Genomic DNA, 71,857 nt, shown 5'->3' with positions numbered 1-71,857 from the left:
TTTTGTTTTTCAAGATAGGGTTTCTCTCTGCTTGTCCTACAACTCCTTCTGTAGACCAGGCTGGCCTTGAATTTACAGATCTGCCTGCCTCTTCCTCCTGAGTGCTAGGATTAAAGGTGAGCACCACCACCACCACCTGGTTCATCTATTTCTAAATGTTAGGAAATTCCATGGTCTGGTCCGAGCCTCTTTTCTGTCTCTGGTGCAGCCGACTCAACTCCAAGCCTCACACCCTAAGCCTGCGTTCTAGCCTGAGATACATCCCCGGTCTTTTCTCTCTCTCTTGAGTGGTCCCATCCCCAACCTTCTTGTGCTTTCTCCGTCATTAGCCTGCTCCCGCGGCTCCACTTGTCACTGGGGCTGTGGCACCCAGCTAACTAGCCTCCAGTCCAATCTCCTGGCTTTCGAGCTGAATGCACTGTGGTACTTCCTCACCATGAGCAGGATCCCTGAAGCAGAGAGGGGAAAGCTAGAGAGGCATGTTCTATGCTGAGCTTCCAGTGAAACATACCAAGAAAACAAATCACTCCCTTCTCCACTGGAGGTTACCCTCCAAATCAGGATGCCATCACCTGGGCGCTAGAACCTTGGCCTGCTAAAACTGACACTAAGAAAATGGAGTCCCAGGCTGGAGAGATGGCTCAGTGGTTAAGAGCACCACTGTTTGCTCTTCCAAAGGACCAGGTTTGGTTCCCAGCACCCATATAGTAGTTCACAACCACCTAACAGTTCCAAACTATCTCCTACATCCCAGCCTTCCCCAACTCTGCTCCCCAACAAAGCAGAAATCTTTCAACTCTCTTTAGCACTAATTCGATTAAGTTACTCTCTGGTTCAAAATCCGTGAAGACAGCTGGGGGTACACATCTTTAATCATAGCATTCAGGGAGGCAGAGGCAGGCAGATAGATCTCTGTGAGCTCAAGGGCAGCCTGGTCTACATAGTGAGTTTCAGGCCAGGCATTGCTACATAGTGAGAGCCTGTCTCAAAACAAAAACAAAAACAGAACAAAAATTAAAAAACAAAACAAAAGCCGGGCAGTGGTGGCACACGCCTTTAATCCCAGCACTTGGGAGGCAGAGCCAGGCGGATCTCTGTGAGTTTGAGGCCAGCCTGGGCTACAGAGTGAGTTCCAGGAAAGGCACAAAGCTACACAGAGAAATCCTGTCTCCAAAAACAAAACAAAACAAAAAAACCAACCAAACAAACAAACAACAAAACAAAACAAAACAAAACAAGCCAAACCTAAACATCTAAACAGACAACAACAGCAAAAACCTCCCAAACTGTAAAGCCTCCTCCTCGTCCTTAGGGTATAGATAAAATTACTCAGCACTCACTATATTATATCCACAATATTTTTATCTCACATTCAAAATTTGAAACTATCTACCTCAAAGCCCTAAGCTTAGGGGCTGCAGAGATGGCTCAGCCATTAAAAGTACTGGCTGCTTTCTGAAATGACCTGGGTTCGATTCCCTGCACCCACATGGTAGCTCACAACCATCCCTAACCCCAGTTCCAGGGGATCCAACAGACATACACATGGTGTACATACAGGCATGTAGGCAAAAGTTTATAAAGTAAAAAATAAATAAATCTAAAAATATTTTGAAAGAAAGTTCTAAGCTTTCTCCTCCTTATAAACTCTTACCTATGCTTCCACACCTTCCTAAATTTCCCTGGTTTATCTGCTTCCCTAGACCACCTTAGTTCCCTGTCTTAGCTGTCACCTAGCTAATTTATTCAAATCTCTTCTCCCATCCCCTCACTTCTAAACTTCTAAGTCTTATATAGACAAAAATATCCTTGAATTTCCTCCTTTTTTTTTCTTTTCTTTTCTTTTCTTTTTTTTTTTTTTTTAAGATAGGGCTTTCATTGTTTAGCCCAGACCTTTGTTAGCCTGGAACACTTCTATGAGACCATGCTGGCCTTGAACTCACAGGTACCTAGCTCCTCCCCTTGGATTAAAGGGCTGGCTACCAAATCCTGCTGATCTTGAATTCCTGGTATTTCCCAGACCCCCCTCTGCTTCTCCAGTGCTTACAGGAATGAATCACCACCCTCACTAAACCTCAACCTCCCATTTTCTCTCTGTGCTGGGAATTAAAGCCTGAGTGGCGCTGTGACTGGTCACATCCTAGCCCAGGGCTAATTTCTACCCATTCTTTGTAACTCCTTTGGGCATTAGTATTTGTTGGATTATTTTCCTAAAAGTCTATCTACAGTGTGAATTTACTGTAGAGAGGGTAATCTTGCTCTATGTGGATGCTCCAAACACAAGAGCTCAGAGTTTTGTGTACCCAAAAGACACTGTGAAAGCTGGGTGTGATAGTGAAGACTGGCAATCCCAGACATGGTGTATTTTGTCTTGTTTTTATTGCCTAAAATTCTTGAAGGCTCATAAATGTAACTAGTTTTTTTTTTTGTCATTTATGATACATTCCTTATCTTTCACAATGTTTACACCTGAATTTATGCTAACGAGATTAGATTAGTAAGGTAAGAAAGACTTTTTTTTGATTTTTCCGAGACAGGGTTTCTCTGTGTGGTTTTGGTGCCTGTCCTAGATCTCACTCTGTAGACCAGGCTGGCCTCGAACTCTGCCTCGAGTGCTGGGATTAAAGGCGTGTACCACCATCACCCAGCAAGAAAGAACTTTGAATGAATTGCAGCAATAACCCGGAGATTACAGTTAGAATTTGCAGAACCACCCCCTGCTTTCCACTGGGATGGTCTAGAACAACTCAGGAACAAATAAATTCTGGGTTAGAACTGTATCTGCTTTCAAAGAGGTTGGTGGGCACCAACACAAACCTGCCCCGTGTACCTCCCCATCCAACTCATCATCTTTGAAGATAAGCAAAGACTTCTTTGTAAATTCTTTGAGAATGGGGGCAAATCCTCAAAGGCAGGGATTAAACTCAAATGCTGGGATTAAAGGTGTGCACTAACATGACCAGCTGTGATTAGTTTTTCCCCCCCTCTTGGTTTTTCGAGACAGGTTTCTCTGTGCAACAATCCTGGCTGTCTTGGAACTCCCTCTGTAGACCAGGCTGGCCTCAAACTCACAGTGAATGGTGCATGCCTTAAATCCAAGCACTCAACCTGGAGGCAGAGCCAGGCGGATCTCTGTGAGTTCGAGACCAGCCTGTTCTCCAGAGCAAGATCCAGGACAGGCTCCAAAGCTACACAGAGAAACCCTGCCTGGAAAAACCAACCAAACAAACAAACAAACCCAAATCTGGTATCTTGCAACAAGAACAATGAGTTATTGCTATGTAGTATGACAGATGATTAAGAAAATGAATATAGAATGCACTGTGAGTCCAATGTAGGTTTAACAGGGCAGTATAGAGGACTTGTGGAGAATCAGTTAAAAAGTTCAGTTCCTGGGGCTGGTGAGATGGCTCAGAGGTTAAGAGCACTGACTGCTCTTCTAGAGGTCCTGAGTTCAATTCCCAGCAACCACATGGTGCCTCACAACCATCTATAATGAGATCTGGTGCCCTCTTCTGGTGTACAGGGATACATGCAGGCAGAGCATTGTATACATAATAAAGAAATAAATCTTAAAAAAAAAAAAAAAAAAAAGTTCAGTTCCTCAAAGTTACCTAGTGTATAAAGAATCTTCCTTTTTCTTTCCCCCCCTCCCTCCTTTCCCAATCTCTTTCCTTCCTTTTCATTGTTTTGTTTAAAAAACTTTTTTTTCTTTTTTACACTTATCATTGTCTGTGATTGTAGAGATCAAAAGGTAACCCATGGGACTTACTTCTCTCCTTCCACACGAGTTCCAGAGGTTGAACTCAGGTCCTCAGGCTCAGAGGCAAGTGCCCTTACCATCACCATCAGCCAACCTTGTTATTATTTGAAGACAGAGTCTCACGTAGCCTAGCTTGGCTTCCGACACTTGGAGTCAAAGATGACCAGGAACTCCTGATGCTCCAGCCTTTCCCTTCCTTGTTCTGGGATTCCTCTTTGCGCTAGGATTGCAGTCTTGCACCTCCATACACAGTGCAAATGAAGGACCTTGAAATTTTCTCCTGGAGGGAGCAATTCCTTTTGTCTGGCAGGAATCTTTACTTAGCAATTCTCTTCAAGTAGTCCTGGCTCTCAGGCTTCCCTACTTTACAGCGAGCGTCCTTTCTCAGACTTGAGCAGATGTCTGAATTCCCCAAGGGCATGATAAATACAGATCTTGCCAGACAAATACAAGACGATCAATTAAATGTGAATTTCAGGTAAACAAGTAATTTGAGGGGGACCATGTCTCAAGTAGTGTAATATTTGAGAAATCATCTTTATCTGAGACCAAATGTACCTTCCTGTCACGCATCGGTAAACACTTTCAGATTAGTGGTTTCTGTCTCCCTTGAGGCAGGTACTTTTGATGATTATCTATTTTGTCCTTTTAGGAAATTTCAAAAATACATAATCTTATTAGAGGGTTTTTCTCCATTACTAATTCTCCTATTAGCCTCACAGACAAAAAACCTCAGGAGAAATATTATAATCTTTCATATGTTCTGCTCTTTTGTTTCTCTTTAATTTTTAAGCCTGCCTCTCTGAGTTCTTTTTTGAATCCTCAGCTAGTGAGCACCACCATATGGACAGAAGTGGTAGCTCTCTTCTTCCAGACTTGAAGATTTCATTTTTTATCTATGTGTGTTTGTGTGAACATATACCCCATGTGTACAGTTGTGAGCTGACCACATGGGTGCTGGGAACTGAACTCAGGTTCTCTGCGAGAGCAGGAAATGCTCTTAACCCCAACCATCTCCAGTCCACCCCTTCCACGGTGCTGGAAGTGGAACTCAGGGCCTTCCTTGCATGTGAGGCCAACGGTCTATCACTATGCAACAGCTCTCCCTCTCCTTACTTTGGAGACAGGGTCTTATGTCGTCTGGGCTGGCCTGGACCTTGCTCTAAGGCTGAGGAGGACCTTGAATTTCTGATTCTCTCACCTCTGTCTTTTACAGATCGGCATCATGGCTAGTGGTACAGTGCCAGGAACTGAACTCAGGGCCTCCTGAACGCTATAGAACCACTCTACTGAATGAATGACACCCTCCTTTTTGTATCTTTTTAATTTTGAGATGGCAGTTTCACTAACTTGGCTTTGACCTCACTCTGTAACTTGAATTTTTGGTCCTTTTGCCTCAGTCTCCTGAGTAGCTGGGATTACAGGCCTTCACGAGGCTGGTCTCCAGACCCAACTGCTTTTCTGGTTTTATCCGTAATCTCAATACAGTGAACTTTCTATCAGGGCCCTCTCTCCCTCTCTGCTTTTATCTTACAGACTGCATTTTTTTTTCTTCTGCTCTTTAATAAAAAAGAATTAAAAGCTGAAGAAATAAGCCAGAGCAGATTCTATTCGGACTGTCCCTTTGCTAGATTAAATTCCTGGTCCAGGCAAAAGGAACTTCAGGAAACTATTGCCTTGCTTGAGGATTTGTCGGGAGATTGATGGATGGCAGGCAGTTAGAGCTTGGGACGACTACAGGAAGGAAAGCAGAGCGTGGCCAGGCAGCGGGAGGGGAGGGGGTGTCTGGAAGAAAGAGCCAGTCAGGACGGCTTAGGAAGGGGTGGAGAATGCGTCGCCTGTGTATGCAGCCGGCAAAGACCTTTCTGCAGACATTGTGCCTTTGTGAGCTGACTGCAGAGGTCTTGTGTAGGCAACATGTATTCGAATGTATGCGTTGTTTCTTTCCGATCATGGGTCTGTGCGAACTGCTGACCGCAAGAAACAGCAATGGATTGTTGAAAAGATTTTGCAGTCCGAGTGCTTGTTTGTGGTTCTGTGGTATGTGTGGCTGGCTTTAGGCCAAACGCGCTGTTTCTGGTTCCAGCTCTCTCTGAAAGTTTAGCGGACGGCTAACAGATTAAGCCAAGACACAAAGTCAGAATTTAGAAGAAAATACAGGGGCGGTGTGAGGTGGGATCAGAAGTAGAGAAAGAAGGAAGGAAATGTAGAGAAAGGGAATGAGAAGAAGATAAATAACAAGTTCTTTCCTTAGGGTGGGGAGGAATTTCTGAGTGGGAGGGTAATGAAAAGCACTACACACCAGATACAGGTGACGGACAACCCCAGTTTCCTAGTCCTGGGGGGAGGGGTCTTCAGCTCCCTCATTTCTAGGCATGCTTTATCTTGAAATGTGAGTGTTATGTGTATATTTTGGTATACCAGGGTGTTTAAAATCTTTTTTCCTTTTTTTTTTCCCGGAGTTGAGGACTGAACCCAGGACCTTGCACTTGCTAGGCAAGCGCTCTACCACTGAGTTAAATTCCCAACCCCATGTTTAAAATCTTAACAATTATTCTGAGAAGAGTGTGAACAGTTTTTCAGGGATTCCAGGTTGTGTTGCTAGTGGTGGTATAGGAGGGTAATGAGTTGGTTCTGATCTGGGATTGGTGGAAGAGGATTAGAGAATTGTTTTGGTGATAATGTCTGAGGTGCATGGCTAACTTCAAAAGCAGGAGATACTGAAATGCCTCCACATTCCAAGAACTGACATTATGGCTAATTTATTGACATTTAACAGGGGCCACCCACACCCGAAGGAGATGTTTAAGGCAGTCTAACACCGGACAGATAACCACAGGAAGTGAATTTTTGCATGGGTGAGAGTGGAAGAGAGAAGTAGTTTGTTTTTCAGACAAGGTTTCACTGTGTAGCCTTGGCTGGTCAGGAACTGGATATGTAGACCAATCTAGCCTCGAACTCACAGATCCACCTGCCTCTCCATCTCAAGTGTCTAGCTAGCTCCTTTGTTTGTTTTTTTTTTTAGACAGGATTTTTCCAAGCAGCCCTGGAACTCACTTTGTAGCCCAGGCTGGCCTCGAACTCTAGAGATCTGCCTGGCTTTGCCTCTAGAGTGCTGAGATTAAAGGCGTGCGCCACCACCGCCCGGCCCGGCTTATATTCTTAATTACAAATTCCAAAAGTGTCTTTCTTTTCCAGCACTTTGTTCCCGTCAGTTAAACCTAGGAAACTAGAAACCCCTACAGTGGCACACTCAGGATGACTTGCTCTGTCCCTTAGTCTGCCTGCCTCTTCTTTCCTTCAGCCTCATTTCCTACGCTGTGCTCTTCTAGTCTGCTGTCTGGGCTATCTGATTAATTCCACTATTTTTTTTTTCTTCCTCTTTTCTAACTCAAACTCAACTTCTGCAGGTCTGCCTTTCCCCCATCGCTCTCATGGTCTTTGTCTTGAGCAGACTGGACGCAGAGGTAGGGAACAGGAAGGCAGGAGGGGAAACTCTGCTTCAGCTCTCTCTCCCACCAGCCTACAAAGGCTGTCTGGAAGCGGCCCACACGGCCCTCTTTCTGTCACACAGTCTGGTGTGCAGAGTGTCTCCACTTCCCCACCTTAAATCCCGCCCCTCCCCCACCCGTCTCGTGACATCATTCTCCACCAGCTGTGACTGTCGGGGACACTGACCTACTTTCAGTCTGTCTGTTAGACACCAGATCCTGGTTTTTCTACTCAACTGGGTTTTCTGCTAAACCCTTTTTGTTCCCCACATGTCAGTGGGCCCCCTGACACCTTGAAACAGTTTATGGTCTCAGAAAACAGTTTTACTTTGCATATCAGAAGAGCAAAAGCCATAATGATAAACAAAAGCTTCTATGACTTTAGCAAATCCACTTATGACTTAAACGGATTTATTTATCATTCATCAAAACAGAGTCTATACAGAGCTGAAGAATCATGTACCTATTAATTTTTTTTTTTTTGGTTGAATCTTTATAGGTGATGCTTGGCTAATGGATTCTTAGGTCTTGTGGCAAATTTGAACATGCACCACCATTTTTCATATATTTTTAAATTAAAGAAATAGGCCTAAACAGTATGCACAGATGAGACAAAGTTAAGAAGTGAGAAAACCCTGAGACTTCAAGTCTACAGTCTTTCGATGGATGGTAAGGAGAACTGGAATACTCTACAACAAAACTCGGCTCTGCCTGCCACTTACTGCTGTGTGACTTTGGACAAGATACTTAACATCTCTGTGTCTTGGCTTCTTTATTTGCAAAAAGAAGGTACTCAAACTCAGAAGAGTTGTTGGGAGACCTAAAGGGCTTAATGTATATGAAAGATTCTTAGAAATGACCATGGGACAGGGATAACTATGCATTCCAAATATTTCTCTGGTTCTTTTGGTATGCTCTGAGGGAGCCCTTCAAGTGGAGTTACAGATAATTTTAGCCACTATGTGGGTGCTGGAAAGTGAACCCTGTTTTTCTGGAAGAACAACCAGTGCTCTTAAACACGGAGCCTGGGACTCCATAGAGGCTCTTGCCTCGGTTTCCTGAGTCCTGAGATCACAGGCATGTGACACCTCACTGGCTAATGCTATTTAGTTTTACTGTGATTATGAGTATTTTCCTTTTTTTGAGATAGGGTATCAGGAAGTTTAGGCTAGCCTCCGTTTGATAGGCAGCCGAGGAGGACCTTGAACTCTCTCCAAGCCCTGTTTTTCTCGCTTTTCCTTCTTCCTTGCTATCTTGTCTGGCTTTGAGTTTGCCTGTTTAGGATAGAACTCAAACTGAAAGAGAGGAAAAGCCAAGAAAAGGGGGTGTTCAGGGGTTCTGGAGTTGATGGAAGAGCAGAGGTGACAAATAAATAGCTCAGGGGTGTTTTGAAGCCCAGCAAGTAGAAATGATTTGAAAACAAAATGAAGGGACAGAGCAGTAGTGAGAAGCTGGCCACAGCTTCAGTCCTCTGCCTGGGAGGAAGAGGCACTCAGATCTACACAGTGAGACCCTCTCTCAAAAGAAGAAAGGCTTTGGGCAGAACACATTTTCTTTGCCTGGAGAACAGGGACATGAACTTCAGCAAGCTGCATTCCCTCATTATATTCTTTTTGTTTGTTTGTTTGTGTTTTTTGAGACAGGGTTTCTCTGTGTAGCCCTGGCTGTCCTGGAACTCACTTTGTCCCTATCCTGGAACTCACCGAGTCCTGCCTCTGACTCTGGAGTCCTGGGATTAAAGGTGTGTGCCACCACACCTGGCTACATTCTTTCATTTTATATTATATATATATATATATATATATATATATATATATATATATATATATATATACACATATATAATGACATATATATATAAAATGACAAAGCAGGCCTAATACAGAAAGTCCATGGATTACTGATAAAGGAACTATTTGTTAAAGGATTATATTGGGGGGAACAACTCACTAATGCAAGATATGACAAATTCAGTTGCAGAGTCCTGGAAGGCTGAGAACTGGTCCCATGCTGCTTCATGCCACCTAATTTGATCTCCACCCTCAGAGAGAGAGAGACAGAAAAGGGACCCTTGTATGTGCTCCCCAGTTCTTAAGCTACCCAAGAGGCCACGCCCTAGGGCTGGTACCCCAAGGTCATAGGTGGAACAAATACCCCCTTTTTTTCTAAATAAGAAAGTTCTAAACCTAATACAAACTACATACAATAAGAATGATTATCAAGTATTGTCCAAGAGAAGGAAAAGGTAATAACATAAACAAAAATGGAAATATAACCAACAAGAACAACACCAATCAAAAAACACATGCTGGGGCTGGAGAGATGGCTCATTGGTTAAGAGCACTGACTGCTCTTCCAAAGAACCTGGGTTCAATTCCCAGCATCCACATGGCAGCTCACAGCTGTCTGTAACTCCAGTTCCAGGGGACCCTCACACAGACAGACAGGCAAAGCACCAAAGCACATAAAATAAAAATAAATAAATTTTAAAAAATTGTTAAAAAAAAAAAACAACACATGCTAAATGTCCAGACTATAGTTAAATGGCAAATTACAGAGATTACTCCAATAGCTATCCTATCCTGAAGAATCTAACTCTCATACCTGATATGTTCTTAGCTAAGATATGAAAGGATTGTAATTGTAACTATCTAGCGTGTACTCCATCAAAGACCTGAGAAAGAAATAATATTCCCTGAGTAAACAGGAAATGCAAGCAAGCAACTTCCAAAAAATGGCAAGAAATTACAGAGACAGCTGGCAGTCTGGACAGTCACCCAAAGTTTCTCAGCAAGGTTGGGGCATCCCTTTTTGGCTACAGGCCTAGAATATCTGACAGACCATCTTCAGAAACAGGGTATTTTGAAAGGCCATCTTACCCTGTCTTGGCAAGGTACAAGCAGTCACTTATCCTTTGTCCTGCTCGTCTGGATTGGACAGCGTGCATACTGTCAGTAATCGAGGCAAGGGCAGTTTTTTGCCCAACAGGCCATTTTTTGCCAGGAAGAAGACAAACTCCATATGGAGTGTCTTCGAAGCCCAACATCCACTTGGGAGTAGATCGGTGCTGCCAGGAGCAATCATATCTCATGTCAACAAAATTCTAAGTTATTAGAACATTTAAATGCCATATTCTCTAGGCCTATGAAGTGTTTGAAGATTACCTATCCATCTGTATCTGGAAAAATAGATATATTTCTGTATATCTAGAAAACCTAATTAACATGACTATAAATATGACATGGTGACTATTAACCTGTAAATCTTATCAACCTAAATAACTTAAAGACTAAGGCTTCACTCTTATATAGAGTAAACAATCTGCCGGGCGGTGGTGGCACACGCCTTTAATCCCAGCACTCGGGAGGCAGAGGCAGGCGGATCTTTGTGAGTTCGAGGCCAGCCTGGTCTCCAAAGCGAGTTCCAGGAAAGGCGCAAAGCTACACAGAGAAACCCTGTCTCGAAAAACCAAAAAAAAAAAAAAAAAAAAAAAAAAAAGAGTAAACAATCTGTAAACAGACGTATAGTATAAGGACAATGACCTTGAAATTGTGAAAATATACAAAATATCTTAATCAGAGGTAGAAATGTATAGTGCGTATAGTGCGATATGACAATATCCTTATTATGTATCAACATACAAAATACTCTAAATGGAGGCAGAACATACATACAGTATGACAAATATAATTTTACATTTGTATTACTATACAAAATATTTCAAACATATGTACAATATGGCAAATACAGTTTTGTATTTGTATCAATATGCAAATTATCTTAAACAGGAACAAAAAATAATTTTACATTTGTATCAATATACAAGAATCCATACCAATGCAAATTATCTAAAGCTGATAATTACTGATTTAGTTTACAAGTAGATACAATAATCTACCTTATTTTCCTATCCTATCTATTCCTCTTTTTTCTTTCCCAAAAGAGAATCCTGACTCTAAAATTTATTGTTCCACCCCCAACCCTATTACAACTTAAATCCAAGCCCTAACAGATGACAATTATCCGTAAGCTTGAGAAAACAAAACCTTTTTGGAGAGGGAACATAGTTTTCTTAGAATTGTTTCCTGCTGTCTGGAGCAGGGGCAGGGGGTGGGACGACAGTATCTCTGTGGGATCCTGTGAAAAATAAAACAATGGTTAGGTCTCATAGGAACTGACTGTAATATTTGTAGCCCATCTCCAAGCTATAGGTAAAGCTTATCTGAAGTTCTGGCTAGAAGTGTAGCATGATGGACCATCTCAGCTAGCCATCTTGGAACTGTCCTGAACAGTTTGCAGTCCAAAGCTGATCACTGAGTGGTGTTTATCGGCTCAATGGCATCAATATGAACCAGGTAGAATTGTTGTTGTTGTTGTTGTGGGGTCCCAACTTCCTTCTGGAGGCTTCAGAGCTCGCTGTTAGGAGAATTTATTGTTCACTGTGGAAAACTTAAATATTATTAATATCAAATTGGAAAGTTTAAATTTTAAGATGGAAGATACGTAAAGAAGGTTCCAAAGAAGCAAGAATAGGCATGGAGAGAAATAGAATCTTGAAAACAATAGTCCCTAGATTATTTATTGGCTTTCTTCTGTCCCACACCAGTTGGCTCTTCTGATATGAGACAGAAACCTCTTAATTTTTTTCTTTAGCAACATTCTTGGGTTTAGAGAAGGAGGGAGTCACATTCCAACTCCAAAGCCAGCTTGATTTATAATTGAGTCAGGACCACAACTTTTCTAGAAGTAAAGAGATATTGATGTTAGGCAGTGAGATATTACCCTGTAGAGTATATTGGTACCAATAGGTCCGATATTGTTTGCTTGTAAATCTTTTCTATATAGCCTTTCCTTCTGCTTTAGACGTCTAGATGTCCGAGGCCTTTTGACTTCTTGAAGATGGGCATTTCTATTATCCTGCAAAGACAAAACACAGAACCTGCCCCGAGCCTTGTTTGTTGAGTTTTCCTTACAACTTGTAGAGTGGTCACATCAGTGGATGAGCTATCACTTCTCCTCATCAAGAGGTTTCTCCTGTTCGAATCCTATTTTTATTCATTTTGTGGGTATCCATAGCTTTTCTTCTGCAGAAACAAAAGCAAAATCCCTTCCCCAGCATAGCACATATTCTGGTTTCCATTCTGAGGTCAACACATCTTTGACGCCAGATAATGCAGAAAGTCCACGGATTACTGATAAAGGAACTATTTGTTAAAGGATTATATGGGGTGGAGGATACCAATGCAGGATTTGGCAAATTCAGTCGCAGAGTCCTGGAAGGCTGAGAACCAGTCCCACAGGTGCGTCAGCTGCTTCACACCATCTCCACCCTCCAAGAGCGCTGGAGAGAAGGGACCTGAGAACGGTTCAAGCTGGCCTAGAGGCCACGCCCTAGGGGCTGGTATCCCAAGATCATAGGTGGAAGGAATACCCACTACACAGATCTGTACAATTACGGTGGTGCCAGCCCTTTAGGGTGCCTGAATTAATGAAATCATTAGTCATTCCGGGTGCTACTGGTGCCATAGCTGGGTGACATCTGCAACAGTGCTGTGTGAGAGGAGTAGAATCACTTCTGCTCTTGTTTCCTTCTCCCTTTTAGTTGGCATTACCCTAACAAGGAGAGAAGACGTTGTCTTTTCAAATTTCTTTACACCATTGTTTCCCAAATTTCTTTACCTCTTGATCCTCTCAAGTCTTCCAAAATTGATGTACTTGAGAATACCCCGGATGAACAGGCAGTCAAGAGAACTGGAAATGATCACCAGTGATTTAATCTCTTTGTCTCACCTTTCCGCTGGTGGGGGGGCGGGGGCGCGCTAACAGTGTTTACTCAACTTTATGAGGTTGCTGGAGGCTATAGTGAGTTTATAAATGTTGAGTGCTTTAAATAAACAGCATTTTTGCAGATGGTTATCTAGATCTCTTTAGGAACTTTCATGTGCACACTAATCATCTGGCGTGGTTATCCAAAAAAATGCGGGGTTGGGGATAGTTTTAGAAGCTTAGTGGGGAACCACGCACCCTGCGTTTTAAGCAAGCGTCCCAGGTGATTGATTCCTCTGGGAGCGGGAGGGGGGCGGCGAATCTCACAACCAGATGAAATTAAAGAAAGGGAGGGGGACTTGCCCCCGTTAGATTTCCATTCTCTCAACCGTATCATTTCGTGATTCTGCCGCTATGGGAGCTTTCCTTCCCTTCCCGACCCCATCTCCTTTGTGTCCTCTCTGAGCATTATCTTAGCATAGAGAGAGGCACACAGTTTAATGTGTAGAAACGGAGAGCGGGGAAAGGAGGAGGGGTGTGGGTGGGGTAAGGCTTGACCAGTGTTTAGCTATTCTAACTGCGAAGTCTGTTGCCTGGCTGGTTCTAGCCGGCTGATTCTGGCAGTGGAAGCCGCAGGGAGAAGTAGATTCAGCAGCTCCTTGTTTGCCAATGGAGGTGCTGACACCAGACACCCGGCACCTTTCTCTAGCTGCATGAATTTTGCAGTTAGATGCACCATAAAGAGCCCCATTTTTCTGTGCGGCTAACCACCCCGGGATTCAGAGATTGCATTCTACTTTGCAGTTCTCCTTTGCTATTTTGAGTCCTTCATTTTTAATCAGATCCCAGATTGTTTCCTTGTCTCGAACCTCGGAAGAAGATTCGCAACAGATGGTGCCTACAGGGCACTTTAAAGAATTTTACTCGTTTTACAATCTAGGAAAAAAAGAAAGAGAGAGAGAGAGAGAGAGAGAGAGAGAGAGAGAGAGAGAGAGAGAGAGAAGGGAAGAAAGAAAAAGAACCCACAAATTTTACTGTTCCTGGGTGTGTGAAGTGCGCTTTTTTGGGGTGGGGGGAGGGGGGACTGATATCAGTAGACATCTATGCTGAGAAGTAGAAACAAGAGTTACCAGGATCTGGGTGTGGTGGTTCGTGCCGTAATTCTTCCCCTTCATAGAGAGTTGGAGGCCAGCCTAGGCTAGATCTTGTTCTCCAGCCAAACCAAACCCAAACCAAACCCAACCCAAACCAAGCAAACACACACACACACACACACACACACACACACACACACACACACACACTTGAGCCTAGTGTATTGGGGCACCCCTGTGATTTCAGCATTCAGGAGGCTGAGGCTAGAGGACCATGAGTTCCAGGACCGCCTCGGTTACACAGTAGTGAGACTGAAAACAAGCAGAGTCATAGGGTTGGTTAGGTCCGGGCAGATAAATCTTATTTGATATCAAAGAGAATCAAAGAGGTCCAACTCTTTGGGTAATATCTTTGATACTAACTCAAAGTTCATTTTTCCCCTGACCAAGCATTTCCAAACTTACTCTTCATAGATCCATTAAATCTAACTGGACAGAGATAGCATTTATTGGTTTCACACCCAAGGACACACATTCAAATATAATTATGTGTACTGCTGTCATGCATCTCTAAAAATATTTCTCTTTGCTACTCAGCTATTTTGGTATCAACTTGAATAATAGCCAATATTTACTGAGCTCTTGCTATGTTTGAGTTATGTTAAACTGCGTTAAGTTTGGGTAACTTTATTTATTTATTTTTTTCAAGACAGGGTTTCTCTGTGTAGCTTTAGAGCCTATCCTGGAACTCGCTCTGTAGACCAGGCTGGCCTCGAACTCACAGAGATCTGCCTGGCTCTGCCTCCCGAGTGCTGGGATTAAAGGCGTGCGCCACCACCGCCCGGCTTGGGTAACTTTATTAATCCTCATAATTTAATAAATCAGTGCTAATAAGATATTTATCTTTTTTTTTTTTGGTTTTTCGAGATATTTATCTTATTAATGCAAAAAAATTTGAGGTTTGTGGAGTTAATAAGCAACAGTCCCGTGTAGCTAGTAAGTAAAGTTAGGGTTTAAAATAAGATTTATCTGACTCAAAGGTTGTAGTATTACCTATTTAGTATGCCTTTGCAGAACATTCAGCTGACCTCCAACCTTCAGAACATTAATTCACCAGAGAAAATCAAGTTGGGGGCTGGAGATTATTGCTCAGCAGTTAAGAACACTGGCTGCTCCTCTAGAGAACCTGAGTTCAATTCCAAGCCCTCACATGGTGGCTCACAAGCATCTGCAGTCTCATGGGATACAGGAGGTGCACAGACATACAAGCAACAATCCATACAAATAAAGTAACAGTTTAAAATTAAAAAAAAAAAAAACAGGCAGTGGTGGTACAGGCCTTTAATCTCAGCACTCGGGAGGAAGAGGCAGGCAGATCTCTGAGTTGAGGCCAGCCTCGTCTACAGATCTGAGTTCTAGGACAGCCAGGAATACACAGAGAAACCCTGTCTTGAAAAAACTGAACCAAACCAAACCAGAACAAAACAAAACCCAGTGGGTGTATAATGAAGTCAAGACAAACTACCCCAAATACTTAGAATAAAGCATATCTTGAAGGCAGTGTGAGACACAGCTGTCTAAGCAAACCAACCATCAAGCCTCAGTGTTGTGACTGAATCTGTGTATGGCCATTCTTAGCCTTAGCCAGACGGGAATGGTGGAGATTTCAGCCCCATTACTTTATTCAGCAAAGTTAAATGATTATTTGTTCATCTAAGTACTTTGGCAATATAACAGTTTAAAATGAGCCATATCCTTAGGCAAACCTGAAGCAGAGCAATCTTGAGTTATCTCTAACATTCCATTCAGAAGTGCTAGGAATCCAGTTTAAGAGCTGTCTGTTGGAGAAAGCTGAGTGTAGCATGAATCTTAAAAGTTCTTATGAAATCAAACCCGAGGCCAGTTATTGGGGTCAATGCTGGTAGATCAGAGAGACAGAACAAGCCACAGCTGTCTCACCTGGCCAACTTCTCGACTGGTCTTGTTTCCTCAGACTGGAAGCTTCTGTGTCCTCATCCCAATGGCTCACTCCATGGGATTAAAGGCATGTGTCACCATGCCTGGCTGTTTCCAATGTGGCCTTGAACTCACAAAGATCCCGATGGATTTCTCCCTCTGGAATGCTAGGATTAAAGGCATGAGTGCCACCATTTTCTTGCCTCTGTATCTAGTGGCTGACCCCAGATAAATTTATTAGGGTACACAACATTTTGGGGAACACAATACCACCTCAGCTGGGAACCAGTTTATATGAAGTGTCGATTACTTTAAGCTTAAGGCATACCTAAGAACTGGAAATGGTCTCTAACACTAAGTTTTTACTTGTAACTTGCTGAGAACATTGAATATCCTACCGTTTATCATACTTGTTTTATCTACCCCTCAAGGGATTTTTATGAACATAAAATGTATTTTGCTGTTCAGATATGACTGAGGAAAAAAAAGGTCCAAAGGATAGACCAGAATGCTGGCATTCTCTTTTAGAACTAAGCTTCGAGATGGTCTTTGTTTTCTTTTTCAATCTTTTCCAGGTCCCTTATGTGTGTCTTGGTTCTTTTTTTATCATGCTAAATACATAAACACACTAAGTATTAAGACAAAAGGCCATGCCATTGCTTTGTTCTTTAAAACAGCATTGCTTTTTGTCCCCTTTTCCATTAGCATACATCAAAACCAATACTATACACTCAGATGGCGCACAGGGCGTGGCAGTATGGTAGCTAGTAGACAGCATTTGTGAACAGGGAGTTGATACAATACCCGCAGCTTCACCTGTACAACCTACTTTTTCTGGAAGGTATATGGTTACTATCAACCGGATTCTGTTACAGTAGAAGGAATAAGCTATTCATGCTCTGTGCAACTTTTCTCTCTGCCAAAGTGTGTGTGTGTGTGTGTGTGTGTGTGTGTGTGTGTGTGTGTACATGTATGCGCACAGTCCTACATGTATGTATGTACTTGCCAGATTTTCATTGTGATCAAGTTTCCCTTTATTACAAATGCTTTAAGAAAGCACGATCTTTTCGTTAAACATGCTTTCTGTCCCAGGAGCTATCAGAATAGCCCCTTCCGTGTTTTTTGTTTTTTCCTGAAGGCAGTGTGCCATACTGCACATTTGCTCCTCTAAATGTCCTCTGTGAAGAGGGTTCCCTATCTTTGATTGCTCTCAATGGCATAACAAAGAATAGATATAACCACTCATAATAAGCAGCTGCTCTGTCAGGAGGCGTCATGTACAGTCAGACTTCTTTGGTTTAACCAACTGTAGACTGAAAACATCTAAAAAAACTGCATCAGTAGTGAATCAGTATGTTCAGGTGTTTTGTCGTTTGTATGGTATTTGTTGTATTCAGTATATCATCTAGAGATGGTTTAGGATGTGTGTAGGTTATATGCAACATTACCTACCACTGTATATATGGAACTTGAATATCCCGTAAGAGAGTCCTAGGTCCAGTTACCATGGATATTGAGGAACTGCTGTGCTTACTAGCTCCTTATGACAATTCTAAATAAAGTAGGTAACTCCTTTTTTAAACCACTTTTTCTTTTTTCAGGCAAACAGGGTAAGAGACAGGGAGGTGAATTTACTTCAGAAGATCACAGTTAGTGGAACCAGCAACCCAATGCCAGCAGTGAGGCTCCAGTGGTTCCCACCCTAGGTTATGGTGCAGCTCTTAAAATGTATCTACTCTCTGTATACACACCTATAGAGAGAAAGAGGTAGAGATGGGTCACACTTGTGGGAACTGGTCCTCTTGCTTGGCGGAGGTGTACCCTTTACCCATTGAGCAATTCTGCCCACCCTCTAGGCCGGTGGTTCTCAACCTTCCTACGACCCTTAATACAGTTAGTTCCTCAGGTTGTGGTGGCCCTCAACCATGAAATTATCTTCCTTGTTATTTCACAACTGTGATTTTGCTACTGTTATGAATCATAATGTAAACATGTGTTTTCATGTTTTCCGATGGTCTCAGGTGATCCCTGTGAAAGGGTCGTTTGCCCCGCAAAGGGTTAAACCCACGGGTTGAGAACCACTGCCGGGTCTTCAGGACTGATAAGATGATGAAATGATGAAGAGCAATGCCAGAAGTTGTTGGCTGACATGATTTGAGACGGGGATACAAGCTGCTTGAACTGGCTCATGTCTGGGATCTCTGGTGACTGAAGTTATCTGGGAATGAATTTTCAATGTAAAGAAGGGCGGTCACTCCTCACCCTCGGTTTCATTCATGGCGTGGAGAAGGGAGTTTAAGTAGTGGAGCATGGTCAATGTTTAGCCTCTTTTTTTGGACAATGATTTTTATAATGAAATGCTCTCAAACGTATGATCTGTTCATTCTGACATCAATTCAGGGAGATCCTTGTATGTTCATACTGGTTTCCAAGAGGCCGAGCTGGCTCTAGTCCCTGTCTGTCTTTGAACCCGCGAAGCCCACAGAATTTTACGTTTATTTTCTTTTGTGGCACAGGGTCGCCTGTGATGCTCCTGCCTCAGCCTCCCTTAGCGTATGTAGCACGCTCGGCCGGCTCGGCCGGCGGAGGCTGCAGTTAACGCGCCTCTCCCCTACGGAGCGGTATTGTCTTCGGTGCATTCGCACATCGGGACGATCGCAGTTCCCATCATCTTTGTCCCCAAATCTCTGCCTTCTGGTGAGGCAGGGCGCCAGGGAGGACGGCTGGCGCCACTGCGGGCCGCCCGAGTCCCGGGGCCAGACGTGGCGCGGGAGGCTCGGCTCGGCTCGGCTCGGCGGGGTCGGCGAGCATCCAAGCGCGCACGGCCGGCCGCAGCCCGGAGAGGGGGCTTGCGCGGGCGGGAGGGCGCACAAGGAACGGCAGGGCCTACTCTCGCGGTGCGGCCGCCGAGCCGAACCAGCCTCGCCCCCTACCCGTTCTCCCGGCTCTCGGAGGACGGTTTGGGGGACGGGGGTGGGGGTGGGGTGGGGGCGAGGCGCGTCCTCCGTGCGCCCGCGTGGCTCCCCTCCCCTCCCCTCCCCCGCTCCCCGTCGCCGTCGCGAGCCGCGCGCGCCCGCGCCCCCCACCCCCCCACCCCGTGCGTGGCTCTCCTCCGGCCGCGGGGCGGTCTCCTCGCAGGTGTCAGTCGGCGCGGGGCGCGCTCGCCGCCCCGCCCCCCTCCGCCGCCCCCCGCCCCCCGCCCCCCGCCCGCGAGTGCGGCGCCGGCGGGGGGCGGGGCCGCGCGGGTCCTCGGCTCGGGCGGGGGGCGGGGGGCGTGCGCGGCGCCTCGGTCGGTCTGGGGGGGCGGGGGGGACGCGGGGCGGCCTCGCCGGCGTCGCGCGCTGAGCGTGAGTGTGAGTCTGTGTGTGTGTGTGAGTGTGAGTGAGAGCGGGGCGGCGCGCGAGCGCGCGACGGGCGAGTGAGGAGGGGGAGCGAGCGAGCGAGCGGCGGCGGCGGCGGGGCGCGTGTGAGCGTGTGGGAACGAAGAGTGCGGGCGTGGGGGGGGGGAGGAGGAGGAGGAGGAGGGAGAGGCCGGCCGGCCGACCGACCCACGAGGCCGTGAGAAAGTGGGCGAGCGGGCGAGGACGCGCGGCCTGGCTGCGGGAGCCGGCGACGGCGGCGAGGAGAAAGGAGGCGGCTCCCGGCATCCCGCCCCCCTCCCCCTCCTCAGCGGATTTCCCGCGGCCCGCGCTTGCTCCGAGGCGGCGGCGGCGGCGGCGGCGGCGGCCCCCGGCCGGGCAGACGAGGGAGGAGGAGCCGGCGGCCAGGTGAGGGGGCAGGCCGCCCCGCGACGGCGGCGGAGACGGCGGCGGCGGCGGCGGCGGCGGCGGGGGGCGTGGGCCGGGGGCGCGCCCTCGAGCCCGAGGCTTCGGCCGCGGCGCGGGGGCGGGCGCGCCGGAGGCCGGTGGTCGCTGGGTACCCGAGTCGGCGGGGAGCGAGGCGGAAGCCCGGAGCCGCCTGCGTGCGGGAGGGGGCGGGAGGAGGCGGCGATCGCGGCGTGAAATTCGTCGGGTTTCCCCGTGTCGCCCAGGGGGTGTGGTAAGCCTGGGAATGCTCGCAGTCCTCAGGGGTGTGGTTGGCGCCGCTGTCCCTGATTCCTTCGAAGAATTCGATGTGACCGAGGCAGGAGGATGCTGTGAGCCTCACCCTGATGTGACTCTGTCCCTCCCAACGTGTAAAATTGAGAGTAGCGAGCAGCTATTTCCATTTTTTTTTTTTAACAGCCATCTGAACAATAAGGGTGACCAGATAATTGAAGGTTCGACTGTAGTAAAATACTCTGCCCCACCCCCCACCCCAAATTCCCGCTAGAGGACAACTTCAGTCTTCATAATTTGATGTTTCTCATCCCAGGGTTTGTAATCCCGTATTCTGTCTGGTTTGTGTTTGTGAATAGAGATGAGGTGTTAATTCTGTTTTTATCAATGGGGTTTTTATACTAACCAAGCTGTGTGTAACTTGAATGTAAATTCTTTCAATGTAATTTTATTTTTCCCAGAAATTGCCTACAGTTTTGTTTTCCTAGTGTTTCCGAAGTTGGGTTAAATTCCAAATCTATGTGGAAAGTGCATCAGTTTACTATGAAAGGTTTTCTTTTTTTGTTGCTTTTTTTTTTTTCTAGACATTCTTAGTTACTAACCATAACCATGAAGATTTAAATGTCATTTAAGTCTCTTCCTTTTCACAATGGGTAGCTTGAAGGTTATTTCTCCTGTTGTTTTAAAAAAAAATCTCTTAAGCAATTAATTGACAATACCTTTTAGGATACTTGGACTAAAACAAGGGAATTTCAGTCATGGAGATTAGAGATTTAACTCTTTACTTCTTAAAGAGGCCATTGTTGATCTTTCCTAGTGGTTCCTTGGTTACTTGTGAGACGTTTTGAAGTAGCATGTTTATTCATTGTCTGCTCCTTCTTTTGTGTGCCATTGTTTTGTTAGTTTCACAAACTTTCCCCCATGTCCCATTTCCTTCTGTTTGTTGGTAGCCCCCGAAGGGTGCTGGTGTCCATGTGCTTTGTCTGATTCTGACAAAACAGCTAAGAGGTGAAGAGCAAGTCACATACAGTCCTCCACTAGGTCAAGAGCCACTGCCACCGAATGGGCTAGGGAGCACAGTACCTAACCTAAGTTTAGCCCGTTGCCCACCAGCTCCCATCTGGCTTCTGTTAGTTGATACTGGACAGTGTTAGGGGAAACCAGTTTTGAGTCTCCATTGAATACACTCACTTCAGCAGTTGCATGGGGGTTGAGGGGGGGAGAATGGCAATAGGAAATTACCCCCTCTCCTTTCCTCGTTGACAGTTGGACCACTGGGCCCTGTTGAGGCAGGGGCTGAGGACAAGGAACAGAGTGTCTCCACTTTGGAGAAGCAGGAGTAGCTTGCTTTCTTTACTTGTAGGGAGCAGGCATAGCAACCGGAAACTGAGCGAAAAGGTGGGTGGAGGAGAAACTATAACGAAGTGTGAAGAGTGAGAAAAACCAATACAAAGGGAATGAGTTTTCTTGTAAGTTGTTATTGTTGTTTTGGGAGCTCTGTAATAATGTGGACTCCTGGGGAGTCTTTGGCAGGTGAGTTTATAGAGTATTCTGTAAATGGGATTAAGTCATAAACATTAAAAAATTACAATCGTTATGCTACTTTAAAATCTGAGGGAGAAAAATGTTATCTGTGCTGACATGCAGTTGTACCAAGAGAAGCTGAGTAAGATGAGGTGCAGTGTTAGAGAAACTGTCTTTCCTTCCTTGGAATTTTCTTCTTGTATTAACAATAATAATAAGGAACCTCCAAAAATATCTGTACATACGTATTTTAGATCTACGTGCCACATGTATCTGTACAGTTTAGGTTTGTAGAAAGGACTTTATGCTGATGAATGCCAGGCTGTTTAACGTTTTCCAGTATTGCCTTCTCAAAATTGGCTTAGACACAAAAGCTACAAGTAAGCCACCCCATTCCCTTAGAGACTGGAGTGCATGGAACCCCATGTGCTTTTTTCCCTTCCTTTACAGAAATTTTGGTTTTGTTCTTCCAACTTGAACTGTTAAGACATTTCAGGGGGACTGGAGAGATGGCTCAGCAGTTAAGGACACTGGTTGCTCTTCCAGAGGTCCTGAGTTTAATTCCCAGCAACCACATGGTGGCTCACAACCATCCATAATGAGATTTGGTGCCCTCATCTGGCCTGCAGGCATACATGCAGGCAGAACACTGTACACTAAATAAATCTATTTAATAAATAAATCTAGGACTATTTCAGGATCACATATATGATAATGGATAGTGGCATCAGGCTATTTAAAGAATTTTTTTTTTTTTTTTTTGAGACAGGGCCTCACTATACAACTCAGGACTGAACTCATTATATGGACCAGGTTGTACTTGAATTCTGCCTCACAGGTGCTGGGATAAAGGATATGTGTCCTATGGCAGCTACATTAGCCTCTCCCCCCCCCCCCCCCCAGTGCTGAGGATTGTACCTGGGGCTTTGTGAATGTCAGGCAAACTATCACTTGTCCCCTTCTCATTAAGATAAATTGGAAAAAGAAACTGTGAACATTGGCAGTATATTTTCTTTTTTTTTTGTTAGTGTAATACCTACATGAAGCAATTTAAGGGAAGGATTTAATTTGGTTTATAGTTCTAAATCAGTGGTGTTTTTTTTTTTTTTTTTTTTTGTGGTTTTTCGAGACAGGGTTTCTCTGTGTAGCTTTGCGCCTTTCCTGGAACTCGCTTTGGAGACCAGGCTGGCCTTGAACTCACAGATATCCGCCTGGCTCTGCCTCCCGAGTGCTGGGATTAAAGGCGTGTGCCACCACCGCCCGGCTAAATCAGTGGTTTTTGATCTTCCTTACACTGTGACCTTTAATACAGGTTCCTCATGTTGTGGTGACCCCAACCATAAAATTATTTGATTGCTACTTGCTACTGTTAGGAATCATAATGTAAATATCTAATATATGACCCCCAAAGGGGTCACAACCCAATGTCCAGAGCCGCTGTTCTAGGGGATACTGCCCCTCATGGTGGAGAGGCATGGGGGCATTGGGTCTGAAGTCAGGAAGCAGAGTACAGTGAGTGCTCGTGTTTATTGTGTCCTTATTCAGATCTGGATCCTAGCACGTGTGATTTTTCCCTTTTCAGTTAAACCTTTTTGGAAACATCCTCATAGACACACTCAGATGCATTTCCAAGGAGATTCTAAATCCAAGTCCACAATGAAGGTTAACCATTTGTCTGGTATTTGATTTGTATTTCACATAGCCAACTCAAAACAGATTTATTTTCAGTTTTTATGTGTCTGTGTGGGTGCTCTTAGAGGCTCGATGATCTGGAGCTGTAGTTACAGGTGAATGTGAGCCACACTCCTCCGCATGGATGCTGGGAACCAAAACTCTGGTCTTCTGTAAGAGTAACAAGCTCTCGAAACTGCTCAGCTGTCTACAGCCCCCAAACACACAGCTCTTAAAATTTTATCCCGCCGGGCGGTGGTGGGGCACGCCTTTAATCCCAGCACTCTGGCAGGCAGAGCCAGGCATATCTCTGGGATTTCGAGGCCAGCCTGCAAAGTGAGTTCCAGGAAAGGCGCAAAGCTACACAGAGAAACCCTGTCTCGAAAACAAACAAACAAACAAACAAAAACAACAACTGCATTTTGGAAGCCTGTGTAAATTTCCCCCAATAGTATTGGTAATTCTTCCCTAGATGTTTTGGAGTGCTCAGTTTTTTAGCTTATTCCATTGACATATAATTTAGTCATCCTGTTGATCCAGTTAATGAGTAGCTTTCACATTCCTTTATCAAAGCACAGTAATGTCTGGAAAGGAAATTTGGGGAGGAAGTTTGGCATTTGTCTTAAATGTGAGGACCTTTGAGCTACACTGTGCATTATATCTCAGAAACTTTTGAAACTTTGTGCCATCTTCTATAGATACTTTGTAACAATCCTCTATTAAGCAAACACATTGGAATTTTTGTTTTGATTTTAGAGATCTTTTATAGTTGGCTATAGATGATAGACCAAAGGCTGGGAATTTAGTAATGAAAGTTTAAGTAAAAGGTAATGTTTTTTTCTGATTAGAGTTGGAAGTGTGTAAAAACTTGTAGTTCGCTTAGGGTTTTATTTCATTTTTTCTAAATTTCTTGTATTACAGTAAACACTTTACCAACTTTTTAAGCGTAAAGTTTGTTTAAGGGCACTAAGGACATTCATTGTACACAATCACCATTTATTTTTAGGATCTTCCCTGCAGAATTGAACCTCTACCCATTTGATGACAGTTCCTTGTAATGTAGCCCCTTGATAATTACCATTCTACATTCTGCCTCATGATTTTGACTAGTGTGGGTATCTCATACAAGTAAGACCATGCCTTGTTCTGTAATTGTCATATTTGATTTAACATAATGTCCTCAATGTTCATTCAAGTTGTAACATTTATTAAAGTTTCATTTTTATAAAGATTTATTAATTTTTTTATCCTATGTGTATGATTTGCCTGCGTGTATGTGTACGGCATTATGTGTGGTTCCCAGTAGAGGCCAGAAGAGGGTGCCAGATCACCTGGAACTGGACTGAGAGCAGCAAGGGCTCTTTACTAAGCTTCCAAATTTAGTTTCTTTTTAAGACTGAATAATTTTTTTTGTGCACACACCCACCCACACCCACATCCCTACCCCTTTAGCCTATTTATTCCCTTTTAGCCTATTTATTCATGTGTCAATGACATGTTCCTACCATGTAGCTGTTATGAATAGTGAATGCCACTGTGAGTGAAGGTATATAGAGACCTATTTGGGATCCTGCTTTTTTTTTCTGAGTTGTAGCCTAAGCTGGCCTCAAACTCATCATCCTTCTGCCTTAGCCTCCCTTGTGGTGGGAATACAGGTATATATCACTCACTATACACACTGCTTCATTATGGTTTGGGCTTGCATTTCCCTTAGTGATGTTAAGCTTCTTATTCATAGCATTAAAAAATGGTTTATTTTAGTTGTGTTTATGTGTTTATTCATGGGCTAGTCAGAGGACAACTTTTGGTTAGTACTCTCTTTCCATCCTGGGTTCCAGAAATGGAAGTTGAGTCATCAGGGTTATGGCAAGTGCTTTTATTTGCCGGGCCCTTTTGCTGGCCCACTCAATGACAGTGTAACATCAGATTGTGTTTGTCTTTGTATGCTGACACCATGTCTTGTTCTCTGTCTTCAGTTTAGTATTAGGTAGATATTTAGTATCATAGATATTTAAATATTAATATATATTGCTTAATTGACTCCTCACTGTACTCACTTGTTTTCTTATTTTTAGTTTATTTGGAGTTGTGATTAATTTTTGAGATGGAAGTTTATTCTTTCTATTCTGTACATATTTGTTCCTACTTGTCCTCAGACACCTCCCCCTTCTCTGTTTCTGCTTTCACCATTAGCCCCTCTTCTGCTTTTATGTCACATGCGTTTATTACCCTCTTTTTTCCTCCTTACCCCTTACAGATTTCATCTTCCCTTTTCATGGTCTCCTTTATAGTTCTGTGACTCCTCCCATATGTGCGCACATAAAAATCAAAACCTTGGATCTTCATATGAGAGAAAACAATATTTGTCTTTTGAGTCTGGTTTATTTTATATAACATTCTAATTTCCAGTTCATTTTTTCTGTAAATGCCATTTTTTTTACAGCTGAATAAAATTCCAGTGTGTGTGTGTGTGTGTGTGTATCACATTTCATTATTGATTCATCTAGACTTTGTTTCATTTCTTAGCTCCTGTGAATAATATAGTTAATAAACATGGATATGCAGATATCTCTGGTAGGATTTAGAGTTCCTTGGGTATATATCCAGAGCGATATAGCTAGGTCATATAGCACCATTTTTTTTTTGTTCGGTGGTTGGTTTTTTTTTTTTTTTAAACCTTTGTACTGTTTTCTGTAATTGCTGGGGCACTTTGTATATAATAGTATACAGTAGAGAATAACCATTTCTCTCTTCACCTTAGCATTATTTGTTGTTTCTTTACTTAATAACCATTCAAGTGAGGTGAACTAGATTCAAAAGAGTCTTTGTTTGTTTCGAGACAGGGTTTCTCTGTAGTCTGGAACTCTGTAGACCATAGTGGCCTTGAACTCAGATCAGCCTGCCTGAATCACCACTACCCAGTCCTCAAAAGTAGTTTTAATTTGCATTTCCCTGATGATTCACAATATATTGGCCATTTTTGTTTCTTCTTTAGAACTGTCTTCAGTTCATTCGTCCTCACAAACTCCCACCCCCCCCCCTTTTTTTTTTGAGACAGGGCCTCTCATTAGCCAATTTATTGATTGGAAAGTTCTTTTTGTTGTTGTTTTGCTTTGTTTTTCAAGACAGGGTTTTTCTGTGAAGCCTTGGCTATCCTGGAACTCATTCTATAGACCAAGTGCTGGGATTAAAGATGTACCACCACTGACTGGTGATTGGAAGTTTTTTTTTTAAATTATTTTTATTTGTATTTATGAGTGCCTGCCTGTATGTATATTATACTACGTGTATGCTTAGTGCTGGTAGAGGCCAGAAGACATCAGACCCTCTAGAACTAGAATTATGAATGGTTATGAGGCACTATGTGGGTATGGGTAACTGAACCCATGACTGCTGTAAGAACAGCACATGCTGAGCTATCACTTTAACCCAGGGTGTGTGTGTGTGTGTGTGTGTGTGTGTGTGTGTGTGTGTGTGTAAAGAACTTTTGAAGTTCTTCATACAGTCTAGATATTATCATCTGAAATATAATTGGCAAAGATTCTCTTCCATTCTGTAAGGCTGTCTTCTTTGAATGTTTCTTTTGCTGTAATGCTTTTTAATTTCCATACAATCCTGTTTGTGCTACTTCTTGTGCTATAGGGATCCTTGTAAAGTTCTAACTTAATATTTTGAAGTGTTTCCCCTAACATAAGGCTCAAGAATTCCTCTTAGAGCACTGGCAGACCCCAGTTTAAAGGTGAATCTGCTGGGCCTGGTGGATGCTGAGCTATATCACCAACGCTGGAATTTTTTTTCCTTAAATGTTTTCAGTCCTCAGTTGAATCACTAGAATATGCAGATATAGAGGGCTAATATATTAAAGAACGTTTGCATAAATACAATTAGACCATCTGGCTTAGAGAACCAGTGAAGGAACCTGGCAGGGTGGCACATACCATTAATCCTAACCTGGTCTACATAGCAGTATCCAGGCCAGTCAGGCCTACATAGTGTGACCCTGTTTCCAGGAAAACAAAAACAAAAACAAAACAAAAACAAACACAAAACATGGTTGGCATGATAAATGAACAGGAAAGGGTGCTTGCTGCCAAGTCTAGCAACCTGAGTTTGATCAGAACCCACATGGTGGAAGGAGAAAACTGACTCTGTTGCATTGTCCTCTGTATGAGTGCATTAGCACAGAAATATCCTTTCCAATAAATGTAATAAAAATACTCGCAAGTTATAGTGTGGTAGTGCTAGAGTATAGGTATAAGAGTAGACTGGGCATTTCTAGTATGATATAGACTGCTAGAGGAAGGAGGAGTGCAGAAAAACAGCTTTGTCAAACCTCTCAGACCAGAATATACTAAATGGGTAGGTCTAGAGTATATTTTTCAAGTAACAGGAAGTATAGGAGAATAGATTAACAGTGAGGTGGTGCCCAAGGGCAGTGCTAAAATATTCTGGGTGTATGATGAATGAAGAGACTAGTGAAATTCAGGTATCAACAAAAATAAAATTAACGTTGTGTGCATGTGTGCCTTTGTGGAAGTAGCAAAGGAAAGATGGAAACATGGTGACTAAGCTTCTGAATTGAGTATCATAGTTAGGCTAGTATATCAACCAGTGCTGGGCAGAAGAAGAGAGTAAATATATGAATGGATGATTGTAATGGATTGTAAGGTTGGTAAATCCAGATCTGTAAAGATGGTTGACCGTCCATAAACACATGAGTTGGAAGTTGCTGCATTAAAGCACACTACGCAGGTTGGAGGTGTAGAGGAAATTTGGGGACTTTTTTTGTGAGACCCAAGTCTTGGCATAGTTTTTGCACTTAAGGAAGGACTGCTTCAGTGCAAAATTCTTAATCCAGTTGATTGGATGAGGCTTTTCCACATTTTGGAAGATAATCTTTTAAATCAATAGATTATAGCTGCTAATCACTTACACAAAATAACTTGAACATACAGACCAGTATATGGTCAGACAGATGAGCATTATAACCTACCCAAGCTGGTCTGAAAATTTTAATGGTCACAATGGGGGTGTGTGTGCAGAATATAGGTGCTAAAGTAGATATGTAAATTAAGAAATTATAAGCTCAATAAAGCAAGAGAGGATGGCATTTAGTTAAGGAAGCCCAGTAACTTCATTTCAGTGGGATTTGAAATTCAGTCATGAGCTCATAATTGGAATGAGATACTTAGGTCTGTATTTCAATAACTGCTGAAATCTGGATGAAAATGACATTTCTAGGTAGTAGAAAATGGGTTTAGAATGAAAATCTGAGATTTATGAACAGGAGAGCTGTCAGAGACAAAGGAGACTCTTGAAGGAGTGCCTAAAACGCAACAAATCATTTGTTAATCTCCACAAACTAATCTAGCTCCCATTTCTCACATGGAAGTGGATGGCATCACTTGGACAAGATGGTAGCCATTTCGGATTGTTTAAATGGTATTAGAATTTTATTGTAGATTATAGTAGAGTGACATACAAATTCGGTTCCATAATGTACGGCCATCCCTTTCTATCCAGTTGAGGACTGGAAACATTCGAATAAAAGTCTGCATTGAATGTGTTTGACATATACAGGCATTTGGATATCTGGTCCCTAATTGATGACACTATTGGGGTATGTTTAGGAGGTGTGGCCTTGCTGAAGGAAGTATGTCACTAGGACAGGCTTTTGGGAGTATTAGAGCCTTACTTTATTATTCCCCGTTTGCTCTCTCTGCCTGTGACCCAACATGTGAACCCCTATCTTGCTACTCCAGATGCCATTTGCCACTTCGACACTGTGATGGACTCTTAGCTCTCTGGAATCCTAAGCCCTAATATACTCTTTCTTCTAAAGTTAGTTGTCTTGGTCATGGTGTTTCATCATAACATAGAAAAGTAACTAGTATACCCAGAAATAAGGTATATGAGACAATGTTCATTGGTTATATGTAAGTACCTTCCATTTTATATGAATGACGTCAGTTTTTAGGATTTTGTATGCTAGTGAGTCTGAGTGGTGGCTCCTTGAAACAAATCTTCCTTGATTGCTGAGGCTTGAGTGTATATTTTTCTTACCTAGCCTTTATTTTTAGATTCTGAACTCATGTATTAGAGCATTATATGGAATGAAAGATTCACTTTTTAAATTTATTATTTTTTATGTGTTCTTTGCACCTTGTGTGTGTACCTGCAGAGGTCAGAAGAGGACATCAGAAACCTGGGACTGGAGTTACAGATGATTGTGAGCCTACATTGTGTGGGTGCTGGGAATTGAACCTGGGTCCTCAGTAAGAACAAGTGTTTTTAACCAGAGTTGACTCTCCAAGCCAAGGAGTGAAAGGTGGTTTTTGTTTTTGTTTTTGTTTTTGTTTTTTTGCTTGTAGAAGTGTTTTAGTATCTTTAGAGGGTACATTATGGCTCCGTTCCCTCTTTCCCTCCCTTCAGCCCCATCCTGAAAGGTTTTGCTAGTGCTACTGAACCCTGTCATCCTCCCCTTCTGTTTCTTTTTTCCTGCTTGAGACCACCCACCCTGGGAGAGGGAGGGGGATGTGGTATCCTTGATTTACTTTTTATTTTTTGTGATGTTACAAAAAATAGTAGTGGATAATCTCTTTGTGTTCATGAGCTCTGTTTTCATGAGCTCTGTGTGTCTATAAGGTTCAAGGATTTTAACTTTGAATTTTGAGAACATTTGTTTATTAAGGAAATAGTAAGAATTAGAATGCTAAGCTTTAGATCCTAGAATGTTTTAGTTGAAATTATTTGAAAGCTAAAAAAGAAAGTACTTTTAGCTTTACTATAGTGTGAGAATTAAAATTTTGAGGAAATAAAGTCATACTCTAAAAATACTTTTAAAAAGAGTCTAGAGCTAGGTATGGTGACATTTGCCTGTATCCCAGCACTGGGAGATGGGGTTGGGGCAGGAGAAGGGCAGATTGAAGTCAGCCAGCTTAGCTACATACTGAGATCCTTTCTTAAAAACAAATCTAGGCCGTCTTAAACACTGAAACAAATGGCTTTCCCATGATGAAGGAAATAAGTGAAGAACTTCATTTCTTTTTTGGTTTTTCGAGACAGGGTTTCTCTGTGTAGCTTTGCGCCTTTCCTGGAACTCACTTTGTAGTCCGGGCTGGCCTCGAACTCACAGAGATCCTGCCTCTGCCTCCCGAGTGCTGGGATTAAAGGTGTGTACCACCACTGCCTGGCAAGATTTACTTTTTTACTGATGGCAAAGTGCCTTTACCTGCTAAAGCCATCTCACTGGCCACAATATTTACTATTTTAAAAGATAAGAATCTCTGTAAAACGAAATGGTGATTTTTCCTAGCATTTAAAGGAGCTTAGTTATCTAATAAATGTAGCACGAATCTTAAATGGTCTTATAAGAACCTGGAGCCAGGTATTGGGGTGAATGCTGGAAGATCAGAGAAGCAGAACAAGCCACAGCTACCTCACCTTGCTAATTCCTCAGCTGATCCTGTTTCCTCAGACTGAAAGCCTCTGAGTCCTCATCCAGAATGAATCTCAGCTGAACTACTTCTCGAAAGCCTGAAAGCTTAACCAGCTCTAGTTCCTGGTCCTCACGCCTTATATATCTTTCTGCTTCCTGCCATTACTTCCTGGGATTAAAGGCATGAGTCATTATGCCTGGCTGTTTGCAGTGTGGCTTTAAACTCACAGAGATCCGGATGGATCTCTGCCTCCCAAGTGATAGGATTAAAGGCGTGTGTGCCACCATTTTCTGGCCTCTATATCTAGTGGCTGTTCTGTTCTCTGACCCCAGATAAGTTTATTAGGGTGCACAATATTTGGGGGGAACACATTATTACCACAAATAAAATCTGTGGGGAAAATACAGGTGTAAGGTAAATAGAATGTCAGCAAATGTCTATAAGCATAGTAGTCCCACCCACCCAACCTTTTTTTTTTAACAGAATCTCACTAAATAGCCTCCAACTAGCAATCTTTCCATCTCTATCTCTAAAATATTATGAACACAAGTGTGCACCATCAGTTTACTCCATTTCCTTTCTTACACGGTAAACTCGGGTTAAGTAATTCCTATCACTTTTTTATTTCTTCCAGAGTATCAAGGAAAATAATTATAAAATACTGAGTTATAAACTCCATTGGAAAAAAGTAGGTTTTAGTTTAATTTTAGTGTGTATGAGTGTTTGCCTGCATGCTTTATTATGTGCACCATGCCCATGCCTGGTGCCTATGGAGGCTAGAAAGAAAGCATCAGATAATGTGGAAATGGGAGTTACAGATGGTTGTGAGCTGCCAGGTAGGTGCTGGGAACCAAACCTGGGTCTTCTGCAAGAGTACCAACTGCTCTTCACTGCTGAGCCACCTACAGAGACTTTATATCTGATAGTTTTCCCTTGTAAGCTCAGCATCAGCTTGCAAAAAATAAATAAATAAATAAATAAATAAAATAAAACGAACAAAAAACCCACTGCCTAGAATACAAGGCTAAAGACATGAAGTTCTGCCGGGCGGTGGTAGCGCACTCCTTTAATCCCAGCACTCTGGCAGGCAGAGGCAGGCGGATCTCTGTGAGTTCGAGGCTAGCCTGGTCTACAAAGTGAGTTCCAGGAAAGGCACAAAGCTACACAGAGAAACCCTGTCTCGAAAAACCAAAAAAAAAAAAAAAAAAAAAAAAAAAAAAAAAAAAAGTAAATCTGAGTATTCCATGTACGCAGCATTCAGTCTTGAGTGCATGAGGCGACAGTGTGCCCTTTCCCTGACTAGAACCCAAGAATGAGCTACAGGACTTCAAGATGTAACACTGACTGTTAATAGCTGTATAACTGTTGAGCAATGTGTATGCTCTCCACAGATCTGTGTCTGTTGTTTTCTGGTCAGGGAGCTGAGTGTGCAGCACCCCTGTGATGCCCTTCAACTAAAGTTTTCCCTTCTGCCTGTGCTGAGACTGCTGCTGGGGTTTAGCCTGGGTAGCAGGAGTCTAGTGGGGGTGCTGAACAAGTGTAAAGTCAGACATCTTCAACAGTACCTGCTACCTAGAGACTTCTTGTGGAAAATGAGTTGCCAAATTTTTTATCTTAAAGGGAAATATTTTATTTATAGATAGTAACTGAAAAATTATCTCATGTAATTTCTAACAGTTGACATTACTATTGACAAAAGGTTTTGCTTCCCCAATAGCATTTTATTATGATTGCTGGGGCAGCAACTATCACTCATAGGAAGTTCCTTCATGCAAGAAATTAGTCATCCCTGAAAAGATGAGGTTCAAGAGCCCGAGTGTCCTGGGCGGTGGTGGCGCATACCTTTAATCCCAGCACTCGGGAGGTAGAGGCAGGCCGATCTCTGTGAGTTTGAGGCCAGCCTGGGCTACAGAGAGAGTTCCAGGACAGCCAGGGTTATGAAGAGAAACCTTGTCTGGGGTGGGAGTGGAGTGGGGAAGATCCCGAGTGTCAGACCAGGTACTGACATGGCTCCAGAATAATAATAATAAAGGTGAATACAAGTATTTGTTCTTTTCTCAAGGGAAGCTGAGACTTTCTTAGTTACTCTGTTGTGATTTTTCTTTGTGGCTTTGCCTTTTGAGTAAGACCTCATGTAACCTTGAAAGAAGGCCACTTGTGCCATCTGCAGCAGATAGAGTGCCTGGTTGGGTACACACTTGGGCCTTCTGTGGTTTTCCACAGGGAAGAGAGTGTAACATAAGCCCTCAGAAAAACATCTTCCAGTGAAGAAGACAACAATGTAGTTTTGCTTTGTAAGTTTTCCACAGCTATGGTTAAAGGACAAATCTTTATGCTTTGTAGCTGCTGCTGCTGCTGGTGGTGGTGGTGGTGGTGGTGGTGGTGGTGGTGGTGGTGGTGGTGGTGGTGCACACCTTTAATCCTAGCATTCCAGAGGCAGAGGGAGGTAGAGGCAGCCTGGTCTACAGGGTGAATTCCAGGACAGTCAGGGCTACACAGAGAAACAAAAACAAAACAAAAAATTAAGAAAAGAAAAGCTTGATAGAAAAAATGTTTTGGCTAGACAGGGTGGCATACTTGTAATCCTAACACGTGAAAAGTTTTGCAGGAGAGTTGTGTTTGAGGTCTCTGGGCTGCATAGTGAGACCTTGTCTTAAAGCAAAAAAAACAACATACAAAAAAACCCTTTCTGTTAAGGAAAGGGAACATAAGTTTGTAACTTGTAGGTTGTATAGGATATCCCATATGGGGAAAATAGTTTGTATTTCTATCGTAATGGGTGGTTATCTTCTAATGAGATTTAAGTATCTTTTGTCCCTAAGATTGATTGATTGATTGATTGATTGATTGATTGATTGATTATACAGTGTTCTGTCTTCATGTATGCCTGCATGCCAGAAGAGGGCACTAGATCTCATTATAGATGTTTGTGAGCCACCATGTGGTTGCTGGGAGTTGAACTCAGGATCTCTGGAAGAGTAGCCAGTGCTCATAACCTCTGAGCCATCTCTCCAGCCCCCGAGATTTAAGTATCTTAAACTAATTTATAATTTGCCAAAATTGGGAATGGTATGGCATTGTTGGCTGGATTTCTTCTTAGCATAAATTAGATTATTACTATATCTCGTGGAGATTAGAACAGTTGGCTTAGACCTTTGAGGAAATGGTGGGTGTAGGGGATTTAGGCGTCAGTAGATGTGTCAGGATGGTAGGTGTGGCAAGCCAAAGTAGTGAGGGTGTGTACTTCGATATCTGGGAGGTCATGAAGTTGCTGATCTGCCTTGCCTTGCTCATTTGTAAGAGTGACCACTGTTCTGGGTTGGTTTCCATGCCCACTGGACAAGACACTTGAACAGTCATACTTCCTTATGTTCACACACTCTGTATCAGTGGCTTTACCTAACCAAAAATATTTACAGAACAATTATAGGCTTTTTTCTTGCTTTTTGAACAGTACAAGTATTACTAGCATTTCCACTGTATTTGATCTAGAAATTTAAAGTATACAAGACAATGTATGCAAGTTATACACAATATTTCATACTTTACTATAAGGGCTTTGAACATCTGTAGATTTTGGTGTGCTCTGGATGGAAGTGAGGAATATGGCTGGGATTTGGGAGTCTAGAGGTAGCCTTCTCTCAGATCCAGGATGCTCTGGGCAAGGGATAGCTGTTCTCAAAGTTTTTTAGGGTTTTATTAAAAAAAAAATTGGGGATGTGTGAGGGAAACAAGATCTCACTTTGTAACCTAGGCTGGCCTGGAATTCACTGTGTAGCTCAGGCTGGCCTCAAACTCACAGAGATCTGTTTGACTAAAAATGACTTAAAACTTTCCCTTCTTATACATCAAACTCTGAGTGGTAAACTATTTGCTTTTTAGGAAGACAGTTTTCAACTGTTGACTGATTCAGACTCATGAATTCAGACTCAGTAGCACTCTGGGAAAGGCATCTTTTTTTTTTTTTTTTTACACTCTTAGTAAAATATGTTCGTTTCAAATGTGATGTGCCTTTTAAAGAAGGGAAATAGTGGCACACAGTGATGGACGTGGGTGCTTGCTTGCATTATGTAGAGAGAGCTCTTTGTTCATTCTCCAATTCTTAATTTTATTAAAATTACTCCTAAAATGCTAGTTTTTGCTTATGTAGTAATATAGTTTTTTAAATTATCTACATAACAATTTTAAAGCAAGAGCAATTTCAAATATAAAAACTACAGATAAAAAACATTTTTTTTTTGTTTTTGAGACAGGGTTTCTCTGTGTAGTTTTGGAGCCTGTCCTGGAATTTGCTCTGTAGACCAGGATGGCCTCGAACTCACAGAGATCTACCTGCCTCTGCCTCCCAAGTGCTGGGATTAAAGGTGTGCGCCACCACCGCCCAGCATAAAAATAAACTTAATGAGTTATCTAGGGATGGGGAAGTGGGATAATATTGTCAATGACTTTGAGTAATTTATTTATTTTTTATTTTATGTGCATTGGTGTTTTGTCTACATTTATGTCTGTGTGAGGGTGTCAGATCTTGGAGTTACAGACAGTTGTTAGCTGTCATGTAGGTGCTGGGAATTGAATCCGGGTCCTGGAAGAGCTCTTAACCACTGAGCCATCTCTCCAGCGCCAAATATTGTCAATGATTTTAATATGACCCATTTTTATACCAGGAAGGGAATTGGATTTTATATTATCATTAATTTTTTTTAGATTTATTATGCATGAGTGTTTTGTTTGCATGTACGTCTTTGTACCATGTGCATGCCTGTTGCCCACATGTGATACCCTTTCATAAGAAGGTATTGAGTGGAACTGGAGTTATAGATGGTTGTGAGCCAGCATGTGGATGCTGGGATTGAACTCAGGTCTTCTTTAATAACAGATGTCAACTGTTGAGCCATCTTTACTGCACCTAAGAATTGGAATTTTAACAAAAAGGATGAAACAGGAAAACTAGAAATAAGCAGTCAGATTAAGTGTATTCCTAGACAGAATTAATATAATATTAATATAGGGAAATTGTAATGGAAGTATGCTGTGTACCCTGTTGTGCTGCCAGCTTCCCCGGGGGAAGATGGAGAAATCTTTCTTGAGGATGTCCATATTTTTAGTGGTATACCAGCAGGGAGAAGGCATAGTATTTCTCCTTTGTTTTTGTTTGAAACAGGGTTACTGGGGCTGGCCTTAAATTCTCAGTGCAGCTAAGGATGACACTGAGTTCCTGATTCTCCTGTGTCTGCCTCCCTCCACCCCCACAAAGTACTCGGGTTAGCTGGAAGTGTTTCTCTCCACTTCTTGTTTGTTTAGTTAGCATAAAACTACATTTATTTGTGAAATCTAGAAATATGTATGATTTCATCAATCTCATGTGTATTTTCTTTTCCATCTAGATAAAATTTTATATTTAAATAGTCCAGAAAAGGAAGAGCAAGCAGATCGAGATGTGTAGCTCCGTGGCTGCCAAGCTGTGGTTTTTGACAGATCGACGAATCAGAGAAGACTATCCGCAAAAAGAGATCTTACGAGCTCTGAAGGCCAAATGTTGTGAGGAAGAATTGGACTTTAGGGCTGTAGTGATGGACGAGGTGGTGCTGACAGTTGAGCAAGGAAATCTGGGTAAGGCTATACAAGTGCTCTTTCAGATTTTGTTTAGAATGCTGTGAGTTGAAATTCTGGAATAATGAGGAGACATGAAGTCATAACAGCCTTATCTTAAGTGCCATCACTCACAGGTAGTCTGTGTACAGAGACACAGGAGCACTAGTATTTCCTAATTTATAAATTATAGTATGTGTGGAAGAGTGGAAAGGAAACTAGAATAAAAACTTTGTAGTTTTATGAAAATTTAACTATCTGCCAGGCATGGTGGCACATGCTTTTAATTCCTGTCTCTCTCTTTTTTTTTTCTCCTCGAGATATCCTTGCTGTCTTGGCTCTATAGACCAGGCTGGCCTCAAACTCAGATCCATGTCTGCCTCTGCCTCTCCCGAATGCTGGGATTAAAGGAGTGTGCCACCACTGTCCAGCTGAGAAACCCTGTCTTAAAAAAGATAAAATAAATAAATAATTTTTTTTTTTTTTACTTAACTACAAAATTTAAATTCCTTTTATTTATCTACAAAATTTAAAGTACTTGTAAGGAAATTTGTAATTCACTAATGGGAATTCTGTTGATTAATTAGTTTCCATGTGATTCTTATTTTCATTTTCCTTTAGATAATATCTGCAGCATTAATTGAAATAACTTATTACTTTAAAAATGCCAGTAGTGGTGTCTGCACACCTTTAATCCCAGCACTTGGGAGGCAGAGGCAGGTGAATCTCTGAGTTCAAGGCCAGCCTGGTCTACAAAGAGAGTTGTAGGATGGCCAGAGCTGTTAGACAGAGAAACTCTGTCTCAAGAAAATAATACAAAACAACAACAAAAAGGATTTGACTCAGCTGGTGATACATGTATTTCTAGTGTTTCACATGTGTTCAGAAAATAGCCTGGGCATGGTGGCTCATTAGAGTTGAGGCCAGAGTTCAAGGACAGTATGAGCTACAGAATAAGAAAGAACCTATCCCTACAAACAAAAATAAATATAATAAATAAATAAATGAACCAGTTGGTAGCCTTTGGTTTTCTAACATTTAAAAATATCTGCTAAGTAACCAAAATTTGGGAGGTAGACCTGGGCATCACTCTGATGGTTAGTGTTGTCAGCTTCACAGGATCTAGAATTTCCCAGGAGATGTGCTTCTGTGCATTCCTGTGAGGCGTCTTCTTAACTAGGTTAGTTCATCTGGCAAAGCCCACACTAACCGTGGGCAGGCCATTCCTTGGGCAGGGATCCTTCATGAATGGACTCTTATGGATCCAGACATTTTTAGTCTTGTACACTTTTAATATTTTTAGATTATTTTATTTTATGTGCGTGGGTGTTTTGTCTACGTGTGTGTGTGTGTGTGTGTGTGTGTGTGTGTGTGTGTGTGTGTGTGTGTGTGTGTACCATGTGCATGTCTGGTGCCTGCGGAAGTCAGAAGAGTGCATTGGATCCCATGTTGGTGCTGGAAATTGAACCCTGGTCCTCTGCAAGAGCAACAAGTGCACTTCACTGCTGAGCCACCTCTCCAGCCTTTTATACTATATTAAATGCCATCCTCTTGTAGCGAGGTAATGAAACAGCTTTCACACAACTCTCTTTTCTCTCTCTCTCTCTCTCTCTCTTTTTTTTTTTTTAATTAAAAATAATGTTCTTCAGGATTTTCTCCTTTGGAACATTTTCCTCATTATATGCCTAATTACAAAGCAACAAAACAAAAAACTATAGTGTAACCCTAAACTGGAGTTGATTGGCTCAACTTGCCTGTGGGTTTCTGTCCTTGGGCTGCCAGTTTTATATTTTCCCTGCTTATCTCTTAGTTTTACTGACTGTGATTTGGACTTCAGGCTCCCTGATTCATTTCAAAGCCACTGTTTGATAGCAAGTCTCCTTGTTTTCAAAATTGACATACTTGGGTCAAACTCTTGTGTCAGCTGACCTGTCAGTAGAAAGGAGAATGAAAACAACCTTCATCAAACAAGTGGTTGATTTCCATTCTGCTTGCTTATAATGTGGGATATTGTAGACCAGGCCACCTCATTTCTGCTTGCTTATAATGTGGAGTATTGTAGACCAAACTACTCTGAAACATCTGATCCCCCTACTTCACCCCTCAGTGCTGAGATTAGTGGTATGGGGTACCTCTTGTGGCCCTCCTAGATGTAATTTATATGGTATTAATATTTTTTATAAGTTTTCTGCTCTGAAATGGTACCTGATATTAATTTGAGGAAAAGTCATAGTTATTGTTTAAAATACTTCTGTTTATTTTTCAGTTACATGTAATTTATGCTACATATGAGTTATACTTCTTGTTGCCATTCTGTAGTTTTTGGATAATCTCTTTTTTAAAAAAAAAAAAAAGAAAGAAAATTACTTTTTATTTTTGGATGATTGCCATGATTACCAAGTTCTGAGATTAATTTCTCTGCTAAGTCCAGTGTAGTGAAGTTTCTATCAAAGACTTCTTTTAATTAGTGTTTTCCATATGTACAACTTTTTGTTTGTTTCTGTCTGTTCCTGCATGCTTTCTGCTTTTTCCATAGAAAGTCTTGTACTGGGGCTGGATTGATGGCTCAGTAGTTAAGAGCACTGGCTGCTCTTCCAGAGGACTTGAGTTCAATTCCCAGCACCCACATGGCAGCTCACAACTCTCTGCAACCCCAGTTCCAGGGGATCTGACACCTTCACACCAATGCACATAAAGTTAAATTATTTAAAAAGAAAGGAAGTCTTACACTGTCAGTCATAGTGTTTTCACTCTAGCCTAGGCTGACTTGAAACTCTGTGTAGCTCAAATTGGCCTAAAAGTTGTGAGGATTCTCCTGTCTTAGCCTCCCGTGTGCTGGGGTCACAGGTGTGAACTACTATGCCCAGCTTCCTAGTGTTTTAAAATCTGACACTCTGTGGCACCTGACTCTGATTCTGATGCTTGTTTGCTTTCTTCAGACTGTTTTTATCCTGCTATTGGTGTACTAAAGTACTCCAGCCAAGATCCTCAACTGAAGGGAGAAGTGGGTTTATTTTTAGCCTGCTGTTCAGTATAGCTTTGGAGGCAAGTCAAGGCAGGAACTTCAAATTGCTAGTGGTATTCACAGTCACAGGTAGAGTGAATGCATGGATGTTCAGTTTTCTTGTGCTCAGCTCGATTTCCATGCTCAGGAATTCTGCCTAGGGAATGGTGTTGCCCTTAGTGAGAGCTGGGTCTTTCTTCCTACACTGGTTAAGATAATTAAGACAGTTTTTCTCCACAGACATGCCCACAGACATGCCCACAGACAGTCCTAATTTGAGAAATCTACAGGAGTCTGCTTAAGGAGTATTAGGGAATTTATGAGGATATAAATTGAGGAAATACACTCACGAATACAGAACCAAGTAGACAGCTGAAGTTGTCCTTTGTTCTGACCGAGAGTGAATCCACCTGGCAGTTGGATCACACCAGGAAGCAGGGAGAAGGGACCTGGTGACCCCTCCCTTTCCTTTTAAGAGGTCATGTACAACAGCAGGAAGCGCTGCTTCCTTGGGCCTATAGCCCAAGGCCATGGGCGGAGTAAATGCCACTGCACTGTCCCTTATTGAGACTCTTACCAGGTTATTAGTATTTGTCTGAAGGTGAAAATTATGTAGAAATTCATCTTCAGGTTTTATGATTGTCATCTCATTCTTTGGTGGTGAGCTTCTAATCCCATTTTATGCCAGGGAGAAGTTAAAAAGTGGAGGTATGGGTTATGAGCAGACAGTACTCAGTGTGAGCACCTGAAGGGCAGTGCGAACTCATTAGTTTAGAAAATGTTACTTTGTGTTCTTACTTTTTTGCCGTCAGTCATATTTTTATATTTATACTAATACAAATCATAGTTGAGGCACATGACCTGTTCCTGTTTTTGTTTGTGATTTCTGTCTCTAACTTGTACCCACAGTATCTTTTTTATAGAATGAAAAGTTGTTCAGGAAAGGATTAATCATGACATTTCTTAAACCATTTTAAGAAAGAAGTGATAATAAAATCTCTAGTGTAATTTTAAGCGATGGGAGACATTTGTGTTAAACAATATGCAAAAATCTTGATTTTTTTTTTTTTTAAAAAGTATGAATTTTATATATACTTAGATGACCATGGAGAAAAGTAATAGTACCCAGGGTGGTGGGTGGAAGGTAAAATGTGTCTTGACGTTTTATATTTGAGTGTTTTAAGCAACATGTACTATTTTAAAATCAAAAGATTTTAAGGAGTAATTCATATAAAAATCTTTCTTGTATTGTTTATTGCCTTCTTAAATTCAATTTAAAAATTCATCATAGAAGCAGATGAACTCAAAAACCCACATAGAACACAAAGTAGAAAGAAAATTGCATGGAGTACAGTGTTGAAATTACCTATTCTACCTTATTCCTACTTTGTCGCCCAGTCATTTACTCTTTCAGAAATTTTGTATTTATATATGTACAAATAAACTTATTCTCAAATTTCCCCTTAATAGTTCATTATATATTTGCTTTTTCATATCTGAATGTAAATATATTATGCCATCTCTTTAAATGATAGTGTATATTATACTGGTGAGATTTTTGCTTTTCTTAGAGAAGAATGTCTCTATCCCAATCTAGTATTAACAACACAATGCATTTGATTTTGAGATACAAGCTTTGGTATTTTATTTTAATTTATTTATTTTGGCTTTTTGAGACAATTTTTCTCTGTGTCACCTGACTGTCCTGGAACTCACTCTGTAGACTAGGCTAGCCTGAAACTCACAGATTGGCCTCTCCCTCCCAAGTGCTGGGATTAAAGGTGTGCATCACCACCGCCTGGCTTGCTTTAGTATTGTAGTGTTCCTTTATATTATTATTACTTTTTTTACATTTAAAAATATTATTTATATTTGAGATTATAATATAATCACATTATTCCTTTTTCTCTGTCCTCCCTCCAAACCCTCATATCCTTCCTTCTTTCAAATTCATGTCCTCTTTTCATTAAGTATTGGTACATGAATGTGTGTGTGTGTGTGTGTGTGTGTGTGTGTGTGTGTGTGTCTGTCTCTGTCTGTGTCTGTGTACACGTACGTACATATTCCTAAATACATAAAATACAACCTGCTCAGTCTATATAATGCTAACTTGTATGTGTCTTTAGTACTGACCATTGGTATTGGAAAACTAGTGTGCTTTTTCTTGGGAAAGACTTTTTCCGGCTCTCAGCATTCCTTAATTGCCTATAGTTCTTTGTTTAGGGTTGAGGCCTCTTGGGCTTTCTCCTGTCCACATTAGCATGTCTATTGCTGTTGCTCTTATTCAGCTCATGTTTAAACAGTCATGTTGATGAAACTTAATGGGTGTAGCTTCTGACATTACTAGGAGACACAGTCTCACAGCAAACTCCTTGATCCTTTGACTCTTAAAATCTCATGGTCCCCTCACAGTGATCCCTGAGTCTTAAATTAAGTGCTGCAGAGTTGTTTGTAGATATATCCATTGGGAGTGGGCTCCAAAACTCTTTAATTTGATTGGTTGTGGTTTTCTATAATGGTCTATCTGTTGCAAAGAGAAGTTCCCTGATGAAGGGTAAAGACTACACTTATTTGTGGGTGTAAAGACAAGTATTTATAAATTATTGTTAGGGATTATGCTGACTTAGTATAGACTGTAGGTTGTCCTGCAAGACCCATGAGTTCGCGAGCCCTGGGTAGTTGGCTAGGTTTCTTATACTAGGAATGACTTCCCCTTTGTTGAGTGGACCTTAAGTTTAATAGAGAGCTGTTAGTTACCACCAAATTATACATGACACTACTGCACTCTTAGCATTGTTGTGCTATGCTAGTCATTGTTGTTCATAGTGTCATATCTGGGTAGAACTGTTTTGCTTCCCTCCCTTGGAAGCTTGCACGACACCTTTTGGTATCATGGAAGTTGGTCCTCAGGGAGGAAGCTTTCAGGTCTGTTCTAGTTCAGGAGCCTCGATGTCTTGATGTCTTCAGCAACAGAGAATTACTTGTTCCTCTAGGAAGCAACCAAGGGCAGTAGCAATAGCCTATAATGACTTGGGGTTTCTTGGACAACCCTGGCTGACAACTCAGAAGAGGACTTCTCATGTCTGGTGTTGGGCTTTTTGTTAGGTGGTCTTTGGCTCTAGGAGGGAGCATTGTCAGCCCAGATAAGAAAATTTTATTTAAACTATATATGTATATTTATACCTAAACACATGTATCCTATAGGTTTTTCTTGATCACTAATAGTGTGATTCCTTATGGCTTTTTCAACCATCCTTAACCATTATTCCCCTCCCCTCTCTTTCTACTGTGACTGTCTTCCTTCTTTCCTACTTAGAGCCCCATCTTGTTTTTCCCATGTCCCTGATCCAGTTGTCTGTACTCTGCTATTCCCCACTTGATTGCTCCCTTACCCCACCCTCCACTCTGGCAGTCAGCCCTTTTTACTTTCCTGATTTCTTGTAGTTACTCTAGAAAATGTAGTCACATTTGGATTTGGAGCTAGAAAATTTGGAGCTGGAAGGCTCAGATAAGAGAGAAGAGGCAGTGTTTTATCAATATGATCTTTCTTAGTTTCATTGTTTTCCCACAAAGTTCATGATTTCATTTTTGTTTTTTATAGCAGAAAAGCATTCCACAGTATACATATACCACATTTTCATTAACTATTTGTTGGTTGAAGGACATTTAGGTTATTTCCATTTTCTAACTATTGTTTTGTTATTTTCCTAATTGGTAGGGACAGTGAACATCTTTGTTGTTGTTTCGTGGTTCCATAAGAGTTTTTGGATAGTTTTTTCTATTTCATGAAGAATGAGATGGGGATTTTGGTTGGAATTACATTGAATCTAACTTTTTTAAAATTATAAATAAATTGCATAAAAGAACTTACAAAGAAAAACTAGGATCTCCTTCTCTAGTCCTGGCCTTGAACTCCTAGAGATTCTCCTGCCTCAGTCTCCTGAGTGATAGAATTGCAGGATTGAGCCACCATGTCCTCTTTTGTATTGCATACTCCTTCCAGTGATTTTAGCTTCTTTATTATTTTTTTTCAGGTCTACGGATCAATGGAGAGTTAATCTCTGCCTACCCACAGGTGGTGGTAGTCAGAGTTCCAACCCCATGGGTGCAGAGTGATAGTGATATCACTGTTTTGCGCCACCTAGAGAAGATGGGGTGCCGACTGATGAACCGACCTCAAGCTATCCTGAACTGTGTTAATAAATTCTGGACATTTCAAGAGTTAGCAGGCCATGGTGTACCTCTGCCAGATACGTTTTCTTATGGTGAGATCACAAATGAGAATGTATAATTGAGGGGGAGGGGGCCTAGAGAGATGACTCAGGAGGTAGACATCTTGTCAAGAGTGCTTGCTTCACAAACATGAGAATCTGAGTTCAGATCTCTGGCACTCATGTAAAAGATGGGTATGGCCATGTGTCCTGTAACCACAGTGCTGTGGATGGTGGACAGGAAGATCACTGGGTGTTGCTGGTTGTCAGCTCCACTTTCAGTGAGAGACCCTGTCTTGGGGAATAAAGCACTTTCTAGTGATTGAGCAAGACACCTAGCATCCTTCTGATGTACACATACATTAATGCATGCGTCACACACGCACACACAGAGAAACATAGTAAAGTGTTTGGTATTCCATATTTAACTGATAGAATAAATAACTGATGCTAACTGTAACGTTTAAACAAGTATACCTCTATTCCAATAAAACTTTCTTGTAAAATCAAGCAGTAGGCCAGAAATTAGCCCACAGGCCTTGGGTTTGAGGTAAGAGACAGCTGTTTGGTATTTTTATTTAATGTCTTTGTTATCATTTTCATATTCTTTTTTTTTTTTTTTTTTTTTTTTGGTTTTTTCGAGACAGGGTTTCTCTGTGTAGCTTTGCGCCTCTCCTGGAACTCGCTTTGGAGACCAGGCTGGCCTCGAACTCACAGAGATCCGCCTGGCTCTGCCTCCCGAGTGCTGGGATTAAAGGCGTGCGCCACCACCGCCCGGCTTTCATATTCTTTAAGAAAATGACCTCATTAAAGAAGATGGGGCAGTATGCTTTAAAGTAGCACTTAACTGTTCTCTGACAAAGGGTCATTTTAAGTCAGTTTGATGTGCATTAATACTAAAGTGAAATATAGTAATTTGTACAGCCAATAAACTGAAAAAGTTTCCAATCCTTTTGGACTTGATTACCTGCCAATAGCAAAGCACATTTTGAGTAACACTGCTATAAATATTATCATGCTAATTTTCTGCCCTTCCTTTTGGAAAAGAGTGATATGCTTTTTTTTTTTTTTTTTTTTTTTTTTGTTAATATTTTGTTTGTTCAAGGCTGTTGGCCTTGAACTTGCTGTGTAGATCAGGCTTTCTTCAAATTCTCCAGCCCCTGCTTCTTTAGTGCTAGAATTACAGGATTGTGCCACCATACCCAGCTTTCTACAAAAATATAGTTTTCTACAAAAGCATTTCTTCAAATAATGTTTAATAGAATACTTGGAAATTTAATTAGGTTTTAAAATGAATTTCTTGTCTTACTATAAAGAACAGAACCCCATATGCATGTGTTGATATAATTACTGCTTTTAGTATTTACACAGGACAAAACTAGTGTGAATCACTTAAAGGCTGATTTTCTAATGTTCTTGGGGTTTTAGTTTGGGAAGGAGAAAAGGGCTCACTAGCCAGTAAATTGTACCTTTAATGGTAAGGGATTAAAATTTTATAAGTGGATAATCTTAATTCATTAAATTGCAAATTGTTCCTATTGTACTGATGTCCCCAGGCCTTTTCCTGTCTTAGTTTTTTCTGTGATCGTACTGATTGTTTTTACACTTACAGACCATTTCCCCTCAGTTTGCTGCTCTGTCATTTTCTTCTGAGCAGTGGAAACAGTAAGACACAAGTAAGAGTAGCCAGGTGTGGAATGAATGTGTCTTTAGTCCCAGCACTCGGGAGGCAGAGGCAGGCAGGTCTCTTTACATAGCAAGTTCCAGGACAGCCAGGGCCACATGGAGAAACCCAGTTTCAAATAACCAAAAAGCAAAACAGAGCAAAAAACTCCCAAAAACAAAAAGCAAAACCATGCTGGACCTAGTGGTACAGGCCAGTAATCCCAGCTACACAGGAGGTGGAGGCAAGGGAATCACATGTTAAAGCACATCTTGTACTACAGAGTGAGTTCAGGGCCAGTTTGGCAACTTAGTGAAACTTTGTCTAGAGTAAGAAATGAAAAGAGGGCTGGAGATAGAGCTCAGTTGATCTTTGGGTGCTTAGCATAAATGAAACTGGGTTAAATCCCTGCTGCTGCACACAGAAGCACTGACTGACACTAGAACAGATGTGCTCATGGGATATAACAGAGGACTCAGACTCATTTAGTACAGCCGTCTGACTCTCAACAGAAAGAATGGCCAAGAATGTGCATTGGAGAAAAGACAGACCGTTGCATGCTGGGAAATCTACATAGCCACAAGTAGAAGAAACTAAATCTCTATCTCACGCTGCAGAAAAATCATTTCAGAAGTGATCAGAATCTTAGTGTGAGACCTGAAACCATGTAACCACTAGAGGACTTTAAAACACTTTAAGACATAGGTGTAGATAATTAATATCTCTCTCTCTCTCTCTCTCTCTCAGTCACTCTCTCACTCTCACACACACACACCGTGTAATTCTTAAATTTTTAAAATTATTTTATGTGTATGGGTGTTTTATCTGCATGTATGTCTGGGCACCAGGTGAGTGATGTCTGTGGAGACCAAAATGGGTGTTGGATCCTCTGCAGCTGGAGTTTTGGACAGTTGAGAACTGTCGTGTGGGTGCTGGAAATTGAACTAGGTCATCATGAAGAGTAGCTAGTGCTTTTAACTACTGAACCACCTCTCTAGCCCCCAAAGGTGCTGTTTTCAATGGATAGTCATTTATACGTAATTTCTTCAAGACAAACAGAAATTAGCCATCAGTCTTTTGCTTTCACCTCCCTTGTTCTGTGCTTTAAAATTGGTCCCAGCATACTTTTGCTATTAGTCTTAAACTTATTTTGTCCTCAAACCAGGTGGCCATGAAAACTTTGCTAAAATGATTGACGAAGCAGAAGTGCTGGAGTTCCCAATGGTGGTGAAGAACACTCGGGGTCATAGAGGTGCGTAAAATTTGTGGATATGGTACATAGTTTTGAAATTGCTTTTGCAAATTAACAATTTAAGAGCAACCAGCAAGTGTTTGAGACCACAAACGTGTAAAAGATTTCTACAAGTTCACTTTGGTGAGATGCAATTTCTGTTTAGAGGTTATGGTAGAGATAAAACATGTGTGACTAGATCTCAACTTAATGTTTCATTTCAGCAATACATAGTCTCTTAATTTTCTTAACACAAGCTCATTTGGCACTCTCCAAGGCACAGTGAAATTAAAAGCATTTTAAATCTTAAAATATATTTTTCTGCCCTGAGTACAACGATCTACAACTTCAGATCGTAAAAAAAGGAAACTGAGTTGGCTGAACTTTGAGTCTTCAGGTTACATACCTGTATCATAAAACTGAGGTTAGGGATTTGTGCAGAGAGCCCATCATTGTCCTGGGTTATCAGCCAGACCTAACAAGAAAGACTGGCACAGCAATTAGGTTGCTTTACACCTTTAACCTTGGTTCAACAAATCAGACAGCTGGCTAGTCTGTCCTTGTGAACTAGACTGCTTTTTCTAGGAATAGTTTATCTTAAAAACCATTAGCAAGGCACCTGGTCTAATCTAAAGCTACTTTGAAGCTAGTACCACTTAATTGTGTCCAAGAAACCTTTGACTTTATATCTTAGCATAAAGATTAAAGAAACTTGAGCCAGCCTGGCTCCTGGTTAATCAAAAGTTTGAGCTGTGATTAAAGCAGCTTCTTAGTGGAACTCAATAGGCCCTGACTGTGCCAAAATTATACAGTATCTTCCTGACAATCCACATATAAATATGTCCAGTAGATGAAATGTAATCGTGAGATAGCTACATTACAGGTAGTGGGGGACTCTCCACATATAAATGCATCATATCAGATACCAAAGAAGAGCATATAGCAGCAACAATATGAAATCACAGCATAAGCAGAAGACATTCTGGAGCCTATGTTCTCATAAGCTGTGCTTGAGTCAGACATTCCCATCAGAGAGTTGAACTTCTGGTGGGCTGACACCTGAATTTTAATTGCCATCTGCTGTTCCTCTAACATGTCTATTGGCTACCAGCATATTCCAGTTCCCAGTAGTCTTTATTGCTATCTGAAACCTCACGAGCATTATCAATCTGCTTTTGAGTTCCTAGAGCTGACATAATGAGCTTATCTCTAGCATATGTCTTCCTATGTTTCCAAACTCTTCACAAAACAGTCCAGAGGGTTTCTGAGCCACTTCATCAGGAGCAGTCACAGCAATGAGCAAATACTTGGTACCAGTTTCTGTATTACTCGTTTTCCCATTACTGTGATAAATTCTTGACCCCAACATCCAAATTCAGGATAATATTTTTGTGTGTTTTTACCCTCAGGCTCAGAGTGTTCCTTTATCAGCAGTCCATCCAGCCTTCCTCACTCCTTCCCTCCCTCCATTGCTCCCCTCCCTCCCTCCCTCCCTCCCTCCCTCCCTCCCTCCCTCCCTCCCTCTCTCCCTCCCTTCCTTTCAGTTTTTTTCAAGACAGGGTCTCTCTGTGTAGCCCTGGCTGTCCTGGAACTCAGTATGTAGGCCAGGCTGGCCTTGAACTCAGATCTGCCTGAATCTGCCTCCTGAGTCCTCGGATCAAAGGTGTGCACCACCACCACCACCACCACCACCACCACCCCCAACCCCCCCCACCCCACCACCACCACCACCCCCCCACCCCCACCCCCCCACCCCCCCCACCCCACCCCCCCGCAAACAATACACCTTTCTTTACTCATCATTTCGAGAATATTATTTTGCTGGGTCTTTTCTCTGGATCTCTGGTTGTCGTTTCCCAGTATTTATCAGTATATTGTATAACTCCTTATTATCTTTGAAGAACATAGTTTTCAGAAGCTTGTACTGTGGTAAGAGACTGCCATAGTAGGTTGGCTAAACTAAGGTTTGTTACCTTAAGATGTCTGAGCTAAAAGTGTTAGCTCTGGACCATTTTATACATATCCTCCTTTGCCTTTCTCCAGCCCCCAGTTGTGGGCCATTCTCCCCATGTACAGGACTCAGCAGACATCCATCACCGTTGCAGTATTTGCAGCACCTTTCTACTCTTGGTGTTTTCCAAAGCTGGCCTCTGTTCCTAGCACAGCTGTCTCGTTCTAGCCAGAATGCTTCCTAGCCATTGCTTCTGCAGCCACTCTGGAGCCGGTGTGATTCCTGTTGCTGTGATAGGCACTTCTAAAGAAGTTTTAGCAGAGAATATAATAAATTCAAGGATAAGACATACATAGAACCTTGACTGGGACACATGGATCAAAGTTCAGCTAGAACCATTGACTTCGTTGTTTATTTGGCTTCTCTAATGTGATAGCTAAGGATCTGGGGAGACCTATGGTGAATGCTCAATAAACAAAGAAGCTGCATAACCTTCTGTGACTTAGCGCTGGAAGGCAACAAAAAGGAACATAGAATCAGTCCTCCAAAGAAGAACTTACAGCATATGTCAGAAAGAGGTACCTCTGGGACCGGAAGAGAGAGATGGTTCAGGAGTTAAGAGTACTGGCTGCCCTTCCGAAGGAGCTGGGTTCAATTCCCAGCACCCACATGCAGCTCACAACAGTCTTACTCCAGTTCCAGGGTATCTGACACCTTCACACACACATACATGCAGGCAAAACTCCAGTGACCATAAAAAAAAATAAATTATTTAAAAAAAAGACGTACCTCCATTGTGATAAAAATAAATAGAGCAAGGGACAGATTGGAGAATTCAGAAACAAATCAAGTCTATGATACTGCTATGTTACTGTATTGTAATAATAGAATGTTAATATATAATAATTTATGTGTATTTTAACTCAGAGGAAAGGGGTTTGCTAAAGAATGAGGTTAACATTGGCTAACCTTTGGAGGAATACAATGTAGATCCTCTTTCTCATAAACCCAAATGGAATAGTTAGCCACAAGAATTTGTTTGGGGAAATAATGATGATTATTAAGTTTGACCCCATATATTTTTCACATTATCTTACTAATCATAACTAGATCACTTTAGTCAATAGTTATAGCAAAGAATACTTTAAAAACATACAAGTATAATTGCTTCTGAAAGAGTATATTGGGACCCAAGAATGTATATTTGTCACTATCCACAATCTCATGACTTCCATGTGTTGTATATTTTTATTCTTTTTAAATCCTAGGCAAAGCTGTTTTCTTGGCACGAGATAAACATCATTTAGCTGATCTAAGCCATCTTATTCGACATGAAGCTCCATATCTGTTCCAGAAATACATTCAAGAGTCTCATGGAAGGGATGTGCGAGTCATTGTTGTGGGAGGCCGAGTTGTTGGCACCATGTTACGTTGTTCGACAGATGGAAGGATGCAAAGCAATTGTTCACTAGGTAAAGACAAATGCAGAACCTTTCTGTTGGTATATAAAGTGAATGTGCTTTCCACATGGAAATTGTAGCCCTGCTGTCATTGTTGGTTTTCTCCTTATTGAATTAAATTTCAGTGATTATGAATTTACTTTATTTTTTGTGATAACTTAAATTTTTCCATTTCTGTTCAAGCTTTTCATGCTTGTATATATTGTATTTAGCATATTCCTCATAACTTTTACTTTCCTTGCCTCTCTCTTCTTCCGTTGGTCCCCTTGTCACCTTAGGACCTCTGCAGGAGCAACAAGTGCTTTTAACTACTGAGCCATCAAAGTGGGCCTTGTCACATCATCCAGTGCTAGGATTGAAGGCATGTGATTGATCCCACACCTGGCTACCATTCCCACTGTTAACTTGGATTTTAATAAGCTCTCTACAAGTTCTAGAAATTTTTTGTTTGTTTGATTTGGTTTTTGGAGACAGTGTTTTTCTGTGTAGCCCTGCCTGTCCTGGAACTCCACTCTGTAGATAAGGCTGGCCCTTAACTCACAGAGATCCATCTGCCTCTGCCTCCTAAGTCCTGGGATTAAATGTGTACACCTGGCTGTGTGTGTGTGTGTGTGTGTGTGTGTGTGTGTGTGTGTGTGTGTGTATGTGTGTGTGTATTTGTGTTTTATCTGTGCACCATGTGTACACAAGAGGCCTGAGAAGGCATTGGATCACTGGATCCCCTAGAGATGCAATTACAGTTGTGAGCTACCATGTGGGTGCTGGGAATCCAGGCTCTCTGTCAGAGCAATCAGTGTTCCCAACTGCTGAGTCATCTCTCCAGTGTCTCCTCTCCATTTCGCTCTTTGTTACCTCCTCTCCTCCATCTATTCATTTTCTTCTGGAAGATTTATTTTCAGATTTAATTCCCAGATTTCCTACTTTGTTTTATGATTTCGTTTTAAGTTTTTTGTCTGTGCTTTAAAAATATTCCCTATATTTGATTAATTCTGCTTTTCTTTTGGTTGTTTGGTTTTTGTTGTTCTGTTTTGATGGATAGCTTTGATGGGTCTTGATGGATAGCTCAGGCTGGCCTTGAACTCTCCTCCTGCCTCAGCCTCTTGAAGCTAGTCTCCCACGTGAGGATGCTGTTATGTTTCCTTACTCTCACTCTATGCTAGCAAAGCTCAGTCCTTACCTATATGTTTGGCTAGTGATCTGAAGATTCAGAAGCCTTTTTTTTAGGAATAGAACCCATAAAGAAAGAGTGCCATATTTGGATTGCCATATTCCCAGTATGCACCCCATCCCTTGTCCCTGTTTTATGTCTGTATTAAATAAATTATTTTTGAGACAGAATCTCACTGTGAAGCCTTGGCTAGCCTGGAACTTGCTCTGTATTCCAGGCTGCTTCAAACTCACAAATTCGTTAGGCTTCTCCACTTGCTATATATAAAATCAGCTGGTGGACTGGGGAGATGGCTCAGTGGTTAAGAGTACTTACTGGCTGTTCTTCCAGAGGACCTGGGTCCAATTCCCAGCCCCCACATGGCAGCTCATAACTGCCTTAACTCCAGTTTCAGGGAGTCCAACACCTTCACACAGACATACATGAAGGCAATACATGAATGAAATAAAAATAAGTAAATTGTTTTTAAAAAATCAGATGTTCTAATTATACAAATATTTTAAACACAATCTTTCATATTTGCAGATTGAAATGATTCAACTGAGGACTTAAAATATTAAACAAAACAAAACAAAAAAAACCATAGTCCAGAGTTGGTGACTAAAGCTCAGTGTGTATGTTGCTTCCTAAAGGTTCCTGAAAGCAGAACTTGGCAGAAGCCAAACACTGTGCTAAGTTGGCAGGAATCAAGTACTAGTCAGTCCTTCTCTACTTGAGTCTCATGGGCTCCTCATCCTCTCCCTGGCACTCTTTGAGTGTTGTTTGAATTGAGTTTATGGATGGAAAGTTGAACAATGGTTGCATCTGTATTGAACATACATTATCGTTGTTCCTAAGCAATAACATTTTAACAACTCTTGGGTGTTTCCATTGTATCAGGTATTGTACTATAGAGCTGATTTAAAATACACAGCAGGTTGTAGGCACTACAAACTCTGTTAAGGGCTTGTGACCGTTCGTAGATTTTGGTGTCTGGTGGGGATGGGAGGTTCTGGAAACCCTTGTGATGTTGAGGGACACTGGTCCATGTTATCATAGACAGGATAGACCTTAAGGTAAGTTTGATGTCTTTCTAAGACTTTCTCTTGAAGTTCTTTCTCACTTTTCTTTAATCTCTGTTCTGGCAGATTTAAAACTTAAGTTTTAAGCCAGTGGTGGTAGTGGATGCTTACAGTGCCAGCACTCAAGAGGCTGAGGCAAAGGATCATGAGTGTGAGCAGTCCAGATTAAATAAATAAGCTTTAGTCTAACTAGGACAAAACAAAAACCAGTTTTATACTAGCGTTGTTGTTGTTTCATTACCCATTTAGAAGAGGCCTGTGTTAATGCTGTCCAGAAGTTGGTAACCCGCCTCTACCTCTCCTTTTCTTTGCCAGGTGGTGTGGGGATGATGTGCTCATTGAGTGAACAAGGGAAGCAGCTAGCTATCCAGGTGTCTAATATCCTGGGGATGGATGTCTGTGGCATTGACCTGTTGATGAAAGATGACGGCTCCTTCTGTGTCTGCGAGGCCAATGCAAATGTAGGTTTCATCGCCTTTGATAAGGCTTGTAATCTAGATGTAGCTGGTATCATAGCAGACTATGCTGCCTCCCTTCTGCCCGCTGGCCGGCTCACCCGGCGCATGTCCCTGCTCTCTGTGGTGTCCACGGCCAGTGAGACTAGTGAGCCGGAGCTTGGTCCCCCTGCCAGCACTGCTGTCGACAACATGAGCGCAAGTTCCAGCTCTGTCGATAGCGACCCTGAAAGTACCACCGAGCGAGAGCTGCTCACCAAGCTCCCAGGGGGGCTGTTCAACATGAACCAGCTGCTAGCCAATGAAATCAAACTCCTGGTGGAGTGACTCCACCGGTAAATAATTAACCAACAAAACCCTTGTAAAACTGTCTCCCCTCCCCCCATCCCCTCCCCCCTTAACCAACTTGCAATGCTGTTCATGGAGAATGCTCAGGAGGTTGAGAGAAAGGTATAGTAAGATTGGTTAGAAGAAGGGAAAATAGATGAGACCTCTGATAGTAATACTTACCGGATTCATTTACAGAGTCTACAGAAAGGAAGAGTAGGTGATATACAGAGAAATGGCAGGCTCTCTTGCTAACCTTTTCAATGACTAAAACCCTGCTCTTAGGCCATGAGGAACATGAAAGTTTCTTTTTTTCCGTGGTCTCTTGCTTTTGTTTTTATGTAGAATGGTTTTGATTCAAGTACTTGGTAGCATGACTTCACACAGTTTCAAGATTTGTAAAGAGGAAACATCTGCTTAAAAATAGAAATGTTTTAGTAGCAATCTGAAAATTCTGCCGTTTCTCTCAGCTAGCATTTAAATGCACATAATTGTTTATGAACTCTTAAGGGGCTCTGACCGAGATTTCTTATTTTCATGTTCATCCTTGTTTTTTTCCCCCTTAATTTGGGTGGGAGGGTAATGTGACTATAATCCAATAAAGATTTTTAATAACAAAATTGGCATGTTTGCATGATGAAAGGTAAATGAACAGTATTGCAATGTCTGGTATACAAAGTAACATTTACTCAATGTAGATAAAGTTACGCTAGTTAAAGTTTGTGCATTGACTTGTATTTGTTAGTGTTTTAGTCTTTTTTGAAGGATATATGCTCTGTTAATGTTGCATTTTTAATACATGCTGGTAACATCCCTTGCTCTATGACTTCATCTTTAACAATGGCCAAAGTAAACAAAATGCTACTTTTTTTGGTTAACAAGACACTGACTCAACATACACATTTAAAAGTCTTCGTGCTCCCCTTTTCTCTTGATGAGTTGATCATTTAAAGGATAAGTACAGGGACATCATTTTGGGGAGGCAAGTAAAGGTCATTAGGTATAAAGCTGAAATGATTTCTTAATGCTATTTTTTGTATTTGCATTTTTCACATTTTAGGAGGGTTTATATATATGTTGCATGCAAGTGTATGTGTTTTATTTTTTTGTTTACACCAAACAAAGAATAGATTCTAGAGAATGGCATGATGGGAAGCAGTTTTTTCCTTAAAACGAAAGAAAACAATTGAATTGCTTTAGACTTCGATAGTGTAGAGATACTCCCCTAAGGACAATAGGAAAGTAGATGTTTCTTAGGCATTGTGTGTGTGTGTGTGTGTGTGTGTGTGTGTGTGTGTGTGTGTGTGTTGTTTGTTTTTATTTGTAGACTGTTTGGCATATGACTTATTCAAGGCTACATGCTTTTATTTAATGTTATGGCTGTGCATTTTCTCTTTATACACTTAAGATTTGGAGGGAGGTGGACTGGATGTTTTAATGCAATTTATTTAACATAATTGAGTCTCATATAGCCCTATCCTTAAGCCTTCAGTACTGACCATTCTATATTCCTTTTCTGAATTGATGAAAGCCCCCAATCTGCATATAGTATGAGCCTTTAAGACCAGGATAAAGCTATTCCAGTGATTGAGTCTGGAAGATGTGTTAAGATGGCGATGCTACAGGGTTCAACATACTTTTTAAACAGCAAGCTCCATCTCCCTGCAAATTCTCTGCAGCTTCCCCGAGCTTTTCTTACCTCTCCAGTGCTGCTTTCCTTCACATGGACTGTCACATAATTTCTTGGACACTACTTAGAGACTCGAAGGTGATAATAAAACATCAGTATTATCCAGCTCCAACAGAGGTTTGATCATGATTAACTGTACAGTTTTCCCCATTTGAAAAAGGAATGTAATAAAACTTGGTTTCCCTCATAGAATTAAATAATATTAAAATGGAGTGAAAGGTTGATTGTTGACAAATAGAATAGTACCTATAATCTGTGAACTCTCTCATTTCATCTCAGAAAAAAAGATACATAAGGAGTTCTAATTTATCTTTAGGATACTCTAATTGCATCTGCACGATTTGATCTACACAGGGTCCTTGGGAGTCATAAGTACCTCTGATTCACTAACAGAATAAAAGTACTTGGTACTTTGCTGAATGATCATATTTTGGAGGGTGCATACTATTTGGTATAGAGAAATAAATGAACAGTCGTGTAATCAGATCCTAAAATCTGATCTGGTTGCCACATACATTATGATACACATGTAAGTCCATGCATTTAAAAACAAATAGAACATCTTCATTTGCTATGGTGGGATAAAGAAAAGGGAAATTAGAGTTATCCATTCTAAACCAAGCACTCGGTAAGGAGTTTTCACTGGCAGTTCCACTCCCTGTTCATGTAGCCACTGTGCATCAGCCAGTGTGAAATGTAGCTCTTCACCAGCCACCTTCTGGATATCACACTCACACAGTAGATGAAATTAACAGGGTTGCTCATCTTGAATTCTCTCAATTAAGGTAAGAATAAGAGCATTAAGGTAAGAAGGAGACCTCAAAGGAAATGAGTGATAGTTGACTTATCCTCAGAATTGTTTTCACAACCTGTGAGATAAAATGTATTTATCAAATCTGTATAATCATGCCAAAGTCTGAATTACTGTACATTTTTTGTATGCTGTTAAAATTGTAATTGTTAATTGTATTTTTAATAATTCTCATGTTTTTATGTTATCTGCGATGAAAATTGGACTCTATACGTATGAACTATGCCACTTAAAATTTCTAATAAGTATTTTTTCTTTTGATACTTATAATTGGTCATTTCTGCTGGCTTTTCTCCAATGAACTTTGAAATCTGTCTTTATGCTATCAATAAGAAACTACCCTGGAACGCTAGAAAAAAAATCCAACAAGAGACTTGCTTTCATCAAGCACTCCTCAGACTTTAAGAGAAAGCACTGACGGCAATGGAGACGGCCGCTGACTGTCATTCATCTCCTTTTTCTCAAGAAGGAAACCATGGAAAAGCAAGCCTCTTTTCAGTGAACCCCTAGCTTGGGGTTGGGGGTGTTAGAGACATTGTGAAATCAAACTTTGTGTTATATTTTTCTCCTGGTTCGCTGTTTTGAGAAGGTTTGTGGGCTATTTGGCTGGTGAGACACGCTCCCCTCCTAAGAAAATGTAGGTGCTCAGACAGGTAACCTCTGCCGCTGTTTGTTTGTCTGTTTGTTCGCTTTATTCACATTGACTTCTGTTGTGCTAGGATGTAAATCATGTAATACATCGTAGGATTTATAACCAGGGTCACTGCTTTCTTTTGTTTCTTAAAAAGAAAAAAGTTTCACATAAAATACAGTCTAGGTCCCTTGGATTTGGAATGTTTAGTGATGGACAGAAGTCTGCTGTTGGAATCATCTAGTCTTCCAGATTAGATTGGAAATGTTTTCATTTTGTTTTGGTTTGGGGGTTTGTGTGGTATTTTATTTCCTTTATCCCAATGCACTTTGCCATGCCTCCTGGGATGGCTGCCTAACTCTGGTGACATTTTTTTTTTCCATGTTAACAAAAGTTTGGTTTTTAGAAATTCCTTAATGTTTTACATTTTAAAAATTGTTTTTGAAGAAATATTCTAATTGCTTGCACTGTTACTGTTCTTTGCCAGCCTTTTCAGGAGCCAAAATATACAAATACAAACAAACAAAAAATACTCAGAGAAAACACTTTCCTTCTTCCCCCCTCCTGATGATGAGTGAGAAGTTTTGAGAGCTTTGGGGTCAGTGCCCTTCTAAACTTCCCCTCCCCCAGTAATGCAGCTGTGCAGTGGTGCTAAGTGCAGCGGCTCGGACCAGGCACAGCCCAGCCTGCTGGCAGGTAATTGGACTCTCCTTTATTTCCATCAGAAGGCTAACATTTTACTTTTTTAAGTTTTCTTTCTGTAACACTTTAAAGGCAAATGTGAGTTTATCATAACTTGATTTTTACAAATAATGTATAAATATGGTAGCAAATAATTTAAAGAAGAGTTTGTGGGATAAAGTTTGAATCGATTGGGATGAACTCAGCACTTGGGGTTTCATTTAGCTGTTTAGATACTCCATTCCTTGCATATATGTCTATAATAAGTTTTCAGAGTGTGACTTTGGCTTTGTTTTGTTGTGGGTTTGTTTGTCTCTTCCATTGTGCTACTCTGGCTTAAGCTTTTTCAGGGGTTGGTGTTCCGAATACACAGTGAGCTCACACTTTAAAGACACCAATTAGGAGTTGACAGGTATGGAAAACTAGAGTTGTGTAAAGTAAACTAGGTTCTAGGTTATATATATATGGTTTAAAGTACACTGCATTCAGTTGGCCTTAGTGATGTGCACGGGGCTTGTGAAACCAATAGAACTTTTTAGTCACCTTAGATTAGAAGTGATCACTGTAGCCTTTCTTATACAATAGTCCTAACAGATGTATGTGAATAGCCGAAGACTATCAAATTCTAAAGAGTACACATTATATAGATTGGAACATATAGGGTAGCATTTCTGAAGCACAGCATGGTTAACCAGATTAGCCAGGGTCATAAAACAAAGTTAGTGGCAGAATGGAAATAGTTTGTACAGTTTGGTAGTCTTCTGTTAGATACTGCTTTCCTTTATGTCCATCCCAGTTTGCTTACTGTTTCCTCCTTCCCTGTCCTTTCTAAGGTTTTCACTCTGAAAGCTAGCTTTATATTTTACATTAGAGCAGTAATCTGTCTTTAATAAAGGGTTTCAGAGACAGTAGCCAGCACCTTCCCTTTATTTTTTGCATAGTTTTATCTGATAGCTTGTAATGTCCTACACAAAGAATGTATACATTCAGCAGACCTGGTTAGTGAATAAGAAACCCTGGCCTCAGCTAGAGGCATGTAATAAATGATAGCCTATTCTGTGCTTCAGTTGACACATGGGCTAGGGACATCCTCTGGCATCTTAAGATAATTATCTGTTGAACTGAACTGAAATTTACTTGTCCAGGAATTCCACCTGCACTCCTACAGGGATGTATGAGGTGTTCTGAGAAGGACTCCTTCAGGAGACTTCTGTTCTCTGGCCTATGAGAATGGCTACCAGTAGAATGTTTGCATTGCACAGGCTGTAGAGAGTTTAAACAACCCCTATTCTGATGCCCCATTAAATACTGCTGACTTGTAAGGAATCTTGATTTTATTGTATTCAAACTTACTAGGTGGACCTTATATAGTATATTTACCTGGCTGCTATTTGGGATTTGGGGAACATGAGGGGTGGGGTGAACTGTTGTTGTTTTAGGTTTCAGTCAGACAGACATCCCTGTGCCTCAGTTCCCAGAAGCACAGCAGGCCTCTAGAAGCATCCGTGGGAACGGCGCAGTCCTGACATCTCCAACTTCTCCTGCTCAGGCTCATCCCATATGCAGAGGTCAAAAGGGTGGGGTTTGAGATGGGGGAAGGAATGAGAAAGTGGAAGCGATGTCATTGCAGTGCTGCTGTCGACCAGCTCTTTGGTGCTGATATCAGTGTTTGTTATTGTTTTAAGTTTCCAAGTCTGTACATACATCTATTCGGGGAGAAGGTAATGGGAGGGTGGAAAAAGGAAGCCGTTATTATTGCTAGTCTCTTCTTGGATGTAGTTCCTTAGTGTCGAATAGAAAATTTCAATTGTAGGCTCCAGTGACAAGGAATGGGAATAGAAGTGAATCTTAGATTTTTAAAAAGCATTAGACATCATGCTGTGTTAATTCCCAATTCTCTTAGAACTATTATTTTTGTCATTCCTTCCCTTCCCCCTAATTTTTCTATGTATGTATTAGTTTAAGGAAATGTACATTCATGATCAGCCCTTTCTAAGGGACTTAATGAATATTAACTCTTTTGCAAAACAAAATACCCAATGCTTATATGGGCATACAAATGCTACCCTATTTTAAATGTAGGTGGCGTATGTGTTCGTGTTTTATTGTATTCAGAGCCATTGGGCAATAAGCAGTCCAGAACATTGAAATCTCAAGCAGGTAAAGCACCTAACACTCTTAGTTTCTAGAATTACTTTAAAGGCTTTGTATTGATGTGTCTTCCATGGTTCTTTGGGTAGTCTTCGAGTTTGAAATTTGTAGGAGTTGTAGATTACCTAGTTAATTTAAATCATGTACTTATTTATAGCTCATAGGGATACATAGGGAAGGAAAACAATGAAACAGAACACGGCTCTTTGAGATAACGACCACTGAGTGTATAATCGTTCCTCTTCCTTTCTTTCTGTTTTTAATTTTCCTAGCTTAGCATGAACATTGATCATACGATATTTGGTTTTCTATGATTGGGTTTTTTTCTCCTGATTATTGAGGTGGGATGGGCAATATTTGAAAATGTTGATTCACGTGTTAAAATATGAACTGTTAAAGCATTTGTTTAATTTGAACAATAAGCAAGGCCTTTTTCTATATGCCCTTCTGCTGCAGCAGAGAGATAAACGGGTAGGTGGCAGCAGAGAAAGGAACTCTTGAGAGAGGCTGTTGACGTTAACCCTGCATAGGAGAAGAAACAGCATGTGACGTACGGAGTGGAGCAAGGAAGGGCAGAGACGAAAGCGGATTTAGGGTGGCTGCCTCCTTACTCTGAATGGTAAGTTATTCCCAACCTGGAATGTGCTTTTGGTTTGATACCAGTGTTGTGGAAGGTGCATTGTTGCAGCCTGTGGTGGTATGTAAACATGGGTATCTGTCCTTCTCTACTTTAGGTTAAATCTGATCCTACTGGTGCATTATCAGTCCCTGTTTTGAAAAATTACTAACACTATGCAAAATCCCCAATATATTGAAACATTGACCTTTAATGATGGCAAAAATTATGTTGAATGTAAATTCTCTTTTAAAACTATTTTATGGAGTTAAGACCTCCCCCTTTAGTAGGAATGCTGAAGGGGTAGATAAAGAATGTAATAATTAAGCAGGGTGGTGGTAGTACAGGTGTAGATGTAACCAACCTTCTTATTTAAATAAGAAACACAGAACCAATGCAAAGAAGAAAGCCAAGAGGTCAGAGCTAAGAGCTAAAACCTTACCCTTCCTCCTGCAGTGGTCCTACCTCTCAGAACTCACTACCCCTGTGTTAATGTCTTTATATAGTGTTCCTGTTCTGCCTTCTCATTGGTTGTAAACCTAACCACATGACTGCCTCGTCACGGCCTGTCTGTATAGGCCTCCAGGTTTTCCTTGCTTGGTATTGAGATTAAAGGCATGTGTGTCCAATAATGGCTGTATCCCTGAACACACAGAGACTTACCCAGCTCTGCATACCAAGTGCTGGGATTACAAGTATACGCCACCACTGCCCTGCTTTCCTATGGCTTGCTAATAGCTCTGACCCCCGGGCAACTTTATTTATTAACATACAAATAACATTTTAATACAAATAAAATATCACCATATACAGGCCTTCAGTTCCGGCACTTGGGAGGCAGAGGTAGGGGGATCTCTCTCTACAGACCTGTCAGTTCTTCTCTCCTCATGTTTCTGAGTCTTTTCCTCTTTTTTTTATTTCTCATTTCAGTGTTTGTGTGTGTCTCTCTCTCCTCCCCGTTTCCTTTTTCCCCCTCTCATTCTCCCTGTTACCTCAAGATTTTTTTTTATCCAGTGTTGCCCTGCTGATTTTTTGTTTTGTGACAGGCTCTCTCTACATAGCCCTGGCTGTCCTGGAACTCACTATGTAGACTGGGCTGGCCTTAAGCTCAGAGATCAACCTGCCTCTGCCTCCATAGTGCTGGGATTAAAAGCGTGTAATCTTTTGTTTGGGTGTGGTTTGTTTTCTTGCTTTGAGATATAGGGTATGTAGACCTAGCTGACTCACCCCTATGGATCAGGTTGATGTCATTCACAGAAGAGCCCAACTGCCTTCCTCTGCCATCACGTCTATGTCTGTCTTTCCTTTTTTTTTTTTTTTTTTAATTATTAAATTAAGGTTTAAGGCATTAACACTGTGGCACTGCATTTCTGTAATCCTAGCACTTGGGAAACAGAAGCAGAAGGAGCAGGGATTTAGGGTCATCCTTGGCTGCATTGTGAGTTGAGACTAGCATTAGCTATATGAGAGAAAAGAAGGAAGAGAAAAAGGGAAGGGGATGGAGAAGAAGGGAAAGAAGACAAGAATTTGGCTAGGCTAAGTAGAAGAAAGTAAATGGGATTTTAGACTTTGGCTTCAACCTACCTTGGTTTTGGTAGGGGCAGGGGTGTTGAGAAAGGGTCTCTATGTAGCTCTGCCTCATGAGCCACACCCCCGCTTACCTCCTGATTTTTAAATCTAAAGGAGCTCTGCACATTGAGAAACCTATGTGTTAGAGATGAAGGTTTAATCTTTCAGATAAAACTTGTTTGGTTTTTTTTTTTTTTGTCTTTGTTTCATTTTTTGTTTTGTTTTATGTCAGGCTGGCATTGAACTCCTAATCCTTCTGCTCTCCCATCAAGTGCAGACATGTACATGATGAATGGCACAGAAAAATGGTGACACTAACGGACCTCAGTGTTTCCATAGAGAATGTTCCTCAGAAGCACATTCACTAGGGGCCTTGTTATATGGAAATAATGTTCTCAAGTCCTACAGCAATAAAGAGAGGATATCCAGAGATGGGTGATTGGTGATGGCTCCCACTAATCTAATAGAATGAGTTCCTGGTCTACAAATACTTACCATAGACATTTGCAAAGATTAGTTACTTAATGTAGTCTTGAATTCAAACTCAGGTTAGTCAGGCTTGCACTCCAGATACTACACTTGATCTTAGCCAAAAGGCCGAGAAGCAATAGGCTTGCACTCCAGCACCTTTACATACTGAGCCATATCTCAAGTCTTTAGGCAAGTCTTCTAACTCCTGAACTTGAACTTCATCTCTGGACCCCATGGTGGAAGGAGAGAACCAGCTCCCTAAAGTTGTCCTTTGATTTCTGCATGTTCATGTGCTTGCATAATGAACACAATAATAATTTAAATAGATTAGAAAAAGATTTCCCAAGATTACAGAGCCAGAGCTGAAACCCAACTCTTGTACTTGAAAGTGTTGTTTACGTTTTATAGCACTCTGCATGGGAGCTGGCCTTACCCAGTGTAAGCTTCGGGGGTCTTTTCAGAAAGCTTGTTGAGATGGTTGTAGGAACCACCTTTGGGTGTTTGCATGCATATTTACTGTTGACATTTAGTCTACTTGGCTCAGCAGTTCTTCCCAGACCTGAGTGTGGTTCTTACTCAGTTCCCAGCATCCATGTCAGGTGGCTGTCAACCACCTATAACTCTAGCTCCAGAGGATTCAACTTCGGCGGGCATTGCCAGCACTTGTATTCACGTGCACGCGCACATGCACACATACACACACGCACACATACACACACACACACACACACACACACACATCTTTTGGGTAAGGAAAGTTACAAAGACGCCTTTGTGCTCTCTAGAATTTCTGTTCTAAGGAGAAAGCATTCCTACTCTGAAACCTGCCTCTCTTTTGCACATTCCATTCTATTCCAGAAAATGATTCAGACTGTCACAGAGATGAAGTCGATATTCTCAAGTGCCTTCTTTTCATTGTAGATTGTAAAACCAGAAGAGGGGCAAGCAGAGTCAGTAGGATGAATAATAACACAACAGTGGAACAACTGTCTAAACGTGAAGTGAATTTTGTTGTCTAAAAAAATGTGTTAAAGTGATACCACCTGTATATTGGTGTAATTATTAAGGCCATTCCACGTAGTTAAAAGGGAGGTTTATTTTGTGGGGTAACTTACAAGCGAATGGATAGGTTACAGGGTCTGGGAAAGGTGTAGCGCAGTCCGGCGGTGTTCTCTGGAGAACTCTGCTCGGTCTACCTCCAGTGTCCAGGGTCCAGGAACCAAGAGAGCCGGCCACTCTGGGCCCCGCCTTGTAGGCGTGACAGTTACCGAAGCCTCCATGGGGGTTGGAACTTCCAGATCAAGGCTGGAATGGCTACCCACTACAATCTGCTTAAAATAAGTTAGAAACTGTAGGAAAGGAAAAAAGCAAAGTTTAAAAAAAAAAAGCTGCAGTGCTGTGCTTTTGGTAGCGTCTCGGTTTTGTGAGCTGGGGTCTTCTGTGTAGCCTGGGTGGCCAGTCACTCATTGTGTTGCTTAGGTACCTGGAGCTTGCAAGCCGTCCTGCCTCAGCATCTGAGTGCTGAGATGGAGGGGCAGGCAGCACTGCAGCACTGTGCAGCCCGTTGGCAGTACTGCGGCGGATCTGTCTGCGTATTTGGGATTTAGAGGAGTTTCTTCTGGAGAAAATGAAATCAATTTATTTATAGTAATAGCTATGCCCACTAAAATGTTAGGAACATTAACTATTTTCCAAGTTATAATTAGAGTATATGTCTTTGTTAACTCAGATCACCAAGTCAAAGAGTGGAAATAACAAAAAAATTGAAGTACAATTTGTATATATTGTAATGTTGGTTGGCTTCCTGTCCTTCCTTTTTCTTTTTTCCCTTATCCCCATGACAGAGACTTAATCTGTGATTTCAGTGAACTTTGTTTTTCCCCAGGTTCTTTTGAAATAACCAGTGCTATTCTGGATGAAGACAGATTGGAGTTCACTTTTTAAAGTGGAAGAATAACACAGAATAAGAAGTCAGTAGTTCTACCTTGTTGGATTCAGTGTGGTTTCTTTTTCTAAAATAAAAGCACTGACTGGAAATGAAACACATGGAGTGTGCCTTGTTCTTTTAGCAGCTATTATCTCTACTACGCACTCCATAATATGTGCTATTCACATTAGTCCAGGATACTAGACTCAACCGAGTTCTTTTGTTCTTCCCGCTAGTTGTCTTCTGCATATGAAGTCTTACATTCTTTACTTCTGACGGGAATGCTCCTTTTGGCACATAGGCAGGTACTACAGCGGTGTTGGATAATTTCCTCTGGGTCCCTTTCAACACTGAATGATCATGCCGACTCGCTGCTGTGGTTGTTAATCTCTGAAAGGAATGGTCATATTGTCTCATCAGATTTCAATTCTAGCACTTAATGGTTACATGGCCTTTGGACACATCTCTCTCCATGATGTAGAGTATTTATTTCAAAAGAAAGTAAATGAATTTAGTTAGATTAATATGTAAGGATTACTAGAATATTGTGTAGCATTTCACCTATTGTTGAATATTTAACACTGTCAATCTTATGCATTTGGTTACTGGTAACTAATTCAAAACAACTGAATTATTTAATTTGCTGAACTTCAACATGGGGTCTTGCCCATATTGGCAAGCATTCTACCACTGAAATAAATGTATTCCTAAGATTGATGTTTCTGTTTCAGTTCTTCTTAGAATCTTAAGTACATGCCAACAGGTCAGACATTTGCTTCAAAGTGAAAGTTATTAAGAGTGGAACAAAGTATTTGAGAAGTTAATAATAGAAGCAAATGGACTGTTCTGGAAAAACAAAGATTGCGATAGTGAGACACCTGTGTACTGATTACCCTTCTCATTGCTGTAACAGAGCAGGGAGGGCTTTAGGGTTTGTATGTGCAAAGGGATGTGGTTCAGCACAAGGAAGGCGAAGTGCTGGGTATGGTCCATCCTCATCAGGAAGCAGAGACCTGAGTGCTGGTGTCTGCTTGCTTTTGATTCAGTCAAGGACTCCGTTGGAATGGTGCTGCCCTCATTTAGTACATGGGGGAAGAGGGTAGGGGTGCTTCCCACCTCAGTTAATGCAATCTGGGAAATCCCTGACAGGCATGCCCCGACGTTTAACCATCTGGTTAACAATACAGCAATACAGATCAGTGGAACCCTGAAGCAGCAGGCCATTATTAGCAGTCCAGTGAGAAGTATCCCAGAACCAGCAATATCACAGCACTGAAATGATTTCTCATGTAGATGTTGTAACCTTAAGAGACTGAGCCTGGGGTTGCCATGATTTTAAGGAGTAAAAGTCATTTTTGGATCCTGTTTTGTAGAAAACATCTGTTGAAGATTAAGTAGATTGAATGTCATAAAATGACCCATGATTTGAGACTCTAACACAGCACAGTCAAAAAGGAATAAGGAGTTGATCATGAAGTTAGCCCAATTAAACCAGTAAATAGAAAGCCACCCTTCATGGTAAGATGCTTGAGTATAACAAAAAGCACTAAAGGCATCAAATTTCTTCAGAGTTCGGAAGACTAATAAGCAATCAGTAAATGTCAACTCCTTTATTACAGATGACCTTCGACAGGTTCAGGGGTTTTTGCTTGTTTATGGCAGTTCCCTATAGTCACCTCCAGTTACACAGGAAGACTATAGATTGAGGGCAAGGCCTCATTAGGTAGGTGGCAACAGCTCTCAGCTTGTTTGACATTGATACGTGTATGGATAGGAGAGTGCTAATGAAACCCTGGGTAGTCAGAGTTTTGAGGAAAAGACAATGGAAAAGAAAAAGCAGTAGACAGGAATGCTTTTGGAGAGCAGAGAGACTTCATGTGCAGGTAAGCCCACCAATCTGAGCAGGTTGCCCATTGGATGCTCTAGTACTGCTTGGGTAGAAGTGGCCTGACTAGTATGCGGGAGGAATCCTTATTGGACCCGTGCAAAAGGTCAGGAGTGCTAGAGGCTGTAAGCCTCATGTACTAGTTGCATCCACTTTTCTTTGAAGACACTGGGTATTGTATCCCCATGGCAACCATGTTCCACTCCTTAACACTACACAGACCTACTTCACATATTTAAGGAACCTCTTCATGATTTCATGGTTTGCTGAAATTCCCTGTGTCATTACCACCGACACATTTTGTGCTTTTAGGATTTGCCTCATATAATTCAATTTGTAAGGCCTACTTGGATTTAGAATGTCTCCCAATCATTGCATATAAAGAAATGTTGAAGCAGTGTTTCTGGGTGGGTTGTGGTACCTCCACCAGGTAGTGTTAGCTTCCTAGTAACAAGTGATGAGAAGTGTAGGCACATTTATTTTATAGGATGTGTTCCAGCATACCTTGACCACTGGCCTTCTAAAAATATTAGAGGAATGGCAGAATTCTACATCTTTGTAGACTTTACATCTACAAAGAACACATCTCAGCAGGGTTTCCATTTGTGTTAGCTACCTCATGCTTATTCTACCCAGTTAGCACATCACAGAATGGATTTTGTAATCCATTATCCAAGGAGCTTAATGTCCCAAGAATTCCTGAAACAACAGACAGTACTGATTCCTGTATATTCTGGTCTTTCCAGAATTAATTTGTCTTTCTGAATTTTGTGTCTTGGTACCTCCTTGCATCATCATTCTTGTGCTTTGGGCGATTATCAGTGAAATAAAGGTTACTGAGACACAAGCATTGAGTGATACAGCAGCCAGCTAGTGAAGCAAGATAACTACCCTCCCGAGGAAACAGTATGCACAGCATTGGTATGCAACTAAAAAGAGCCGCTTAGGGTTGGACAGAAGGATAGCACAAGATTTTGTCTTGCTACACAGAGGTGTGCAACTTAAAACTTAGGAGATGGAGTGTAGTTCTGTGGTCAGGTCATACTTCACTTGTACAAGGGGTTCCATCCTCAATGTTCCAAAAATAAAATTTAGGAACTGTTGACTCCTGAGATATTCCGTTCAATACTTTTAGACCAGTTGATTGTGGTTAACTAAAACTGTAGATGGTTGAAGGGATGTTTTGTGGGACATACTTGAATATTCATCACTGATGTAAAGATAACACATCCCCAGGACAAAACTAATTAGTCTATGCCCCGGGGGTGGGAACATTTCTGGTTCTCTTTCTTGATAGGAAAAACAAATCCCAGATTTACTAAATCAAAGGCTATATGTGTTTTTGTATAACTGGGACCTAATATTACCCTGTTCTGTGCAGTTCCTGGCTCTGAGTGAATCAACAAATTGGCCTTTGGGTACTGAAGTGGATCCAAAATGTGGAAGCTAGAAGCCAGCTAGCCAACTGCATTCCTTATCATTTATTTTATTTTTGAAGCAGAGTCTCATTGTGTATCTCAGGCTGGTCTGGACCTGGTTCCATAGACCAAGCTGGCCTCAGACTCACAGAGATCTGCCTCCAGAGTGCTGGGATTAAAGGTAGGTACCAATGTACCTGGCAAAATTTTATTTTTTGTCAAGATCTTTAAGGGGTTGGAAAAACTTGGTGGTTAAGAGCAACTGCTGCTCTTGCAGAGGACCTGAGTTCTGTTTCTAGCAGAAATAGCAGGTGGCTTACAACCACCTGTTAACTCCTAATCCATAGAATCAGATGACACCCACTTCTGGCCTTCACAGGCGCTCTCTCTCTCTCTCTCTCTCTCTCTCTCTCTCTCTCTCTCTCTCTCTCTCTCTCTCACACACACACACACACACACACACACACACACACACACACACACATTGATTGATTAATTGATTGATTGATTGATTGATTTTTCAAGACAGGGTTTTTCTGTGTAACAGCCCTGGCTGTTCTGGAACTCTTAACCACTGAACCATCTCTCCAGCCCCGGGAACAGATCTCTTTAAAAGACCCAATTTCTGTTCTTTTGGATAAATACCTTAAAGTGCAATTGCTGGACCATTTAGTAGTTGTATTTTTAATATGGGAGTGGGGAAGGGAACTCTATATTCTCTACACTGTAGCCCCACTGTTTCTCAGTGAGCTTTCTTGTTTGGTTTTGGTTTTGGTTTTCAAGACAGAGTTTCCCTGTGTAGTCCTGGCTGTCCTGGAACTCTCTCTGTAGACCAGGCTGGCCTCAAACTCACAGAGATCCGCCTGCCTCTGCCTCCCAAGAGCTGGGATTAAAGGTGTGAACTTCCACTGCCTGGCATCAATGAGTTTTCTTACAGGATGCTTTAGGACTTACATAGACAAAAATTTCAGTAGAAGAGACTATATTAAAGTACATAGCTGTTACTTCTATTGGTCTTACTCTAGAGCAGAGATTCTCAGCCTGTGGGTCGTGACCCCACAACACTTTCACAGAGGTCACCTAAGACCATCAGAAAATACAGATACTTACATTACAACTCATAACAGTAGCAAAATTACAGTTATGAAGTAACAATGAAAATAATTTTATGGTGGAGAGTCACCACAACATGAGGAACTGTATTAAAGGATCGTAGCATTAGGAAGGTTGAGAACCACAATCTAGAGGAAATCACGATTTAGCATTTTCTTTTTTTCAGCATATTTATGTTTCTTTATCTTTCTAAGACAGTATCTTATGCATCCTACATAAGCAGAGGCTGGCTTTGAACACTTAGTCTAGTTGGCTTCCCCTCTCAGATGCTTGTGTCCCATGTGTAGCACTAGGCTGGATTGTTTAGTAGTCCTTCCTTGTATGTGTGGGTGGTTTGAGGCAGGGTCTAGTGTAGCCAAAGCCCGCATCAAATTCCCTACATAGTTGAGGATGCACTTGAACTTCTTTCCTTCTACTTCCATCTCCTGAGAGCTGGGGTGCAGGTGTGCACCCCACACCTGTGTAGAGTATTTCTTAAACCAATTGAATCATTATAAAAGCAGTGTTCTGTAGCTTGTCTCTTGAATATTTTGTCATACAAGCAGGTATACTGCTCTCTCAATGTTTTAAACAGCATGTGATGGTCATATTTGCTTCTATTATAATTTATCTTGTCGTAGCTACATGTAGTATCCTGATACTCTTTTAGTAAAACTCCCTCTTTTTTTTTTTTTTTTTTTTTTTGTCTTTTCGAGACAGGGTTTCTCTGCGTAGCTTTGTGCCTTTCCTGGATCTCGCTCTGTAGACCAGACTGGCCTCGAACTCACAAAGATCCACCTGCCTCTGCCTCCTGAGTGCTGGGATTAGAGACATGCGCCAACACTGCCCGGTGTAAAACTCCCTCTTTGCTTAAATCTTTTTGTTATTTTTAGATGCATCTAAATAATTCTAATATAAGAACATTAGCTTTACTTAGAATCTTTAGGGTGACCAATTGAAAATTATTTGAACACCTTACCATTCCTAGAGAAATAAGTAATCCTTGTGGTTAGGATTCTGTACACGTATGTTTGAAAAACAGCACCTGGAAAGCTGTGGAGAGTAACAGGGACCATACCATAGTGAGGTTCCAACTTGAAAATGGTCATATGGTCAGTTATCAGAATCAGCAGAAAAGATATGGGTTAAAAAAAAAAAGATTGCTTCTTTTCTCTACCAACACAGTCAGGAATTGTCCTGGGTTCTGGCCCAAGACCGCTGGAGGATAATGGATGTGACAGGAGTTAAGAACTGCCAAGTCTAATTAATATCTAGTGACTGTAAAGTACCAACAGAAAGAGTAAAGTCATTTGCACTTGTTTAATAAAATCAGTTGAATATTTGAACACACACTTGGGGAATATAATCCAATCTCAGATTTAGTGTAACTATAGGATATGAGATCATAATGAAAGCCTGACGGAAGGAAAGGCTGGCAAGAATTCAATGCAATTTAGTTCCAAAGCCATTTTTATAGTCTTAAATATTTTCACTCCAGTCCCCTATTCCATCGCTAACTCTACAAGATAATCCATTTGAGTGAGAACACAGTGCTAAGATCAGCCAGTCAAAAGCAACATGTGTTTGTGTTAAATATTTGTTGGCCACAACGAACAAATTCAGTTTATGTCATGATAATTCTGGACCACTTCATGTATAGAATCTCTGAGAAGGAACCTGAAGTCTAATTCTAAGTGGCTTCTGGTCTGACTGAGCAGAGCCAACTCTTGGTAGCGTAAATACAGCGTTCTCGGGCTTTCCAGCTCGACAAGTTCCTAATGAAGCCAGTAAGTGCACTCTGTCTTTGTTAAACTGACCTAACTATTTGACAGATCTAATGGGCAAATTCCAGTTAGAGCTGAGTCTAAATTTCAGCTTTTTAGCTGGGTGGGCATGGTGGTGCACACCTTTAATTCCAGCACTCAGAGGCAGGAAGATCTCTGAGTTCAAAGCCAGCCTGGTCCACAATAGTAAGTTTCTGGACAGCCAAAGCTACATAGTGAGACCCTAACTAAAATAAAATAAAATAAAAGGGTGAAATGAAATTTTGTCTATGTCAGAATATACCCACACACATACAAAAAATAATAAAGACAGACATTTTACAGAAAAAATGGACCTGGTCACATGATAACTGACATATAGACGGTTAACAGAAGTTAAAAAGCTGGGCACATGTTTGGAGAACTGTGGGGAACTTGCTGTATTCTGTAGTTAAGGGGATGTAGACAGAGAAGTGCAGTTTTGCAGAGGCAAGGACAAGAAAATTCAGTTTGGATTGTACTAGTGATTAGTTACCAAGATGTCCTTCCACCCTTTTTCTATATTAAAATTTTATTACAACAATTTAAATTACTTTTAATTTTGCATGTGTGGATGTTTTGACTGCATGCATATGTCTGTACATCTCATGTATGCAGTGTCTGAGGAGGCCAGAAGAGGGCATCAGGTCCCCTGGAACTGGAGTTACAGATGGTTCTGCCTAGCCATGTGGGTGCTGGGAGGGATCAAGAATATTACTTATACACATGAGTAAGGGACCTAGAGGGTGCTTTGCCCTAATCTGTCCTGAAATCAACAGACTGAGAAAGTAAACAGAAGTAGGGCTGCCCCAGTGTCTGTTCATGGGCAAAACTGGCCTCTTTCTGCACCTTCCAGTCCTGCAGCACCACCGTATCCTGTGTGTTTGTTTTCCAGGAACTTCATGAGAAGTCTGGCTAGAGAAAGGAAGAGAAACTTTCCTGAGGTGGCTTAAGACTCCCATCACTGAAAAAGGAGGATCAGAAGCCAAAGCAGAAACCATTACCTCTGCCCAATGCTTTCTCTTTGCTCATAGTTTAAACTTAAGGGCAGTATGAGTCATGTCCTCAAACTGGGAGCAGCGGACATTACCCATGTGCTACCCCATGCCTACAGAGAATAAACTTCCCAGAAGTCTGAGGGTGTGCTATTTTGTTGACTCCCACGGACTATCAGCCCGGTCAGGAGACAGCTTCTAGCATGATAGTTGTGATGACTCCTAACATTGGAAGTTTTCTACAGCCCCCGTGTTTCATTTCTCAACAGTCCACTGATCTCAGTTCTGCTCTAAGGACTACCATTGGTCTAATAAACTAATAGAGTTTGTCCCAAGAAAACAAATGCATTTCAGGGAGGGTAACAAAGACTTAAGTTCAAAGGTATATTAAAGCACAGAAAGCTACTACAGACTCTGGGAGAAGGTCAGAGTTGGGGCACAAGTGCATTCTGGGTAGACAAAGTAATGAACCCAGGACTAGGTTAAGGGTGCACACAGGCTGGTTTTTCAAAACTCAGGGAAAGCCCGAGACTCAAGGAAGTAGGTAACATGCTTAGGCTTCTGGAGTTCTACAGATATAGAGGCAGATGGATCGAGGGTCATAGTAAAGCAGACTGAAGAATCATGCCAGAATCCAGTAGCTGAGAAGACCAGGTTTGTGCTGACCCAGGGAAAGTGGCAGTGGACTCTCAAAAGATGAACTTACAACTCTTAGTTACCAGTCACACAGAAGAGAATACCATCTCAGCCACCCTACAATTTGGTCCTCTCCTAAACATCGTATCCATCCTCCACTGAAAGAAGGGATGTGAGGGGCTGAAGAGATGGCTCATCATTAACAGCATGTACTGCTCTTGCAGAGGACTTGATTTGGGTTGCCAGCACCCATGGTGGGTGGTTCACAACAGCCTGTAACTCCAGCTCCAGGGTCTCTGACACACTGACCTCTGATAACACATGCAAATGATCAAAATTTTTAAAATCTTAAAAACAACAACAGTGGCCGGGCATCGGTGGTGCACGCCTTTAATCCCAGCACTTGAGAGGTAGAACCAGCGATCTCTGTGAGTTCGAGGTCAGCCTCGTCTACAGAGTGAGATCTAAGACAGTCACCAAAACTACACAGAGAAATGCTGTCTCGAATAACAAAACAAAACAAAACAAAAAACCAACAACAGTGGTTTGAACAAAAGGACTCAGCCAACCAAGTGCCCCAGATGTGCAGGTTCCAGCATAGAAACATAAGCAACATGGAAA

The 71,857-nt window shown here is 41.6% G+C and overlaps 1 protein-coding gene, 1 long non-coding RNA gene and 1 other non-coding gene across 4 annotated transcripts; 2 read left to right on the top strand and 1 right to left on the bottom strand.

Annotated features, from left to right (window-relative positions):
* Positions 1–19,578: 19,578 nt before the first annotated feature.
* Rimklb (ribosomal modification protein rimK like family member B) lies at positions 19,579–53,674 on the top strand. 2 transcript variants are annotated; one of them, XM_059258534.1, is made up of 6 exons: positions 19,579–19,837; positions 36,126–36,351; positions 43,369–43,599; positions 46,374–46,460; positions 49,659–49,862; positions 52,395–53,674. In XM_059258534.1, exons 2-6 carry the CDS (start codon positions 36,177–36,179, stop codon positions 52,859–52,861), a joined length of 1,164 nt encoding a protein of 387 aa, XP_059114517.1. In that variant the 5' UTR covers positions 19,579–19,837; positions 36,126–36,176; the 3' UTR covers positions 52,862–53,674. The 2 variants fall into 2 exon arrangements, with proteins under 2 accessions (XP_059114517.1, XP_059114518.1); XM_059258535.1 differs by lacking the exon at positions 19,579–19,837 and adding an exon at positions 19,988–20,108.
* Positions 53,675–55,424: 1,750 nt separating this feature from the next.
* Positions 55,425–63,523, top strand: LOC131907373 (uncharacterized). The gene is made up of 4 exons (XR_009378383.1): positions 55,425–56,689; positions 58,757–58,834; positions 59,282–59,444; positions 63,367–63,523. It is a non-coding gene; the product is annotated as an uncharacterized LOC131907373 (long non-coding RNA).
* Positions 61,427–61,619, bottom strand: LOC131907590 (U2 spliceosomal RNA). The gene has a single exon (XR_009378488.1). It is a non-coding gene; the product is annotated as a U2 spliceosomal RNA (small nuclear RNA).
* Positions 63,524–71,857: the final 8,334 nt, after the last annotated feature.

This window comes from Peromyscus eremicus, chromosome 3, assembly GCF_949786415.1.
Source record: "Peromyscus eremicus chromosome 3, PerEre_H2_v1, whole genome shotgun sequence".
NCBI classification, from domain to species: domain Eukaryota; kingdom Metazoa; phylum Chordata; class Mammalia; order Rodentia; family Cricetidae; genus Peromyscus; species Peromyscus eremicus.
This window is presented reverse-complemented; position numbering and strand designations above follow the sequence as displayed.

What these genes read in the sequence shown, in the direction of transcription:
- Rimklb (XM_059258534.1), top strand. Translation starts at nt 36,177, where the DNA reads ATGTGTAGCTCCGTGGCTGCCAAGCTGTGGTTTTTGACAGATCGACGA. An exon ending in GAACACTCGGGGTCATAGAG is followed by an intron (nt 46,461 to 49,658) that starts GTGCGTAAAATT and finishes TTTAAATCCTAG; the next exon opens with GCAAAGCTGTTTTCTTGGCA. An exon ending in GCAAAGCAATTGTTCACTAG is followed by an intron (nt 49,863 to 52,394) that starts GTAAAGACAAAT and finishes TTTCTTTGCCAG; the next exon opens with GTGGTGTGGGGATGATGTGC.